Here is a 72,089-nt window from a genome sequence, read left to right as displayed (position 1 = left end):
AAAATAGAAAGGATGAAAGACGAGAATATAAAAAAGGGAAAAATAATTTTAATTTCAAGAAAAGTTCGAGAAAAAAGTAAAATAAAATAAAATTATAATTTTCTATTCTAAATTCTAATAGATAAAAGTAACGAGAAAAAGATAGAAAATAAGACATGTAAATTAAGTATTTTTTAAAGCAATTGTTTTCCTTTGTATTTTTTCATTTTCTCTTTCCTAGCCAGCACCAAAATAGGAATGTATTTTCTGCCTATTTCTCCATGTATTCAAATTTCAAAATTCAAACTAAACATTTTGCTAAATTTAAATTCATTACAATATTTTTTAGTTACATTGTAGAAAGAAATAGAAATATTAAATTTTAATTTTATAAATAATATAAACAACTATGGCATATTTTAACCTTTTTTTTCTTTAAATTTTCTTGCCTTACCAAACTCTACCAAGCCATGAAATTCCAATATAGATTTATTTGGATTTCGCTTTTTAAAAATCATTACATCCACCAAATGAAATAAATATCGAATTCACCTATTAGCCTCACAAGAAGGTAGAATTGTATCATCTATAAATTTAATGCACATGTGACCATCCTTTTATCTACAATAGTGGCTTCAATTTATGTACTAATAAAAACATTTCTTGTGTGGTCGAAGTGGCATATCAAATGTCTTCTAATAGAGACGACTACGGCAGCCAAAGGTTAAAACACCAAAAGCTAAAAAAGTAAAATCACCTAGTATTCCGTTGCTACTTCACGTCCTCCAAATGTCAAACATGGCAATGACAACCTTACAGTCGGTGAGTGTAACCCCACACAGCACATATGCGCAATCGAAGCCACCCTTATTTGAGACGATTGCTCCAAGTTCAGGTCCACATTGCGCACAGGTGTTCTTGTATGAACCGACAATCATATAGGACTACCTCTTGATACCTGCGGTACAGAAGCCCAATTCATTGAAAGTCCTATGTCTCCTATAGCCATCTTAATGTACATCTTTGATGCAAATAAGAAAAGATGTAACAGTGCACAAATCTAAAGCTAATAAGATAGATGCAGCAATTCCATGAAATAATAACAACTGCATAGAAGATTATGTTGGCTGCACATCAAAACTAAAGGACAACACCCCATCAATCATTTTATCGTTTTGAAAGACGGTAGCAATGGAAAGACTACCGAGAAACAAAAACATGTACGAAGAAGCAGAGTCTGTACAAACTGAATGAGAGAAAAAAAAGGGATGTGAATCTGAACCTGAATCTGTGAGCTTGCTGCGGCAGTCCAGCTCTGGTGACGGTGGATTTCAGCTGGATCGGTAATCAAAGTTGCTGTCGTTGATTCTTCTTTTCTGTTAGCTTTCGACATGGGTGGTCATTCTCTCATGACCCATAATATAAAAGCTGATGGCACTGATGAATCTAGAAAATCAAAATGAATATCAAACCATAAACTTTGGCATTGTGACCTACTTTGTCAACAGAGCATAACAGTGGCAATTTCCATTTCACAATTCCATTCATAAGTTCATATACCAATATACTCTTAACAATAATTTGGATGCAAGGACAATATTTAACTTCTTCACATGAAGATTATTCCTTGGTCTAACAAAATTGGTAACGGACGTTAAGGCACACGTCTAACACCATAGTGTTTCGTACTTCGATTCAACATGCTCGATTACAAACTCTTTTAAGGGTTCAACCTCCGAATCATCCAAGCCATTCCATTGAGATATAAAATTCATTACTTGCATATCTGCCTTGCTTTAGAACTTTCACTGGATATATCCTGATTTCTCATACAATGTCTGTTATCCAAGTATTGTTACATGAGGCTGACTATTCAAAAAATCAAAAACACAGATGAAACATTTCTAATGGAGAATTAATCTCAATACGAAATATTTAGGATATTCCACACCCTAAAAGCCTACCTCATAAATCAACAATCATAAGCCTTTAGTTAATTTGGAGAAAATTTTGGAAACTCAAGGGAGAAGTTGAATCAAGTACCTATAAAATAATATAAAATCAGTAACGTAGAAGTATAAACAGCATGTACGTGCGGTACATGCCAGTGATCAAGCATATCTGCGATCAAGAAAACACGATTAAATTTATCAAACTAGAAAAGTGAAAATAGAAGGAACCACCATTGTAGAGCTGTGTACCGGAATATTAGTGAAAAGTGCCGAATTTGATGTGAAACATAGCACAGATAAGGTGGCCAAACCTGCAACCTACAGAAACGTATATCTCAACATAACATCATGAAACCAAGGCACTGAAATAAGGTAACTCTGAAGCCACTGTTTAGGAGATAAATGTAACAAATATACAGCCCAAAATGACAAGACAATAGACAATGGCACAAAGGCATGAAGGATAATATGATAATATACCTTCCAGATCTCAGATGAAGCTCTTTCAGATCTAACAGTACTCATTTTCTGATATAATAGGAATCCTGAGCATGAGAAAGAAAGAAATAGATAAAAACATGAGTATCTCTAAGCGAGAAGAGAATTAGTAAGATTTTTGAGTCATCGAGTTTGGTGACACTTAAAAAGTAGGAATTAGCACTCAATCAAAATGATTAACCAGCCAAATTTGTCAGACATTTAGGCCAGCCTCTATCATATCACATTAAACTAGAAGTGGCAATGAACTTCTCTAAAGTAATCTTGGCATGCATACTGTTGGATACTCGGGATGGAAGGCTAACAAATATAATTTCTAAGATTTGGTTCATAAAGGAAAAGAAACGAGAATGTCCGGTTAACCTGATGTTAGACATTTTTTGCCATCAGAAATTTATCACGATAAGGGACAATATCTTCAAACAATGCGAAAAAGAAAAAGTGAAGCCTATATAAGATGCTAGTTGCTCACCATAGTATGCTAATGCTTCACCTAACTATAGTTGTGCTGCAGCAAAAAGATCTACATAAACCTGAATGAGATAGACAGTCATTACTGCATGACTTCACTAGTAATAAAAGAAATCAAATAACACAGAAATTCCATAGAACACTGAGTTTTAATGGTCTTTTGTCATTTTCCAACCAGAAAATTCAAAGAAAATAATCGCAAACACTATCTCCACTGAACGATCTCTATGACTAGCAGAGACTTACAGATGGTACACTAGGAAAAGAACAATAGTTAAAATGAAAATAGCTACTTAGATGTTCATACCCGAGACACCATTGATGATTCAATAGGATTATCTTCCATTCCAATCCAGATTAGCACAGCAAATGTTGTAATAAAAAGAAATACAAGAATGTGAAACCTGGTCAGAGAAAGACTAAATAAATGAGTTCATAAGCACTAGCTTTTGCAAAATGATATAAAGAACATTCTAAATAATTACACATAAAAACCATGATGAGAAACAAAAGAAGAAATCATCTCACTTCACCAGAATCACTATTTTTTGACGATTTCCAACATGAATTAAACGGAAAGGATAACATATTCTGCTATCTGCAATTGATGACCTTGGTCTGTTTATAGAATTTCGTAGTAAAGCTTCTACAAAACCCTGTTCATCATCCTCTTCCTCTTCATCATCTGCCTGGTGGCAAAGGTCGACCCTATAACAAATCAGCCAGAGAGACATGGGAATAGATGATGAAGGAACACTAAATTTCACTCTGAAAGAAAATATGAAAACTTGGAAGTAACTAAAACTAGCAAAGAATGTTAGCCTGATTTACGAAACACTAAGCTTGAGGATCATTGCATTCGATTGGATGAAATGGGAAAAAAAGAAAAAGAAAGCTGTCCTGTATATTGATTGACTAAGACATGATGATTTAGAGTCAGCCAATAAAGCTGATCTCCCTTTTCTTTTATATATATCCTTGCTAAAAGAACATGAAAAGTATATCTTGATTCTTGCAAATATTCAAATTTCTCGGAAGAAGTTACTTAAAGAGAATACATACCAGAATGACAAAAGTACGAGAAATGTAGCAAAGAATAGAATTCTGGGGAACGCTGCGAAACACATATTTGCACTAATTAATGCTTAAACTAATCTGCTATGGGGAAGAAATAAGTGAGGTTTTATTACAAGAATCTACACATACCCATCACTACAAAACCACAAGAAAATGACCAGCATAGCCACCCTCTGCATGCAGCAACAAGAGTCAAGACAAAATAAACAAAGTAACCTGCAGGTAGACAAGAATTTGACAATTCAATTAGAATCAGAGATGTGATTCAAATCAAGCTACAAGTAGCACAGCATATGCGTAAAACACGAATTCTTACCAGAATTAGTAGAGCCAACCAGTAAATGTAACACCTGTTATTCACATGCATTTGGTTAAAGAACAAACCAATACACTTGGAAAAACCAAGGTAGTAACTCCATTTTGGCCAAACAACATAGTTACTTAGCTGTAGCATGAATTCAAATATAAAATTGAAAATGAAGGAGAACATGAAGATAAGGAAAAAAAAGCATTAACATAAATCACATTCATATATCTTTCAGATTACATTTATGCACCCCAATGCATGGACCTTATTTTGGCTGAGCTATGTATTAAACCAACATTTTTTCGAAGAATTTCTGAGTTACAGAAAAATGACTCTGGATTGAAATTAAAGCATGAATTAGTTGAAAATGGTTAGACTACAGAATTTAGTATTGGTGATGATAACAATCTGTAATTAGGATGTTACCATGTAAAAAAATGTGAATATGTTTTGGTACTTATTTGCATATAAAACCTTAATGCTAGAACAGTATTTATATCAAATTCCTTAGTTTGGTCTTTTGGTTATTTATGGTTTAGCATATGATACTTTGGTTTAGTGTGTTTTGGTGGCATGATGTTAAATTATTAAACTTTGTGGAATTAATGATAGAATGGATGTTTGATGATAGAATTGATATGGATGAATGTAATTTTGCTTAATGGCATTTTAGGTTGGTTTTGGTATTTTTTAAATGTGTTTAAAGTGTGATTTGATCATATGAATATTGGTATAAATGTGGTATCGTGGTGTGCAAGAATTGGACTTTTGATTTCTTGTTTTAGGGGTTAAAATTGGAGAACACGAGTTGTCACATGGCCATATGCCATATACAGTCTGAGACATGGCTAGCGACACGACCGTGTGTCTCAAGTCAGTAGGTTGCACAGGCTAGCACATTGTCTGCAACACGGCCGTGTGAGCCAAGTTAGTAAGTTGCATGGTTTGTCACACGGGTTAGGACACGGATGTGTGTCCACACTTCGAATGCCCACACAGTCTGGATTATATCACACGGTCGTGTGACCCATGTTTTGCGAATTATCAAGTTTTTCTAAAGTTTCCTGTTTTGTTTCAATTTGACCCCTGATTGTTTCCAAATTGTTTTTACATCACTGTAAACCCGATTTAAAGTCCATAATCGTGTTTATACCATGTATTGATATTGTTGTTATAGGTTATTAAATAAATTGTTTAATTGTTTTGAATTCAAATGGAATGTCCTGTTATGATCTGTAACACTATATAATCTTAATCCGGCAATGGAAACGGGATAGGGGTGTTACAATGCATTAGCTGTAACTTTATTTAAACAAAATTTGATTATATATTTGTAACACCCCTAACCCGTATCCGTCGCCGAAACAGGGTTACAGAGTGTTACCAGTAAACATTACTATTCACTTTCTGAGATCATATATATATATAACAACCTTTATTTGGGCCCTCGAAGCCCAACATGAACATTAAAATCAAGTCGGAGCTCAACTGATTTCTCATAAAAAATTTTGCTTAATTTTTTTTTAAAAATTTTTTTACTTGTGAACAATACCCATACGCCCGTGTGATTAGGCCGTGTGGATTCCCCACGCCTGTGTGACTTGGGACACGCCCGTGTCCCTTGTCCGTGGAGCTTTCTGTTTATGACATCATCATCAATTTAGGGGCACACGGCCACATCGCACGCCCGTGTCCTAAAGTCGTGTTCCATATACGGCTGAGACACACAGCCGTGCCTCTGCCTGTGTGGTCAATATCTAAGCTATTTCCAAGCCTTGGTCAATCTTAATCTCTTACGCACTTATACAAAATCAAAAGCAAATAACATGGTATTCATTTAATGATTAAACATTCTCAATTAAACTACAAACATAGCATTTGTATCTCATCGTACATGTGTCTCTCATACTCATTTTACCTTGTCTATTATGGTACCACTTATACTTTTATACCATGATTATCATCTTACCAAATATTTTCAGCTTAATCATCAAGCATTTATATTTAAAGCTAGATCATATCTTTATAAAATACCACATTTCAGATGCGCGAAATAAAATACTTGCCTTAGACATTTCAATCCAACTTCATACCCAACAAGCATCATATTGAAACTAGTCATATATATACATGTCATGATATGTATCATTCTCATACTGTTTTCTTATAAACATATATCATTTTTTTTCCTCCTCCTCCTCTCCATTCCACATCCTTAATGTATAAAACATTCTTGTGAGTACAATTTCACAATTTACTTATTAATGCTCATATCAAGCTGTTCACACGAGTCATAGTCACTCAATTATTTATAATTCGAGCTACAGAGCTCCAAATTAAGATCCGTAAATTTTCCCTAAAACTAGACTCACATATCATTCTACCATAAAATTTTCAGAATTTTTGGTTCAGTCAATTAGTACAGTTTATTCATTTAAATTTCCCCTGTTTCACTATCCGGCAGTTCTGACCTCTCTTCACTAAAAATTAATTATATCACAGTACAGAACTCGGATAATGTTCCAGTTGATTTCTATTGAAAATAGACTCATTAAGGATTCTAAGAATATAAATTTAAGTCTCTAATTAATTTTCTCCAATTTTGGTGATTTTCCAAAGTCAAAACAGGGGAACCCGAATTCATTCTAACATTGTCTCACAAAATTCATTATATCTCATAATTTACAATTCAATTGCTTACACCGTTTCTTCTATGAGAAACTAGACTCAATAAGCTTTAATTTAATATATTATTAATCCTCTAATTCAATTTTTACAATTTATGGTGATTTTTTAAAGTAAACCTACTGCTGCTGTCCAAAACTGTTTTAGTTCAAGATGTTTATTACCATTTTTCCTCTAAATTTCACAGGTCATACAATTCAGTCCTTACTCAATTAGCCCATCTATTAAGCTAATTTTTCTCAATTAACATTTTATTCCATCATTCTAAACTATTACACATCCTTTGAAAATCATAATTTTAACACTAAACCTTAATTCACAACTTTTTCCTAAAATCAATTTCTATTGAAATTACTTGATAAAATCATAAAAAAAACAAAATCAAAGCTTAAAATTCATTTTATTTCATCATAAACAGCCAAAAATTATCAATGATAACTTTTAATTTTGTTCATAAAATCAAAAACTAATGAATTAAACACTTGGACCTAATTGTAAAAGTCACAAAAACATAAAAATCTCAAAGAAAAGGGCAAGAATTGAACTCACATATGTCAAAGTATGAAAAACCAGCAGCTTTCAGACCTCCCATGGCGTTTTTGCTGAAGAAAAAATGATGATATCTCTAGATTTTTCAAATTTGTCTTGTTTTATATGTTTAATTTGCAAAATTTCCTATTTTGCCCTTGTTTCTCCTTGTTTTTTTCTGCTGATTTTCTTGCCCAATACAATTTGGGTCCAATTTTCTTTTAGATCCCTTCTTTTTAATCACTTAAACTATCTAATCACAATTTAATAAATTTTGCACTATTTTTAATTTAGTTCTTTTTAATTAATTGACTAACCAAACGTTAAAATTTTCTAACGAAACTTTAATACTAACTTAATAACACTCCATAAGTATTTATAAAAATATTTATGGCTTGGTTTATGAATCCGAGGTCTCGATACCTAGTTTTCAACCCAATTTACCTGATTAATTCTTTTAAAATCGCAAAATTCACAAATTAAAAATAATTCTTTTAAGTTGGCGCTTGGCCTATAATTATTATTTGTTAAAATTTCTAAACTTACTCATTGGATTTAGTGATCTCAAATCACTGTTTCCGACACCATTGAAAAATTTGACTGTTACAATATTTATATTTTAAGTTTACTAAATATGTACTAGTACTTAGAATTATCATTAAATAAGAAACTAAATTTATTTTTTAAGAAATATAGAAGAGAGAGCATAATGAATTGTGCTGCAAAAATAATCTAAAACAGTTTTCAATTATACTTTAACAATATATTTTTATTAAATTAAGATAATATTGAGTTATACTATTGTGTTTTTTTCATTGGCAGGTAATATAAAACAACTAAATTATTCAATATCAACAGTTTTGCAACATGACCATTCAAAAAAATCTATGGAAATTCAAATAATGACCAAGAAAATAATAAAACAATATGACCTAATGAGACGAAGGCACCACATATTGGCTTAAAATTAGAGAGTATCAAGTTGTGCCAATAAAGCAATGTTAAAGTACTGACATATTGAGAAAAATAAAACAATGATAGTATTAAGTTGTGCCAACAAAACAATGTTAAGGTATTGCCATATTGGAAAATAAAATAAAATAATTTACATGGTAGTAGATTTTTTTTAATGGTATACATGGTAATAACGAATAATTAATCCTCTAGTCTGTCCTTACAAAATGTTAGATTAAGAAATCAATTGAGGGGATAAGAGGAAATTAGACAACTTTTCTTTGCCATTTGTTCACATAGTAACATTAGCTCAAAATTAGACTATTTTAAAATATATTCTAATTACAAATTATGGTTTTTATTTTAAATTTGGGGTATTTATTTAATGTCTTTTCTCTTAGTTATTGTTGTAATAGTTTTTAAATGGACTTACACTAACCATATTATACCTTAACTTATCAAAGGTTTATATTATGTATTAATTTATGTTACTCTTACTAACATTTAAAATTAACTTCACAATCACAATTCAAAATATCTAACCCGAAGTAAATCCGTTCCACAATACCTCCACTTGAGTGGGTTTATGGAAATGAAATGTTGCATATAATTATTCCTGGTTCCGGATAAGTTGGCTCAGTGAGATTCTGATGTTTTAGAACCAACTAAATTATCTTTTACAGAGTTTCAAATGAATTGGAGCATCTGCATACATAATGCTTCCAAATATCCTAATATATGATCAAGTAAACAATAATGATTATTCCACGATTTGTTTAAAAAGTCAATTTTCAACTTCTGTTTTCTTAATTTTCCATTTCATTTTCTTTAATCCATTTTTAATCTTAAACTTTTCATTTTTGGTCTTATCTAACAAATTAAGTGGTAATATCACATAATTTAAAATGTCACATCATGCAGGTAAAATATGAAAAAGCTGTTAAAATCATATGTTAACATCAAAAAAATTTCAAAAATTTATTAAATTTAAAGAATAATTTTTTTCTCTTTTATCCGATAATAAATGTTGAACTTAATAATTTGGGTAAAGTTCAAGAATAATCACTTAATTATTTAGTTTATTCTATTTTAGTTATTCAACTACTATTTTTTTTATTTTAGTCACTAAACTTTTTTTAAATTAAATATTTTAATCACTCTTTTCTTCACTTAGAAACATAAGTCTTACGTGGGCTTTTTCTTATTAGCCTAATAACAAATATAACTCTCCAATATTTACATATTTTATCAATCAGTGTTTACAAAATTTATCATTTTAGCTTTAATTCTAAAATTATAAAGCATATTTAAAAGTTCTTAAAAATATTTTTTATATTTTATTTTTTAAATCTTTATAATTTATATTTACTTTTTTCTAATCTACCATGCTCAATTTCTCATCAACCAAATATGTGAAAAACATAAAAATTAAAGCTATCTTTAAATTAATCTCTTTTGCTTTAGTCTCCCTATTCTTTTGCTAAGTTGCTCATCTCAAATGCCTAATGAAAACCTCAAAAAAAAAACCTCAAAATTAATAAATTTATAAATCTAGAAAAATGGTTTGGTTTGTGACACCAACTCCGATGGCTTTATTCTTTGCTATAGAGACAGTACCAACTTCGAGCTCTAATGCTCTCATTTATTTATTATTTCTAGTTTAAGCATTGAAGAAATTGTATGTCAACGTCATGGCATTTGATATTTTTAATTACATCAATTGAACTAAAGAGAGATTAAAGTAGAAGCTTTTGTTGAAAGTAATTTTTTTATACAAAATTCATTAAAATTTTATATATATTATAATTTTTATAATTAGGATTAAATTAATAAAATATATAAATATTAGAAGGCTAATTTTATTATCACCCTGATAAAACAAAGCCCATATTAAATTTTCATTCGGTAACTAACAAAAAAAAATACTATTTTTAAAAATTCAATGACTAAAAAAAATTTAATAGTCAGGTTATTAAAATAGAAAATGAGTATTATTATATTTTATCCCGATAATTTCAATTATTAAACTTATAACTGGATTCTGACCGACAAATTTATGGCTAAAAAATTTACTAGTGCAGCCAATTTGAGTAGAATATTATGGAAGATGATGTTTTCAAAGAAATGTTTTTAGAAGTTTTTCAAGTATCATTGCAGCCTTTTATATCGGTAGTATTTTTTCCAAACTCACATCTAGAATATATAAACAGTTTCTGATTGTTATATTTTTCTTCCTTTTTTGTCCATTATTATGAGACTTTTCTTTTAACTTTACAAGTGAAAACGACACGTTCAAGAAGTTTATTTGTTTCATTGGTTTCTCTTACAACAAAAACAAAAATATTCCATTAAAAAGAAAAGGCAGCTACATGGATTTTTTTTATATTAAAAAAAAAGTTAGATTCTTCAGCTTGGCATCTAGCTGTTCTCAATACTGTTCACAGTTTTAAAACATTGTTTAAAAGATCATTTAGCTTGCTTATGTATTTTATAGATTAAATAGGTAAAAATAAATGGACCTTCCTTACGTGACTAAAAGATAGATGACAACAATTTGATGACTTATAAAATTGAATAAATTATATATACATATGTCACTAATTTTATATCTAAAATCTTCTTAGACTCTTAAATCTCTAAAAGAAAAATCTTAATGTTAAACCTTATTTTGGCTACAACCTACTAATCAAATTAACTAATTATAAGTGAAAAAATAGTGATGGTTTTAAAAATGAGACACCATCTATTTAAAGCAAATATATAAACTTAAATCATGAAATAAGATTTTATTAGGATTTTATATTTTTATAATAATAAAATTATATAGCTCTTACAAAAATTATAAATCTGAACACATTTATTTTTACTTTTCCCGCTCTTTCTTTTGTTTTTTTTTTGGAAAAATATATTTTACAACTTATATAACTAATTAAACATTACATGAATAGCATAGCACGATACTTATTAAAGAAAATATAATTTATATGTTGGTCTCAAAATTGTTTAAGCCAGCCTATAGTCGATAAAATAGATGTATGTTTGACGTCAAAGTCTGAATGAGCAGCTAATTTTTCTTGAAATGAAAGGAACATTCGATTTGAAAAATCGAGTTCACGCGCAAGGCTGCTTTCTCGGTGCTTTCTCCTCAACTATTTTATTATTTCTCAAAGGTTTTAGGCTTCATAAATAGTTTTAAATTAGTCACGTAATTCATTATTTGGTGAATCAATTAAATTTTCAGGAAGTAATAAAATATAAAATAAACCAAATATTATGTGGTAGTTAATTTTAACCGTCAAAATAATTATTAATATTATTTATTTACTTTTCATATTTTTATCATAAATCATCAGCCATGGTGCGGGTGCCCCAATTGTTAGTTTTAATAAAAATATAAAACCAGTAGCACTTAATAGATAAATGATTTTGACTATTATGAGTCACCAAAACGCGGGGAAGTTGGTCGTGTAAAGCTGCCGAAGCAAGGCTAATCCTGACTTTCAACCAAAATAATGAATGCCCCCTCTCTCTGCCACGAACGATTCTTTCATCCGTGTATACCAGGAAACTGAACTTTTCCTCTCATATGTAAACTGCTTTTCAACTTCTCTTCTTCTCCAACCAAATATCTAAGCCCAAACCAAAAAAGTGATGGGGGGAACGAAGAGATGGGTGTTGTTCAAGAGGTTTATGAAGAAAGAAGCATGGAGATGGAAGTGTTTTGGGTCTGCTTTCAAGTGGAAGAGGCTAAACATTAAACGCTCTTTCGTTGATAATGTAGTTTTCAAGCTTGCCTCCGTTTTAGAGGCTATTTACTTGGTGGCTACTCTCTGTTTCTTCTATCTTTGTTGTGGATGTCACTTTTGACACTTCTGTGCACCTTTTTTATATGTAATATCAATGTATCTATCTTTTGTTTTCTTTCTGGGTGTCGAAGAATAGTCTGAATTCTGAGTTCTGACGGGGGTTTTGAGAGGGAAATGTGATTGATTGCGTTTTAATGGTGGTTTTCACGGCGAAGAAATTGGTAAAAGCTTTGAATTCCAGGACTTTTTTGAACTTGAAGGAGGTTGAAAACTGGGTGAAGAAAGCTAACTTCCTAACCTCAATCCTTGTCGGGGAAGTTTTTTTAATTTAGTGCACGAATTTCTTGATGTATAAACTTAAATGTTTAATTAAATTAACTTCTGTTGAAGAAATGTTGTCCATTGTTCAGCCTTTCTATTTCTTCTTTAAAGTTTCATTACTCTGGTTTTCCTCTTTTTGTAAAAATGATGGATGCAAAAGAAAGGGAACCACCTTCCATTTCCAAAGTCCGAGTGTTCATACTTCATACGATGATGTCTTGAAGTTTAAGTGGCTGGCTCCTTGAACAATTGGTGAAAAGAAATTAAGAAAAAACAAAAAACAATTTGTCTTCCTTGCCTTATTCATTTCCATATTGCGAACCAAGGAAAATGCCAGGAACTTTGCTTTTGTGATAATGTTCATGGGCTCGAGTTACCCGTTTCAAGTTTGCAGAACCAAGCACTCTCATTTAACTCGTTCACGTCCTTTTACGGGTAGGCTAGTAACAGGCACTTTTGAAGTTTGCAGAACAATTATTGCAAAATATAGGTAAAGTAGGGAAAAGAAACCCTAGCACGTGCATATGGCATCATAATAATTGCCTATGGAATTGCCAACTCCATGGTTTTAGTTAATGAAGTGCCAAGACTGCTTGCCACTATTTTACAAAGCAAAGTTCCAGCTTATCATTACCGGGCCTAAGATTATTGCAAAATCACAGTAATATAGTTATGGGTGAATTACGCAAATATTTACTTAATTATAAAAAATTGTCTGTTTTAAGCACTCAAAATAATATATATATATAAAAATCATAAATTACAAGTTTATGTGAAAGTTAAAAATATAATAACAAATTTAGTTTTAAATTTTTACATATTATATCGATTTAGTTATTATATATAAAGTTAACTTTCAAAATTTACAAATATTCTCAATTTGATCCTAAAAAAATTCAAAGAAATATTTAAAAAATATAAATATTTTCAAAAAATATAATAATAAATTTAAAAATATATAAAAATAAAAAATGATTGTTGACAAAAAATAATATATAAAATTTAAAAATACATAAATATTCTTGAAAAATATAATAATAAATTTAAATTTTATATTAATATTAATATTACATTTTATATATTTTTTTGTCAACAATCATTTCTTATTTTTATATATAATTTTAAATTTATTATATATATTAAAATAATTATATGTTTTTATACCTATATTTGATTTTTTAGAATTAGGGTCAAATTGAAAACATTTGTAAATGTTAACAGTTAATTTTTTAAATTTATGACTAAATCAATATAATATGTAAAAGTTGAGGGCTAATTTTGTTATTATATGGATTTGTTAACTGTCACGTCAACTTGCTGATTGTGATTTTAACAGGAGTGATCAAAATTACTGAACTATGTAACATAGCTGCTTAAATTATAAATTTTTTATTTTGAATGTCTAATATAAAATTTGTATAATTGGTGTAATTTAACCTTATCAAAATTGGATAAGATACCCATTTTAATTAACTATAGAAACTAAAAATTATGTTGTTATAAAAGCTAGAATGAAATATGCATCAAGGCTGGGATTTAATTGTGTTATTAAACAATACAAACTCAGAAAAGAAGAAGAAGAAGAAGGCATAATCCCTGATCCAAAATTCAAGTAATAGAGGATGAGGGGAATTTCAAAAAAGAATAAAGCAGCAGCTGCAGCTCTCAGTAGGCATAAAATCCATGAATATTTACTATAAACAGTCGGATCCAAACTCTGCTCCTTTCTGGCTTGCAATATCACATGTAGCTTTTAATTCCCTTTTCAAGTCCAAAACGTGAATATGAACAATCAACCATCAAAATCATTGGCGTCCTCTGCCGTGCACTAATATTTTTTATTGTCATAATATCTCTATACAAGCTTACTAAAAACTTCAGCAAGCCTAAACAGGTCATATAAATCCACAAAAGTAGTGGCAACATTGACAAACATTTGCGTCTTCTTCCTCTTGCAGAAATGCCATGAATGTCAACATATCAATGTTAGGAGAAACTCTGAAGACAAAATCGTGACTTATTTAATCAAAGATATGCACTATTTTATTAAAAATGATATTTTAATGCCTATCATTGATACGTAGAATAATAAATTATAAAATTTGTTTTTTTTTTCCTTTAATGTTTATTTTAAATATTTAAATTATTTTATTAATTTTATTCTTTTGTATGCCGAAGTTTTGGAGGATTGATTGCCATTGAAAGGAACAAAGAATTCAACATTATAATAGTAGATCATAACTTTCTTTGTTATCACATGCGAGAATGTCTATGTTTTATACAAATTTAATTTTATGTTATAATTATATATACTTAGGAAAAAAATATTTTTGGATATTTAATTTTTTATAGAGAGAAAATGAAGATGAGCCTAAAAGAGATTTTGTATTCGAGAAAGATGTATGATGCATGTATGTTGATACTATCATACTAACATAATCCGAACTTTTTAAGAAGCGAAATGTTTTGGATAGAAACAAATAGTTGTTCAAGAATGAGCGTATAGATAAAATTTTAAGCAATAATATTTAATCTGGCTGAAAATTAGGAATAAGGTTGAAAAATAAAATTGTAAAGTAGATCGGTTTTTTTCATTTGGAGAAAGAAATAAAAAATACTTTCTTCAATAAGCATTTTCAACTGATATGTTGGAAAACACTTTCTACAAAAGTTGACTTCAATTCCTTTTCATATTTGTATATTTTATTTCATGTTGATTTATTTTTTTATTTTTAATTAATAAATATATTATTTTTTATTTTTTAATTAATATTTTTTTATTTATATAAATAATATAATAAATATGTAATTATATAATTAATTTATATATTTTTTATATTTATCATTAATTAAAAAGAGTTATAAATAAATTTTATATTTTTCATTATATAATTACATATTTATTATTTTATTTATATAAATAAAAGAACTATAAATTTAAAAAATTAAAAATAATATATTTATTAATTAATAACATTAATTCAAAATTTTTTAAAAAATGTGTAAAAAATTATATAATTTCATTATATAATTACATATTTATATAAATAAAAGAGTTATTAATTAAAAATTTGAAAACAATATAATTATTAATTAAAATTTTAAGAAAAAAATTTAAAACAACGTGAAATAAAAAATACAAATGTGAGTAAAAAATGAATAAAACTCGGGACTAAAGGACTAACATTCAACCATTTGACTAAGAGAGTTAATGTGCCAAAAGAAAATGGGTTTTGTAGAAAGCATTTTCCGATGTGCCAACTGAAAACCCTTCATGCAATAAGGATTTTCTATCTATGTCTCTAAAATTGACTTATTTCCCTAAATTTGAAAAAAAAACCCAACCTATTTTGCTAAATATGTTTTAAAACAAACATTTTTTTTAATTTACTCGCATACTTGGTGTATAAGTCCCATGCACTATCAGTGAATAATAATATAATACATTATCATTAAATTAAACAAAAAACTACGAAGGACTTGTAAATAAAGTTCAAGGTTTTAGTATTTATTTATAATTAATTATTATTTAATTATATTTAAATAAAATTATTAACATTTATTTATAAGTTTCCCACTACACAATGCCTATAATTAGGTATAGCCCCTCTCAACTCATAAATAAGAAGAGTTTGCGATTCAGTGCAGTCGAACCAATTTATTTCTGCATTGGTAATATTACTCATGCCAATTAAATTAAGACTCAATCAACATTTCTCTACTATTTTTTTATTTAATAAAAATATATTATGATATTATTCAGGAAAGCTACATAAAATTTGTGCACTTAAGATACATTAAATATTTGGATAGAACTGTAAAACTTTTTTTATCAAGATAAAAATTATTATTAAAGAATAAAAAATACGAGCATAATTAAGAATAATGTATACTGAAATAATTATAAATATTCATTATAATTTATAATCAATCTGAAAAAGCCATATTTTAAAATAAAATAAACATATTTATAGTGTAAGGATGAAATAATTTGACGTTCCAAAGGACTGAAATCCGGAATGTATAAGGATTAGCTGCACCTTCCGGTGAATTTATGAAGTTGGATTTACACGAATGAACAAAAATAAAAATAAAATAACGTGTGGATAATAGCCTCGCTATATAAACTCGTCCCAGTGGCTGGGCGGCCGGTAAGGTGAGTCATAAGTGCAGTTGGAGGCAGCCCTCAAAGTAGTTCCACAATCCAGATTTGAGGCTCTGACTATATATACAGTAAAGTTTTCGTTTTTATTAGTTGCTCAGTCTTACTTTGTTGTTATCGCCCTAAGCACTTTCCCCAGTTCCCACGAGTCATGGAAGCTCTTCAAGCCTCATCTCTTCGAGCTTCCCCTCTAAAACCTCTCCAAAAACCCAAGTTCAATATCCATTTCCCCAATGCATCGAGACTCGTTCCCAGGGCAACCAAGAAATTCTCTTCCATCACCGCTTCATCCCCCACCGTATCTGCTCCCAAGCGCGAGAAGGACCCCAAAAAACGGGTCGTTATTACGGGTATGGGATTGGTTTCCGTTTTTGGGAATGATGTCGATGCTTATTACGATAAGTTGCTGGCTGGGGAAAGCGGGATCGGACTCATCGACCGGTTCGATGCTTCCAAGTTTCCTACCCGGTTCGCCGGTCAGATCCGGGGTTTCTCTTCTCAGGGTTACATTGACGGAAAGAACGATAGGCGACTTGACGATTGCTTGAGGTACTGCATTGTTGCAGGAAAGAAGGCTTTGGAAGATGCTGATCTCGGGGGCGATAAGTTATCCAAGGTGGGTTTTTTCAGTGGTTCTTGCTTGTTGAGTTTTGTTAATTGGGCTGTTTTGCTAGTGATTTGCATTTTTGTATGTTTTCTTCCTGAACTAGAGACCCAAAGTTTATTCCTTTATTGGCTTGGCTTGCCTTGATGTGCGATTTTCACAAGAAAGAGTTGCTTCTTTATTTGCATGACTTTCGAACCTCAGCAAGATTTAATTTAACTTTACAAACCCTGATGCTTTTTGTGCTTGTTACCCGATTGTTCTTTTAGCATTATTGATTTTATTTGATTTCTATTTTTTGTGAGCATATTTACTGGAGTTTTATGTTTTATAGCATCCGTATAGTCGCCTGCATCAATCCTACCCTACAGAATGAAAAAGATATGTTGAGAGTGAAACCTGTTCTTAGAATTACATGAGTGCTTATAGGACTGTGGATTCATTATTTCTCTCGTCTGGTGTTTAGATTATCAACTCACTTTTTATTTTGTGATTTAGCTTCGGCTCTTGTTAGCGGTGCTTCGTTAAACAATGTTCCTTTACTACCTTTTCTCCCTGTAATGCTTACAGAATTTTGAATACGTTGCAGATCGACAAGGAGCGAGCTGGAGTGCTAGTTGGAACTGGCATGGGTGGTCTAACGGTATTCTCTGACGGCGTCCAAAATCTGATAGAGAAAGGCTATAGAAAAATAACACCATTCTTCATTCCCTATGCTATAACAAACATGTCATCTGCCTTGCTAGCCATTGATCTTGGTCTCATGGGTCCAAATTATTCAATTTCAACTGCTTGTGCTACCTCCAATTATTGCTTCTATGCTGCTGCCAACCACATCCGTCGAGGTGAGGCTGAAATGATGATTGCTGGTGGAACTGAGGCTGCAATTATTCCTATTGGGCTGGGGGGCTTTGTTGCCTGCAGGGCATTGTCTCAAAGAAATGATGATCCTCAAACTGCTTCAAGACCATGGGACAAAGACCGAGATGGCTTTGTTATGGGTGAGGGTGCTGGAGTATTGGTAAGTTTACATACTAATCCTTTATATGCATCATTAGATTTCTTTTTTAGTTGTTATGTTGTTTATGTCTGTTTAGCACCTTGTTTTGGCTCCATTGGTGATCCTTGATACTATTGTTAAGAGATGCTTTGTGGCCTGATGGGGATCCTGTCTATGTGGGGGTGAAGGGAGGGGGGTGAACACTTCCTTTACAATATCAAAATCTTTGTCATTGTATTGTGTTGTTTTATACTCATGGAACCTAATTCACCATCTATGTAAACTTTTATACGCATTATTGTGGTCTTTTGTAGGAATGAAGTATAAATTTTCACTGACTTGAGAATTCATGAAAAGTTTTCCAGTTATACTTGCATACTTTCCCCCTCTTTTTATCACTTTGAACTACTTGATTAATGAGACACAGTCTTGAGTCAGTGGATGCTGCTTTTCCATATAGATTCTTGGCTTGGTTGTTACTTGCTTACTGACCTTGAGCTGGGGGAAATGCCATAGCCTTTTATAATGAGTTGTTTATTTTGCTTTCCAGGTAATGGAAAGCTTGGAACATGCCATGAAAAGAGGTGCACCAATTATTGCTGAGTACTTAGGTGGAGCTGTTAATTGTGATGCTTATCATATGACCGATCCAAGATCTGATGGTCTTGGGGTGTCCTCATGCATTGAGAGAAGCCTTGAAGATGCTGGTGTGTCTCCTGAAGAGGTGATTCTATGCTTTTTCAACCAATTCTCATAATATATGGTGCGAAAATCCAGTTAGGTTGTTCTGGTTTCTAGATATTCCTCTTCTCCCATGTTATGTTGTTTCTTTCTATCTAGGTTTGCTGACTCCTGTGTAGGCATTTAGAGTTGTTTTTTTTTTGGGGGGGGGTTCAATCGATACCACCAACAAGTTCTATGTTTTATGGTGTATTTAATGTCTGTCTTTGACTTGTCTTCACAAAATCTGTATCGAGATAACTTCTATTTTATCTATTAGATCCAGGTTCCAATTTTAAGTGAGACTGTAGAGAACCATTCTAATGGTTGCGGTTCATAAATCATTATAGTGACTAGTTAACACAGTGTTGTTGACTTCACATCAATAATAGGTTTCAGAATATACGTGTTTTCTAAAATTTATGCATGGTTCCAAAGGTGGAAAAATTAGCGAACTAAGTAAGTTCCATATTTCAGGTAAACTACATAAATGCACATGCAACTTCTACTCTTGCTGGTGATCTGGCTGAGATAAATGCTATTAAAAAGGTATTCAAGAATACATCTGGCATCAAAATCAATGCAACAAAGGTACGTTTTCTTTCTCTTGCAAAATTTGAGATTACCATGCTGTGATGTTACGCTTTTGCTGTTGGTTAAATGCTTTGATTTTTGTTTCAGTCGATGATAGGGCACTGTCTGGGTGCAGCGGGCGGTTTAGAAGCCATTGCCAGTGTGAAAGCCATTACCACGGGATGGCTGCATCCCTCCATAAACCAATTTGTATGTGCCAGTTTCCTGTTTAATGCACCTTGTTTGTTCTGTAAAGAGTATTATTAAAACTAACTTAAGATAGTATGTGCGAGTCTTGGTCATATATTGGTTTTCCTTTTTCTTTAAAACTTTTATTTACAGTAATTCCCCATTACTTATTTTTCTTCAAATTGTCTACCAAGTCTCGAATATTTGATTTAATGGGGACCAAACCCCGCCTGAACTCTGTTTTGTTTTTTCAAATTTTTATGTTTATTTATGGTACCCCTTTTTGGTAACTCAATATTTTTTTACTACAACTTGGAAAAGAACATTTTGGGAGTGTTTAAAATATATTTGGTTCTTTCCTCTACTTCATGTTTAAATGCTAGATCTCTTTAGATACCTTGAAGTGCTAAATTTTTTGAATGCAGAATCCAGAGCCATCAGTTGAGTTTGACACTGTTGCCAACAAAAAGCAGCAGCACGAGGTTAATGTTGGTAAGACTCTTTATCCTTTCTTGGGAAGCACACCATCCCTGTCTATATACTTACATTTTGATAGATCCGGATCATCCAGAACCTGTGTGTTCTGTAATTCTAATCGACTTGTTCTTGTGGATTCAGCAATCTCAAATTCATTTGGATTTGGAGGACACAACTCGGTTGTGGCATTTTCAGCCTTCAAGCCATGAAAGTCTGTTACTACATGTTCTGCATTTGTTAGGAAAGATGATGATAGAGAATATTGATCCTTAAAAGAGCGAGTCAGGCATTTGTTTGTGGATGTGGAGGCTGCTTCAATCCTTGTGTAACTTTTCGTGAGAGCCAATTTGTGATTTTGTCATTGTTGGAATGATTTTGAGTTGAATTCTAGCTTTAGCCTAGGAATTGGTGAACTCGTATATTTTCAACACCAACACGACTATATTTGATGAGGCAATTAATGAAGGAGAGATTTTGTTCTGTTTTAAATACGTATCATGTGAACTGGGTTGGTCTTCATTACTACTTTGATTGGATTTATATACTATTGGGTAATTCCCGCCTAAACAGAACCTCTCTGTCTGTGCTGCTTTAAGTGACCGATCTAAGTTAAGCCCTTTAACCTTGGGGAGGGATCTTCCTCCTTTTACCTCCTTACTAGACCAAAGACTCCTTAACATCCCTCTTGCATCTCTTCGCAGACCATCGTCCGATTTTTTTTTTCCCTCGACAGCATTTGAACCCCAAATCTCTGCAAAAGCACTAACACTATAATTTAATGCACAATCGACCTTTACTGGTGTTAAATTAAATTGAAACATATTCAATGTAATTTATGGTTGAGTTTAATCTCTCTCTCTCTCTTTTTTTTCTTTTTTTTTAATGTCGGAATGGTTGTGAAGTTCAATAAATAACTAGATATGATTAATCACTACATATTTGAGGTGATAGTTCATAATAATAATAATAATAATAATTAGGGGTGAGCAAAATTCACTTTAAGAAAAATATTTTATATTTTGAATTGTTTGAGTCAAATGACAGATTAGTGTAAATGTTTTTTGGTTACTGTCGATTTTCAAAATGAGTAAATTAGTTTCTCTCAATCAAAATAAAAAATAAAATTTAAATATTTATAAAAATTCTAAAATTTGTATTTTTTTAGAAAATATATAAAAATTTAAAAAATCTAGAGAATATATAAAGATAGTTAAAATTTTAAATTTTTGTCTAAAATAATAATTTTGAGACCTAAATAAATTAATTAATAATTTAAATTTATCCTATAATAAAATAAGACTTATTAACTCAATTATTTTATATATTTTTATTTGATTCAATCCAACTCATCCAAATAGTAATCAGCGAAATAACATTAGGCCCTCTGGCTCGGGATTTTCATAACAGATGGGTTTTATGGGAGCCCAATATTTATTTTGGATTACAATACCAAAAATCAAAATAAAAAAAGCAAAGCAAATCCGACTCCACTGGGGATCGAACCCAGAATCTCTGGTTCCGTAGACCAGCGCCTTATCCATTGGGCCATGGAGTCTTAGTTGTTGTACGCTTCGCACAATATTTATAATATATATACATTGACTCAATTCCCGCCAAAACAGCCATCATCTCACTTGTTCCCGCCAAAACCAGGGTCTAGGGCTGAGGAAGAAAAAGGAAAAGAAGCTCATCGAATTAGCACTTTGGTGTCAATACTGTAGTACAGTGAGAAGGAAAAAAAAAATGGAGTTGGGAGCTCAAGATTATGCTGATAGGAAGAAAGATATCAGCCAATTCCTGTCTCAAGATGTACTTTCCCCCATTCCCTTCTCTTCTATTCCCTTCTCTTCTATTCGTTTTCTGTTTTTTTTTTTAAACGCTATCAATTTTAATAACGGTTTCATTTTTGTTTGTTTGTTTGTTTGTTTGTTCGATCAGATTTACCAAGATGAAATCAAGGCAATGATAAATCACAAGCGTCGCCGTCTCATCGTCAACATCTCCGATCTACACTCTTTTAACAACTTGGCTACTAGGTTCGCTCTCTTCTCCCATAACTTTCTTTTCTTTTTCTCTTCATCATTTTAAGCGTTGGTTTGTTTAAACTGATTTGGTTTTTTTGTTCATTGTTTTGAGTTTTTAGGATTCTGAAGAATCCGAGTGAATATATGCAACCTTTTTTCGATGCGGTGACTGAAGCTGCTAAAAGTATTGACCCAAAGTACTTGAAAGAAGGGGAAATAGTTCATGTGGGATTTGAAGGTCCTTTCGTTTCTCGTCGCGTCACACCCAGAGAGCTCCTTTCCGAATTTATTGGCTCCATGGTCTGCGTCGTTGGCATTGTTACCAAATGTATCGTTATTCTCGAATACTCCGCTCTTTTTGTTTCCTTTCAAGTTGAAGCATAACTACACTATTATTTGTTTGTTCATATAATGTGCTAAAAGTTGAATCTAGGATTTTGTTAAAAGGAGGCACGTGCTTTGAAAACTGATTAGTTTGGGTATTGAAAATTCGCTAAATGCTTATTAATGATTTTTCTTTGTTTTGCTTTGTATTAACATGATCCTATCTCAATTTAGGTTCTCTGGTAAGACCGAAGGTTGTTAAAAGTGTTCACTTTTGTCCTGCCACTGAAAACTTCACCGTTAGGGAATATCGAGACATCACCTCCAACAATGGTTTGCCAACCGGATCCGTGTATCCTACCAGGGTAATTTCCATTGTCTAGATCTCCTCATATCTGTATGGGTATTGGATTAAGCATTGTCTAATGGGGAATATTCTTTCAGGATGAAAATGGAAACTTATTGGTGACTGAATATGGTTTGTGCCAATATAAAGATCACCAGACCTTGTCGATTCAAGAAGTACCTGAAAATGCTGCTCCTGGTCAGCTTCCTCGAACCGTTGATGTCATAGTTGAGGATGACCTGGTTGATTCATGCAAGCCTGGAGATCGTGTGGCTATTGTAGGGATATATAAAGCTCTTCCAGGAAAAAGTAAGGGCAGTGTGAACGGTGTTTTCAGGTATCACATATGTAGTGCATCATTTGGAAGTAATTTTTTATCATTATAACTCGGTTTTTCCAATATGCAAATCCTGAATGAGTAATTTTTTCAATGCAGGACTGTTCTTATAGCTAATAATGTCTCTCTGCTCAACAAAGAGGCTAATGCACCTATCTACAGCCCAGAGGACCTGAAAAATATTAAGAAGATAGCAGAGAGAGATGACACATTTGACCTGCTTGGTAACTCCCTTGCACCTTCAATATATGGGCATTCGTGGATAAAGAAAGCTGTGGTTTTACTAATGCTTGGTGGAGTGGAAAAGAATTTGAAGAATGGCACTCATTTAAGAGGGTTAGTTGTTCTCTTACTATTTAAGTATCTTTGAAGTTATATATCTGATAAATAGTTGCCCAACTGATTGTTATTCCTTCCTTTCAACTGCATCTTGATTTTTCTGATTGTATGCTTTATGCAGCTTTACCACTATGTCTTAAGATTAGGTAAACGCTAAAAATAAGCTAAAGTCTTGCTCTTTTTCAGGGACATTAACATGATGATGGTTGGAGATCCATCTGTTGCAAAATCCCAACTTTTAAGAGCAATCATGAACATTGCACCATTGGCTATTTCAACCACCGGTAGAGGTTCTTCCGGTGTTGGTTTGACAGCTGCTGTTACCTCCGACCAAGAAACAGGTAAAGCATTTCAATTGTTATAGCCTTGCTGCTTATAGTCCAAATTTTGGTGCTTTTGATGAAATTAAACATCTCTGTGTTCAGGAGAAAGAAGACTGGAAGCAGGTGCTATGGTCCTTGGTGATAGAGGTGTTGTATGCATTGATGAGTTTGACAAGATGAATGATCAAGATCGTGTTGCGATACATGAAGTCATGGAGCAGCAGACTGTAACTATCGCCAAAGCTGGTATCCATGCATCATTGAATGCTCGGTGCAGTGTAGTGGCTGCTGCAAACCCTATATATGGAACTGTAAGCGTATATTGGTTGCTAAGATGCATTTTCACTCTGCTAGAAAGGATGTACATCTTGAGTTTATACTAGTTATCGGTTCAATATGCAGTATGATCGTTCGTTGACTCCAACAAAGAACATTGGACTTCCAGACTCTTTGCTTTCTCGTTTCGATCTGCTGTTTATTGTATTGGATCAAATGGATGCTGATATTGATCGTCACATCTCTGAGCATGTCTTGAGAATGCATCGGTTTCGCTCTGCTATTGATGGAGGTAGGCAAAGAGTTTTCTTGTGTTCCTAAGACTGTGGCACATGTACCTACTAAGGTAGTTAATGATGCAGGTGAGGCAGCTCTTGATGGAAGTTCAAGATATGGAAGAGAAGATGAAGCTGACACCGACTCATCTGTTTTTGTCAGGTATAATCGAATGCTGCATGGGAGGAAGACTGAAAGAGGTCGGAAGCTTGATAATCTTACTATAAAGTTCCTCAAAAAGTATATTCATTACGCAAAGCATAGGATTCAACCTGAGCTAACTGATGAGGTTGTGGATATTCTTTTCTTTTACTTAATCCATTTAGATTATCCTCCCATTTGAATTACTTTCTAGTTTCTTCCTCTTTCTTCAGTTTTAATCATTAGAAATACTGTGGTAATTCTACAGTGTCTTCTCAGAAAGAAACATTCATTACATGTTAACTTGTCTCCCCAAGATCCCTACCATTCTTAACATACTTATCCTCAGCTTACTCTAAAGTTTTCTCATCTGCAGGCTTCAGAACAAATTGCAACAGCTTATGCAGATCTCAGAAATGCCAGTTCAAATGCAAAGGTTTGATTTTATAATCAGCTGACATATCTTGATATAGTTACCTCAATTGGTAAGTCTGATATGTGAGTGGTATTTGTAGACTGGTGGAACCCTTCCAATCACAGCTAGAACCTTGGAAACCATTATTCGTCTGTCAACTGCTCATGCAAAGTTGAAGTTAAGCAGAAAGGTAATGATTTCTTAAAAAGAAAGCAGCCCTCTACTTGTAATCTGATGGTATTGGGATTTGTGGCCATGTTCATATAGTTTTCTTTTCTGGAACTTGCTTTTATTTCTCTTTAATTTCCATTTTTATTCTTTAGGGTCAACCATAATTATGGTGATTTCATGTTTGTCTTTGAATTGCATGTTTGCCTCTTGTGGCTGCTTCATTATATTTCCTTTTGGGCTTATGTGTTTATTCACACTTCGATTGCATGATAATTTATCATGGCAGATTACGAAAGTTGATGTCGAAGCTGCTCTGAAAGTTCTAAATTTTGCTATTTATCATAAAGAATTGACTGAGATGGAGGATCGCGAACAAGAACGGGAAAGAGAACAACAGAGAAAACAAAGAGCTGATCGTCGAGGGTGAGAATGCTATAAGCCTTTCAAGAAATGTGGATTTTACAATTGCCCAATGCTTAAGTTTACAAACAAACATTACTTATTATAAGCTATTGGATTATCTGAATAGTGTAGATACTTCTCCATTTGTAAATTTGATCAGCAAATTAGTAAAGGCTTAAAATGTTTCCAGATGTGGCTCACCTTATCTTATTTTGCTTTAAATTAGCCAAACTGCAGATGCTATGGAAGTAGATGATCCTCCACTGGCCCAGCAGGCCACTGCTACTGGTTCTGTCGAAAGGTCTGTGTCCTACTAAACACTTCAAGTACAAGTTCACACATGTTTTCCCTCCAAATCAGCTCTACAGTTTCATGGGTTCATTTGATTTTCCTTTTTGTATCTCCTTGTTGATGGATTGCAGAATAGAAGCTTTTAAAACTATATTTGGTCAGCATATGCGTGCAAACCACAAGGAAACCGTATCTATTGCAGAAGTAGAGGATATAGTCAACGTAGGAGCTGACGTCCATTACTCGAGGGTTGAGATCATGTCTATATTAGAGGTAATGTTCAGATATCGTTGTTTGAGACTAGAATATTAGCATGAAGTTTTCGTATTCTAAATGATGTTTGACAATTTTTTATCCCCTTATTTGGTGTAACATTTTGAAGCTGGCACCAACAATTTCCATGTTTTGCATTCCAACTTGCCAATATACAGGAAGGGTATGCAATAACAGCCAGTATTTTTTTTTTCACAATTTTCAGAAATTGCAAGATGAGAATATATTGATGATAGCTGGAGAAACCGTGCATATGATAGTTTAAGATGTGTAAGAGAAGACCTGGATCAACCAAAATAAGCAGGTATGGAGCTGATCCTCTATGATGGTTCTGCTTCACTGTGACATGAAAGTTAAAATACTCATGATTTAGTCTAAGATCTTAAAAGAATTATCATGTCGTGTAGCTGATATTAGGTGAACTGAGAAGTGCTCAGAAATAGGTTTTACATATTCCAGAATTTGATGTAACATGTATTCTTTGGATCATCTGTTGTATGATAATTGGCCAATGCTTTAATGAAGTACTTGAAGTTGGTTCTTTGGAACCTGATTTAAACGTTTTCTTTATTAATTAATGTATCAATTTTTTTATTATCAATTTGACCTTTACTTTTTTAGTTAAAATTTAACTAATACATTTATGTTGGTCAGCAAAATTTTTGATAGAATGACATTGATAAGAGGTTTGATATGAAATATTTGTATGACACCAAATTCGAATTTTAAATAAAAAATTCAGACCATTCATATGTCGAATTATATTATCATATATTTAGTTTTAGAAATACGCAAAAACTAAGAGGGAAAAAAACCCTTACGGCCTTAGGCACAAAACGTCTATAGGAGTTGTTGTATGAAGAGAGGGAAGAAAAAAAAAACAAAATTGAAAACATCTACATAAATTGAACTGTTTTAACGCTTAAACAAAATTTCTCTTATTTTATTCTTCTGGTTAGTGTGTGTTTTGTTTTTAACATCCCCTTTTCAGCACAGTACCTGTTCCATATTTGCTATGAGAAAGCTAAACAACAAAAAAGAATAAATAAATCAAGATTTTATTAACATTCAATTAACTTAAAAATAACAATGAAATTTACAGAGAACGAAACTAGTTGGCAAATGAAAGGAAATGGAAACTGGATAACAGTATTCACCAAAGGAATTAAAATCAAAAGAAGCAGCCAAATGCAAGCATAGAAGCTAAGGCAGTAGCAAGTGCGGCCGGAACACCCAGAGCCACTCCGCCACTTTCCATTGGTGAGGGTGCAACCGCTCCTTGGTCCTCCCTCAAACCCATCGCTCCGCTCGCAACAAGTGTGATGTAGGCAATCAAAATCATGCTCATTTTGCTTCCCTCCATTTCTCACAAATTACCCAAGTGAGAGAAGCTATATGTATATATTGAACAGAATCTTTTTAACTGCAATGGAACTCTTTTATAGACGAAGCTCTAATATTCAAACTAATTGCCAGCTTTGTTTTGCTGGTTTAACCACAAACAAAATCATTTCAAGGCACTGTCATCTAATTATTTTATTTTAATTTCCTTTGTAAACTGTATACCAGCCTGGACTGATAACTCATTCTAGCCAAGCTTTTTTGCTTATTCTCATTCCCATAATTTGGGTTTTGGTTGAATTATTTTTTGAAACTTAAACTTTACGCCGGCATTATTATATATTTCAATAATTTTCACTCATTTTGAAACAGTATGTTGGGAATTTGGAAATGAGGAACATGTTAGAGAATCAGCTTAAAGATTGTTCACCATGAGAAAATAGGGCATTATATGGGTATCTCAAGGCTTAAGACATTAGTTAACATAAAAGTAACATGGTTAGTAGCCTAAACATATAAATTAATTATTAGATTGGCAGTGGTTGGTTTGTTAAGCATCTTCTTTGTAATTCCTTTTGGAAGCACTACGCACTTTACCCATAGCTGGAAATGGTGATGATCATCTTTTATTAAAAGAAAATTATCATAAAGTGGGGAAAAGATCAAAGTAATTCAATTATGGAAATACTTGAATCAAAACACCAAAGAGAGACTTTGAGTGGATGGAATATTGGGAATAGAGACCATGTTCCAGTGTAGGAGGAATTTTGTAATGTGCCCCAAATTTAACTGCATAAACATCATACTGCTTTGAATGGGGCCATGAGAGATTTCTGTAATGATGATATCATATTCATAGGTCATAGCTTGAATCCCCAGTGAGACCAATGTTGTTTTTGGGTTATTAACAATGCGGCTACTTCTGTCCTTCATTGGATTCCTGAACATACTTATGGCTGAACCATGCCTGGCGAATTGGGTTCCAAAACTTTGCTGTAATTTTTTTTGTTAATATTTTGAGGAATGTTTGAAAAAAAGCATAATACTTTCTACTTCTTTTTTATTAATTTAGTCCTCAACCTTTAAAAAAATTCAAATTCAATCATCAATCTTTTAATACAACATCAAATTTATGTTTTCCTAATGAAAATATTAATTACAATTTTAAATTTATTAAAAAACATCAAAAACAAATGGTGCAAACCCAAATCCAAACCCAAAAAGTTCAAAACATTGTGAAGTTTGGGCCATGACATTGACAGAGAGCCCAATAGTAAATTGGATAAATTGGAATTTTTTTTGTTTAGTTCAGCAAAATAAAAGAGAAATTATTTACGTCCTGCATCATGAGCATTATGTCGGATCGCCGGACAACTTGTCAACGAGGGGAAGATGAGCTAAGAGAGATTGAGGTTCTCATAATCTCAGCTCAAGACCTCAAGAACGTGAAGCACTTGACCAAAATGAGAGCCTACGCGGTTGTCTACGTGGAAAAGGACTTCCACATGGTCAAAACCCAAGTGGACGAGCATGGAGGGACCAACCCCACATGGAACCAAGTGGTGATGGTGAAGTTCCACGCCAAGCTGGCGGAGAAGGACGTGTTGGCGGCGGTGAACGTCGACATATACGCGCATGGTCACGTGAGGGAGAAGCCAGCGGGGAGTGCCAGGGTTTTACTTTGCGATGTCTTGAAAGGAGGGGATGCTTCGGATCCCGTGGATAACCCGATTCAGTGCTTGACGGTGCAGGTTTGGAGGAGTTCGGGTAGGCCGCAAGGGTTGCTTAACTTGTGGGTTCCTCCAACTGGGAGGTTCTTGATGAGGAGAGAGTCTTTGTCGTTTAGCGTGAAGGAGGTGGCGGATGAAGAAATGGTCGAAAGAAAGGTGGCAACGTTTCTAGGAGGTGGTGGAGCGGTGGTGGAGAGGAGGGTGGATTAGTGGCGGTGACAATGGGTTGCTGTTCTCTTATGCATGTAAGACGTGTGTCGAAATGGGGCTTCGTTGTTTAGTAGAGTTGCTTTATGCTATGTTTCTCTTTTGTGTGTTTTTTTTTTTTTGTTTTTCATGGACATGGAGTATAACAAAGTGTAGGTTAAAGATTTGTTTGAATTTCTCTCCTAGTAGTTTTAAAATTCGTTCCTCTTGATAAACTTACAAAACCTGAAAATTTAATTAGTGGATTTACTCCCGTGAATACTTTAAGAAAAAAAAAACTTGAATTTTAAAATTTTAGATGAAAAAAGTAATGCAAAATTTAAATTAAAAAAAGCCTTTCTTCTATTTTTTAATTACACAATTATCTTAGTCCGATTTAAATTCTGTTTAAATTGAAGTAATAGTAGTGCAATAGTAATAATCTCAAGATTCGAAGAGTTAATTTTGAACCTTGTTTATAAATACAATAGAATTTTGAAATGTTGGAGAATCTATCCTAACAGTTAATTTTAGACCCGTATCACGGTGAGATTTATTATTATTATTTTTGACAAAGACTCCTGATATCCCTTAATTGTATGGCATTGATTGGACTCTAAACCCTTCCATCATTATTTTTTACATTTATAATATTTGAATCCCAAACTGATTTCCATTCCAACTAATAAACAAGTCCTTATACACTTGATACTAGTATAAACAAATCATGGTTGATGTATGGGCTATGTTTTCCAGTTGCGGTGACTAACTACTGTGGGTTGATAATGAGACTGTATTAATAAAGTTTTAGGGTCATCTGGTGTTTTCTCATCTTCTGACCCATATAGATCAACCTTGTATCGGACCTTACATCTCACTTTTGCTAATATAGTTAAAATAGTCAGCTCCATTAAACACTGGACTCCGTGGCCCAATGGATAAGGCGCTGGTCTACGGAACCAGAGATTCTGGGTTCGATCCCCAGCGGAGTCGTTCTTTTTAATTTTTCAGCAGGTGATGTCGTGGCCAAGTCAAGAGTTCCCTTCCACTACTTTGTCCATTTAGCCAAGTCTGTAAGCGTGACCATGAAGGATGGTAGATGCTGCATGTCCGAGACTATTGGATCGTATTGCCAATGAAAAAGCTTCAGGTTTTTCTTTGCGGCTTGAAGGAAAATTTCTCTCAGCAAAATGAAGGCTGCCACTTGATGCTCAAGGTTCTGCTTCGATAAAGCAGATAGGCACTGTCCTTGAGAATTAAAGCAAAAGGCAATGCCATAACCACATTTTCCTTTTAGGCTCTTCTCCTGAAGAAGGCGAGTCAATCTGATCTCCTCTAGCCCTTCATGTTAAAGCGAATAACCATACCTCACCAAAAGATTTTACTTGCAAGAATAACCTAGAGATAGGATTAGTATTCCCTTTTGTGAAGACAACCTCGTTCCTTTGCACACACATACCCCCTTTGACAGGATTCTGATTGAAGACCTCCAGACCAGGAGAATAAAATCCTTTATACCCAAAGGAAGAGCCAAGCCAAACAGCACTCAAGGAAAAGATGATCCCTTGTTTCATATGTGTATAAACACGATGGGTAAGAGCTCTTACATGGGCGACAATTTGTGCAAATCTTAAGAAAACAATGATTTTAAAAGGTAGTTGTAGTTTCCATTGGATCTTCCAATCTGACTTGTTCACAGGCATTTTTCTATTATATTTCCAAACTTCCAACATTCTGCTGTTTTCTCAAACATAAACAACTTCATAACAAAGAGCCATTCCCAAATAAATCAAATCAACAATACCAGCAAATACTTCAATTGCTGATATTTATAGTTAAAAGAGTAAAACATAGCTAACCCCCCCTATTGGGTATGGGTCTCACTATGTGGGAAACTCATATTTTCTGCCATAATGTTTTATCTTTCTTTGATTTTGTCAAAAGTCAATTTTTTTTATGTGTGGGATGTGGGCAGCCTTTCTATTATTATTGAGTGTCAAATTCTCAATTTAAAAGAAGAGAAAAACAGAGAGTGAGATTGAAGCTCGTTGGAGAAAAAGAGAGAATAGAAAAATCAGTTTTTCAAGCTTGGTGCAACAGTGATCAACTCCTCGATCGAAGGTCCATCCGTGGTTCGATTGAGCTGATTTTTGGACAGCAGCTAGGTGATAAGGTGTTCTTGACTTTGTACGGTCGGATTTTTCATCCGAGACTTGTAACGTCGGAAATACCCATTTTTCAGCAGCTACGTTTTTGGTGATGTTTTCTCATTTTTCTCTCTTTTGCTAAAGATTACATATTGTTAGCCTTGTCGGAGTTGAATGCTTGTTGTAGGCTTGATATTGTGATTTTGTAGTCGAACATTTGATGATAGTAGAGCTCTTTATCGGACTCTAAAGTCCCGTGGTTTTTACCCTTGATTTAGAGGGGTTTTCCACGTAAAAATATCAGTGTCTCTATTTATTTTTGTTGTGGTTGCATTAGTTGATTTGTGGTTGATTAAGGTTGCTAGAGAACATATCTTGTGCTATTGTGCTTGCCATAATTTTTGACAGGAGTTATAAGGAGAGAAAGAACACCGGTTGTGCTTTCGCTTTATTTCGGTTGTTCGGTTTCTTCCCAACAAACTGGTACCAGAGCTTGGTTTTTGTGTTAGATAATTATGGAAATTAATACGAGCAAGATGATTATGTTGAATGGCACAAATTATCAACTTTGGCGTAATAAAATGAAGGACTTGTTGTTTGTGAAGGCTTTGCATCTTCCGGTCTTTACTACTCAAAAACCCGATTCGAAAAGTGATGAAGAATGAGAATTTGAGCATCAACAAGTGTGTGGCTTTATTCGGCAATTTGTTGAAGAAAATGTTTACAACCACATTGATCAGGAGACACATGCTCGAACTGTAACGACCCGAATTTTACCGTTACCGAAAAAGTGTATTTTCGGGTCTTCGTTTCTGAAAAATGGATTCGTAAATATTTATTAAAATATTTACGAAGTCAATTGAGTGGTTAATTAGAGTTTAATTAAGTAAATTTAGTTTAATTAAGAGTAATTAGGAAAAATGACTAAATTGAATAAAGGATGAAAGTTGAATTGTAGAATAAAAGAAAATGAAGAGGACCAAAATGGCAATTATGCCATTTGTCCTAAGTGAGGCGGCATAAACATAAAAATATGAGATTTTTTATGTGTTAAAATATATATATTAAATTATTATATTATATTATATATTATATTATATAAATAAGTAAAGAAACATAAGAAACAGAATGAAAGCAAACGAAACAGAGAAGAAACAGGGGAGAAAGAAAGAAAGAAAAAGAAAAAGGAAAATTTGGGTTTCAAGGCTCAAAGTTTAATTTGGTAAGTCAATTAAGTCATTTCTTCTTAAATTTTGATGTTTTAGAAGCTTTGGAACATGACTTTGATGAAATTAAGTTGATATTTTGAGAGTTTATAGATTTTCAAGTATAGTTCATGTTGAATAAAATAGTGAATTAAGGGTTTAATTGAGTAAATTTCAAGCTAGAATTGATAATAGGATCAAATTGTAAAGTAAGTTATAAGTTTTATGTTGTAGGGACTAAATTGATGAAATTTTGAAATTAGGAAAGTATGCTGGAAATTTAATATTTAAATGAGAGTATGGATGAAATTTGAATAGAAATAAAGTATGAATTAAGATAGAAAAGTAAGTGAATTTAGTTAGAATTAAATTGAAATTAAAGTAAATCAACATTTTGTACTAAGACTATTTTGGACAGCAGCAGTAGTCTAAGTTTGAAAAATCACCAAAAATTGTAGAAATTGAATTAGAGGATGAATAAAATATGAAATTAAATATTATTGAGTCTAGTTTCTTATAGAAGAAACGATATAAGCAATTGAATTGTAAATTATGAGATATAATGAATTTTGTGAGACAAGGTCAGAATGAATTCGGGTTCCCCTGTTCTGACTTTGAAAAATCACCAAAAATTGAATAAAAATAATTAGAGGCTTAAAGTTATATGTTTAGAATCCCTAATGAGTCTATTTTCATTAGAAATCAACGAGAATATTATCCGAGTTCTGTACTGTGAGATAATTTATTTTTAGTGAAGAAGGGACGAAACTGTCAGACAGCAGAATAGGGGTGAATTTAAAGAATAAACTGCACTTAATGGCTAAACCAAAAATTCTGAAAATTTTATTGTAAGAAGATTTGTGAGTCTAGTTTCAGGAAAAATTAGCGGATCTTAATTTAGAATTCTATAACTCAAGATATGAATTAGTAATGTATTAATGATTATGAATTGTATTAATTTCGTAGTCAATGTGGTACCAGAAATCTCGGCTAAGAAAGGACAAGACAAAGTCAACGGGAGTTAGCTCGAAAATTTACGGTTTGTATTTCTATAATCCGAACCTAATACTTAATTGTTGAATTTAGTTCTTAATATGTATATTAAGTGTTTTGAAGTTAGAATTATTGTGTTTTGCAAATGAAATGGATTGATATAGTATGTGATGAAATTATTGAATTTATATTGATTGAATTGGCGTATATATATAGATATATATATATTGAATATTGAATATATATTGATTATTTGAATTGAATTGAAATATAAATTGTTTGAAAATTTTAAATATGAGATTTGTGATATTTGGATATTTGTTATTGAAAAGTGAATTGAATTGTATTGAATTATGAATTTATGTGATTAATTAAAATGTGTATTGATTGAAAAAAAATGAAAGTGAATTGAATACCCTATTAACAGTATCGGGCTGAGTCGGATATAGTTGGCATGCCATAGGATTGGAAGTGTTCAGGGATTCTTCGACCTCGAGTCGATGAGACACTGGGTGTCACTATATTTCTTCAGATAGATTCGATGAGATACTGGGTACCAACTTTACTTCGGCTAGGCCGATGAGACACTGGGTGTCAAATATTGCTTCGAACTATCCGATGAGGCACTGGGTGCAATATTGGTGTGTTTGGTTGGATCCGTGTATCCGCCAAGGTCCGAGTCTTGTTAATAGGGGTAAATAAGTGAAAAGATAAGTCGAGTGAATTTGATTGATTGAACTATTGGAATGAAATGAGAAATTGAATTGAGAATTGAAATTGAGATATGAGATTGAAAACATGAACCAAAAGGTTCATGAAATGAGTGAAGTTCAAATGGATGATGATTGATGTTAGAATAAATTAAAATGGTATATTGTTAAGAAATAAAGTGTGAAAACAAGTGAATTGTGAATATATTGTATAGAATTTATACGGTAAGTAAATGAAAAGAATTGAACAAATATGTTATTGTGTTTGTTATATGACTTGTATAGAATTTATATGGTAAGTAATTGAAAATTTATCTATAAAACAAATAAATGAATACTTATAATTGTTATTGTGATTTTAAGTTTAATTGTTATATTATTAAGTGTTCGGATTATGGAAATACCACTGAGTATACCATACTCAGCGTACGGTTTGTTTCCGTGCGCAGGTTTAGTAAAGATAGAACGTTGAATCGGCATCCCAGTTTGATCCCGAATTCATTAAGGTAAAGTGTGTTAATTATTGGTAATGGCATGTACCTAGGATGTTTTATGAGAGTCATTTAGGTTGTAGATGTACTCATGAAATGAGTAAATTATGGTTGGCAACGGTATGTAGTATGAATTTTGAAATTTACTAAAAATTCGTAGTGATTCTAAATTAGTCCCGAATTGAATTTACTGTTCATATTGGACCGCAAGGGCCCATTAAAGGGACGACATCTATATTGGTGTGTTTGGTTGGATCCGTGTATCCGCCAAGGTCCGAGTCTTGTTAATAGGGGTAAATAAGTGAAAAGATAAGTCGAGTGAATTTGATTGATTGAGCTATTGGAATGAAATGAGAAATTGAATTGAGAACTGAAATTGAGATATGAGATTGAAAACATGAACCAAAAGGTTCATGAAATGAGTGAAGTTCAAATGGATGATGATTGATGTTAGAATAAATTAAAATGGTATATTGTTAAGAAATAAAGTGTGAAAACAAGTGAATTGTGAATATATTGTATAGAATTTATACAGTAAGTAAATGAAAAGAATTGAACAAATATGTTATTGTGTTTGTTATATGACTTGTATAGAATTTATATGGTAAGTAATTGAAAATTTATCTATAAAACAAATAAATGAATACTTATAATTGTTATTGTGATTTTAAGTTTAATTTTTATATTATTAAGTGTTCGGATTATGGAAATACCACTGAGTATACCATACTCAGCGTACGGTTTGTTTCCGTGCGCAGGTTTAGTAAAGATAGAACGTTGAATCGGCATCCCAGTTCGATCCCGAATTCATTAAGGTAAAGTGTGTTAATTATTGGTAATGGTATGTACCTAGGATGTTTTATGAGAGTCATTTAGGTTGTAGATGTACTCATGAAATGAGTAAATTATGGTTGGCAACGGTATGTAGTATGAATTTTGAAATTTACTAAAAATTCGTAGTGATTCTAAATTAGTCCCGAATTGAATTTACTGTTCATATTGGACCGCGAGGGCCCATTAAAGGGACGACATCTTAAAACTAGGATGTGTGTAAATATTTATTTTAATTAATGACCGAAATTGGACTGTACTGACTGGTAATGTCTCGTAACCCTGTTCCGATGACGGTATAGGGTTAGGGGGCGTTACATTTAGTGGTATCAGAGCTATTCAGGTTTAGCCGATTCTCGGACTAAATCGAACTCGGAATTGAGTCTAGGGGTACATGCCATAATTGAGTCGAAATTGAGTCGGGATCGGATGCTGATATATTTGTTTGGTACTGTTTTATAGTGAAAATGTTAGACAAAAATATCGATGGTATTGATTATGAAATGTGTACTGGAGACGAATAGTCTCGTGAATTAGATGAAAACTGAATCAACAACACTGGGTATAAACTCAATGGGTAATTAATTACTGAATGATGACTGATGAAATAATAGAAAAAAAAATGATACATAATTATTTAGAATTATAACTGATGTTTTTCAGTGAATAGAAGAAATTGTATTTGTTATGATATCTACCCTTCCTGTTTCTCAATCGGTTCCCGAAGTGCTTCAAGGTATAGAGCTTGTCTGAACGGGTAAGTTATCTGCTGTTAATGATTTGGACATGTATATATATGGTGTGGATGAATTGAGAATTACAGTTGAGAATGATCTTGAAAGAAACTGAAACCTGGTTAGAGAATATTATCGGGATTGTAAATGAATTGTTCTGATCACCGATTAAATGTTAGAAGGGTATGATATTTATGTTAAAAGATTCAGCTTATCAGTGGTAGAAAACATTGATTATGTTGTGATTAAGAAAGGGTTATTTGAAAGTTTTCTGAGATGAGTTCTGAAAGAAATATATATATCAGTCAGAGATTTCTTGATCAGAAACGTACAGAATTCTTGAAGCTTAAACAGGATCATATAACTGCAACTGTGTATGAAGGGAATTTGTTTGATTAAATAAATATATCAGAGGGTATATTCCGATAGAAACTGTATGATACAAATGGTTTGAAGATGGTTTAAATGAAGACAGAAGCTGAAGAATATAGAATAAGGAATGAACTATGTGTTAGACATGATTCTCTTGATTATTATCTTAGTGAGTGCTTGAAAAAAAAATATTATTCAGAGTTTAAGACCGAGTAATGTAGTTAACAGAGGTAGGTTACCCTGTAATCTCAAAAATACGAGTGAAAGCCGAAGTGTTACAAATGACTTCACTGTAAAATCTGGAGAATGAACATCAGCCAGGGTATATGTTAATTATATATGAGAAGATTTATCTCTACCGGATGTCATTACAGGAACTTTCTTCTTTATCGACACTAATATGATTATTTTAAATTGATCCTGGTTTAACTATTCCTATGATTACATAAGTTAAGTATCTATTAAAGATTTGCCTGTTGGGTTTGCTGAAATTTTTGGGTTGAAGCATTAAATTTTTCAAATTAGTATTTATGGGCTGATAAGATCTGCAGGAACTGTTTGATAATGATACTACTGTTTTCTGAACGATTTGATGTTCTTACTGTTTGATATAATTTCAATAATGGAATGGTTAATTCTGCATGATATGGTGGTAAATTATAAGCAGAAGTATAATATGTTGCAAGATCGAGATGATGAAATGTTTTGTTGAATCAGAGAAGATTGAACTAATTGTCTATTGTGATATTGAACATGCCAACATAGATATATGCCGGAAAGGGGTCATGGTATTTACCTTGTTTATGTATTGAATATTAAATATTTAAGTTAAGGTTTAAATCAGTGGCAATAGTGCAAAAGAATCCTAATGTGTTTCCAGAAGAGTTACCCGAACTACTGTTGATTGAAGAAGTTGAATGTGCTATAGATTTTGTAACTGAAATGATAGTGAAAATATATTTGAAATCAGAGGTTTTCTAAAACTAGTCGGTTATTATAGAAAGATGTGGAATTGGAATGATCTGATAGACGTTAGCAAGGTTCTGATTAGTTGAAAGCTCTGTTAACTGAAGCACTAGTTCTGGTTCAGTCTGAAATCTGATAAAGAAACTTGTGGTTTACAGGGATAGCAGTGTTTTGATGCAAAAAAAAATGAAGTAATGGTTTATGTTACGAAATGTTAGAATCACATGGGAAGAATTATTTGATACCTGATTCGGAAGTGGTAGTTATTGTTCTTGCATTAAAAGATCAAGATATGATAATTAATTATCATCCGAAAAGACAATGAATGTATGTATATTCAAGTTGAAAGCTTTGTTTTGTGTTATGAGCTATGAACATCTGACTGTTATCATTTGAAGATGGTTCAATTTTGGTAGAGATAAAAAAATTAAACCGACTTCTTTACATCAGATCTGCGAAGCTCAGAAATGTGGTAATGAGTTATCGATTAAATGGATATAGTATACAGATTTCTGATTAAACATTTCAGATTGGATATGATGGTTGTTTGCTATTTAGAAATAAAAGCTGAACAGAGAGATTCAGAACTTATACAGGAGAATTTGCATGAAATTATAGTAGTACTATGTCTATGCATTTTGGAAGAATAAGATGTACAGTGATTTGAGGAAGATGTGTTGAAGACTGGGAAAGAAAAGTAGTGCTTTGAAATTGTATATAAATGTTTATATCAGATACAGATATCTTCAGAACTGTTACAGCTAGAAAGGATATCAGAATGGAAGTGGGATATAATTTCTATGGGTTTGAATTGGAATTATCTCGATCTTTGAAAAAGAAAGACGGTATTTGAGTAATCATCGAAGGTATGGTGAAGCTTGTATATTCTATTCTAGTATGAATAAGTTTCTTACTCAATAATTGTTTGAAATCTAGGTTTCTGAGATTATCAGATTACATGGTATGGTGGTTTCTATTATTTCTGATTGAGATACGTGGTTTATACTCTGATTATAGAACAAGTACAAGAAGTTCTGGGTGCGTAATAATAGTTTTCAGCACTGTATGAAGTTCTGAATAATGATTGATGTAAACTGCATGGGATTTGATTAAATACAGTGAGAAAAAGAATATGCAGAGTTGTTTAATTCGTGAAATTGAAGAAAAGTGGAAGTGATTCGAGATAGATTGAAAGTAATTTTGACAGATAAGAATCATATGTGGACTTGAAACGTTGGGATATTGAGTATTTAATTAGTGATATGATATTTCTTAAAGATCCACCTTGGAAAGATCCACCTTGGAAGAAAATTTTAAAGATCAGGTTGAAAAAGAAATTGAGTTCTTGTTCTGTTGGGCTATGTGAAGTTGTAGAAAAGTCAAATTGGTAAAATATTGCTTGGTTTTGCTTCTAAAGTTACAGAAAGTTTATGATAATTTTTCATGATTTGAAGCTCAGAAGATTATAGAGATCAAATCTCTTGCATGTTATACCGACAAAGGATATTGAGATTTGATGTAATCTATAGTATGAAAAAGAGCCGGTTGAGATACTAGCCCGAGCGGTAATGTCATAATATTGAAGAAGCAATATGGGAACCGAGAGGAACAGCGAGATCTTTGTACTTATACCCCCACCTCTCTCAGGTAAATTTCGAGGACGAAATTATAAAAGGGGGGGAGAATTGTAACGACCCGAATTTTACCGTTACCGAAAAAGTGTATTTTTGGGTCTCCGTTTCTGAAAAATGGATTCGTAAATATTTATTAAAAATATTTACGAAATCAATTGAGTGGTTAATTAGAGTTTAATTAAGTAAATTTAGTTTAATTAAGAGTAATTAGGAAAAATGACTAAATTGAATAAAGGATGAAAGTTGAATTGTAGAATAAAAGAAAATGAAGAGGACCAAAATGGCAATTATGCCATTTGTCCTAAGTGAGGCGGCATAAACATAAAAATATGAGATTTTTTATGTGTTAAAATATATATATTAAATTATTATATTATATTATATATTATATTATATAAATAAGTAAAGAAACATAAGAAACAGAATGAAAGCAAACGAAACAGAGAAGAAACAGGGGAGAAAGAAAGAAAGAAAAAGAAAAAGGAAAATTTGGGTTTCAAGGCTCAAAGTTTAATTTGGTAAGTCAATTAAGTCATTTCTTCTTAAATTTTGATGTTTTAGAAGCTTTGGAACATGACTTTGATGAAATTAAGTTGATATTTTGAGAGTTTATAGATTTTCAAGTACAGTTCATGTTGAATAAAATAGTGAATTAAGGGTTTAATTGAGTAAATTTCAAGCTAGAATTGATAATAGGATCAAATTGTAAAGTAAGTTATAAGTTTTATGTTGTAGGGACTAAATTGATGAAATTTTGAAATTAGGAAAGTATGCTGGAAATTTAATATTTAAATGAGAGTATGGATGAAATTTGAATAAAAATAAAGTATGAATTAAGATAGAAAAGTAAGTGAATTTAGTTAGAATTAAATTGAAATTAAAGTAAATCAACATTTTGTACTAAGACTATTTTGGACAGCAGCAGTAGTCTAAGTTTGAAAAATCACCAAAAATTGTAGAAATTGAATTAGAGGATGAATAAAATATGAAATTAAATATTATTGAGTCTAGTTTCTTATAGAAGAAACGATATAAGCAATTGAATTGTAAATTATGAGATATAATGAATTTTGTGAGACAAGGTCAGAATGAATTCAGGTTCCCCTGTTCTGACTTTGGAAAATCACCAAAAATTGAATAAAAATAATTATAGGCTTAAAGTTATATGTTTAGAATCCCTAATGAGTCTATTTTCATTAGAAATCAACGAGAATATTATCCGAGTTCTGTACTGTGAGATAATTTATTTTTAGTGAAGAAGGGACGAAACTGTTAGACAGCAGAATAGGGGTGAATTTAAAGAATAAACTGCACTTAATGGCTAAACCAAAAATTCTGAAAATTTTATTGTAAGAAGATTTGTGAGTCTAGTTTCAGGAAAAATTAGCGGATCTTAATTTAGAATTCTATAACTCAAGATATGAATTAGTAATGTATTAATGATTATGAATTGTATTAATTTCGTAGTCAATGTGGTACCAGAAATCTCGGCTAAGAAAGGACAAGACAAAGTCAACGGGAGTTAGCTCGAAAATTTACGGTTTGTATTTCTATAATCCGAACCTAATACTTAATTGTTGAATTTAGTTCTTAATATGTATATTAAGTGTTTTGAAGTAAGAATTATTGTGTTTTGCAAATGAAATGGATTGATATAGTATGTGATGAAATTATTGAATTTATATTGATTGAATTGGCGTATATATATAGATATATATATTGAATATTGAATATATTTTGATTATTTGAATTGAATTGAAATATAAATTGTTTGAAATTTTAAATATGAGATTTGTGATATTTGGATATTTGTTATTGAAAAGTGAATTGAATTGTATTGAATTATGAATTTATGTGATTAATTAAAATGTGTATTGATTGAAAAAAATGAAAGTGAATTGAATACCCTATTAACAGTATCGGGCTGAGTCGGATATAGTTGGCATGCCATAGGATTGGAAGTGTTCAGGGATTCTTCGACCTCGAGTCGATGAGACACTGGGTGTCACTATATTTCTTCGGATAGATTCGATGAGGTACTGGGTACCAACTTTACTTCGGCTAGGCCGATGAGACACTGGGTGTCAAATATTGCTTCGAACTATCCGATGAGGCACTGGGTGCAATATTGGTGTGTTTGGTTGGATCCGTGTATCCGCCAAGGTCCGAGTCTTGTTAATAGGGGTAAATAAGTGAAAAGATAAGTCGAGTGAATTTGATTGATTGAGCTATTGGAATGAAATGAGAAATTGAATTGAGAATTGAAATTGAGATATGAGATTGAAAACATGAACCAAAAGGTTCATGAAATGAGTGAAGTTCAAATGGATGATGATTGATGTTAGAATGAATTAAAATGGTATATTGTTAAGAAATAAAGTGTGAAAACAAGTGAATTGTGAATATATTGTATAGAATTTATACGGTAAGTAAATGAAAAGAATTGAACAAATATGTTATTGTGTTTGTTATATGACTTGTATAGAATTTATATGGTAAGTAATTGAAAATTTATCTATAAAACAAATAATGAATACTTATAATTGTTATTGTGATTTTAAGTTTAATTGTTATATTATTAAGTGTTCGGATTATGGAAATACCACTGAGTATACCATACTCAGCGTACGGTTTGTTTCCGTACGCAGGTTTAGTAAAGATAGAACGTTGAATCGGCATCCCAGTTCGATCCCGAATTCATTAAGGTAAAGTGTGTTAATTATTGGTAATGGCATGTACCTAGGATGTTTTATGAGAGTCATTTAGGTTGTAGATGTACTCATGAAATGAGTAAATTATGGTTGGCAACGGTATGTAGTATGAATTTTGAAATTTACTAAAAATTCGTAGTGATTCTAAATTAGTCCCGAATTGAATTTACTGTTCATATTGGACCGCGAGGGCCCATTAAAGGGACGACATCTTAAAACTAGGATGTGTGTAAATATTTATTTTAATCAATGGCCGAAATTGGACTGTACTGACTGGTGATGTCTCGTAACCCTGTTCCGATGACGGTATAGGGTTAGGGGGCGTTACACGAACATTGTGGGAGAAGCTTGAAAGCTTGTATGCTTCGAGGTCGGGCAATAACAAGTTGTTTTTGCTGAAGAAAATGATGGCGCTGAAATATAAAGAGGGAATGTCTATAGCTGACCATGTTAGTGAATTTCAGAATGTGATGAATCAGTTGCTTGGTATGGGTGTCAAATTTGATGACGAGATTTTAGGACTTTGGTTGCTTGCTACTCTACCAGACTCTTGGGAGACCTTTCGAGTCTCACTCATTAATTCTGCCCCATAGGGTATTATTACTTTGGATTTGGCTAAGAGTGGTGTGTTGAATGAAGAGGTTAGAAGAAGATCTCAGGGTTCTACATCACAGTCCGAGGTGTTGGTTATCGAGAACAGGGGGAGAAACAGAGACAAAGATGGAAAGGGTAGAGATAAAAGCCGAAGCAAGTCAAGATCGAGATACAAGAATCTTGAGTGTCATCATTGTGGTAAGAAAGGTCATATCAAGAAATATTGCTTCAAGTGGAAGAAAGAGAACAAAGGTGGTGGTGATAAACACGACCGGAATGACGATGAAAAATCCGAGCGTGTTGCTACTGTTACTCGTGAAGATCTGTTAGTTATTTGTGATGAGAATTTGGTCAACCTAGCATGCGACGAGACTAGTTGGGTGATTGATACTGGTGCATCACTTCATGTCACGTCGAGGAAGGAATTCTTCACATCTTATACTCCTGGTGATTTTGGGGTATTAAAGATGGGTAATGATGGTTTGGTTTCGGTTATTGGTATGGGAGATGTTAGCTTGGTGAGTAACAATGGAACAAAGTTAACTCTCAAGGATGTCAGACATGCACCGGATGTCCGTTTGAATTTGATTTCTGCAGGAAAGCTTGATGATGAGGGATTCTGTAACACCTTCAGTGAAGGGCAGTGGAAGCTGACTAAAGGCTCCTTGGTTGTGGCTCGAGGAAAGAAGAGCTCAAATTTGTACTTGATGCAAGCTGACTTCTCGAGAGACGGTGAATGTGACACTGAATGACAACTCAACTGAGTTGTGGCATAAACGACTCAGTCACATGAGTGAGAAGGGGCTTAGCTGTTTAGCGAAGAAGAATCAACTTTCGGGTTTAAAGAATGTTACACTGAAGAATTGTGCTCATTGTCTAGCAGGAAAGCAGAGAAGAGTTTCATTTTGAAGTCATCCTCCTCATAGGAAATCAGAGTTGCTAGAGTTGGTCCATTCAGATGTTTGTGGTCCGATAAAAGTAAGATCACATGGTGGTGCACTTTACTTTGTGACTTTCATTGATGATTGTTTAAGAAAGCTATGGGTTTACACTTTGAGGTGTTTAAACAGTTTCAAGCATTAGTTGAAAGGGAAACTGGGAAGAAGTTGAAGTGCATTCGTACTGATAATGGTGGCGAGTACACAGGGTCGTTTCATGAGTATTGTCTGCGACAGGGAATCAGACATCAGAGAACACCACCAAAGACTCCACAGTTAAATGGGTTAGCTGAAAGAATGAACCGAACATTGATTGAGAGAGTCAGATGTTTGTTGTCAGATGCAAAGTTACCAAGATCGTTTTGGGCTGAAGCTTTGAATACAGTGACACATGTGATAAATCTGTCTCCTAGTGTTCCTTTGAAAGGTGATGTGCAAGATAGAGTTTGGTTTGGTAAAGACGTGTCATATGATTACCTACGTGTGTTCGGTTGTAAAGCATTTGTTCATGTTCCAAAGGATGAAAGATCCAAGTTGGATGCCAAGGCTCGACAATGCATTTTTATTGGTTATGGTCTAGATGGTGAGTTTGGTTATAGACTCTATGATCCAGTTCAGAAGAAACTCGTGAGAAGCAGAGATGTTGCCTTCATTGAGGATCAGACCATTGATGACATTGATAAGACGGAGAAAGTGGATTCACAAGGTAGTGGTGACTTGATCGATGTGAATCCGGTTCCCCTAGACTCTTCACCAGATCCTATCCAGGATGATGTGCATGGTGATGTTAGTGGTGACCATCAGACTATAGGTGACTTTGATACTCCCATGGATGATGTTGTGAATGATCAACAACAAGCACCTATAGCTCCACCAGCAGTTCCACTTCGAAGGTCTTCCAGAGATCGACGATCTTCTGTCAGGTATTCTCCTGATGAATATGTTCTTTTGACTGATGGGGGAGAACCTAAATGTTATAAAGAGGCTATGGAGAGTGAATGCAAAGATCAGTGGGTTGAAGCGATGAAAGACGAACTTCAATCCTTGCATGAGAACCATACTTTTGAATTGGTGAAACTGCCTAAGGGCAAAAGAGCTTTGAAGAATCGGTGGGTTTACAGGTTGAAGCAAGAAGAGAAGTCTTCATCTCCACGATACAAAGCTAGATTGGTCGTCAAGGGTTATACTCAGAAAAAAGGGGGTTGATTTTGAAGAAATATTTTCTCCGGTTGTGAAGATGTCCTCTATCAGAACTATACTGAGTTTGGCAGCTTGTTATGACCTAGAGGTTGAACAAATGGATGTGAAAACTGCTTTTCTTCATGGTGACTTGGAAGAAGAGCTTTACATGGAGCAGCCAGAGGGTTTTGTTGCACAAGGGAAAGAGGACTATGTGTGCAGATTGAAGAAGAGCTTGTATGGTTTGAAGTAAGCTCCAAGGCAATGGTACAAGAAGTTTGAGTCTGTTATGGGGGAGCAAGGCTACAAGAAGACTACTTCTGATCATTGTGTGTTTGTTAAGAGATTCTCTGGTGATGATTTTATTATTCTTTTGCTCTATGTTGATGATATACTTATTGTTGGTCAGAATGCTTCTAGAATTGAGAAGTTGAAACAAGAGTTGAGTAAATCCTTTGCAATGAAGGATTTGGGGCCAGCAAAGCAAATTCTTGGCATAAGACTGACACGTGATAGAAATGCCAAGAAATTATGGTTATCACAAGAGAGGTACATTGAGAAAATACTTCAAAGGTTTAGTATGGACAAAGCTTAAGCGGTGAATACTCCCTTTGCTATGCACTTTAGATTGAGTGTTAAGCATAGTCCTTCCACAGAAAAGGAGAAGGAAGAGATGCAGAAAATTCCTTACTCTTCAGCCGTGGGTAGTTTGATGTACGCAATGGTTTGCACGAGACCAGACTTGGCTTATGCCGTTGGTACAGTTAGTCGGTTTCTTTCTAATCCAGGCAGAGAGCATTGGAATGCAGTGAAGTGGATTATGAGATATCTTCGTGGCACTTCCAACATGAAACTTTGTTTCGGAAATGAGAAACCTGTTCTTGTTGGGTATACAGATTCAGACATGGCCGGAGACATTGACTCGAGGAGATCTACTTTAGGTTACTTAATCACTTATGCAGGGGGAGCTGTGGCATGGCAATCGAGACTGCAAAAGTGTGTTGCATTGTCCACCACCGAATTAGAGTTCATTGTAGCAACCGAAGCGTGTAAGGAGATGCTTTGGATGAAGAAGTTTGTGCATGAGCTTGGTTTTACTCAGGAGAAGTATGTCCTGTACTGTGATAGCCAGAGTGCTATTCATCTTGGTAAGAACTCAACTTTTCATGCTAGATCTAAGCATATTGATGTGAGGTACCATTGGATACGAGATGTTCTTGAAGCTAAGCTGTTAGAGCTTGAGAAGATACACACTAATGATAATGGTGCTGATATATTGACGAAGGCCTTACCAAGAGGAAAGTTTGAAACATGTTGTTTGACCTCCGGCATGGAGGCATTCCCCACATAGTTGGAGGGGGAGATTTGTTGGGTATGGGTCCCACTATGTGGGAAACCCATATTTTCTGCCATAATATTTTGTCTTTCTTTGATTTTGTCAAAAACCAATTTTTTTTATGTTTGGGATGTGGGCAGCCTTTCTATTATTATTGAGTGTCAAATTCTCAATTTAAAAGAAGAGAAAAACAGAGAGTGAGATTGAAGCTCGTTGGAGAAAAAGAGAGAATAGAAAAATCAGTTTTTCAAGCTTGGTGCAGCAGTGATCAACTCCTCGATCGAAGGTCCATCCGTGGTTCAATTGAGCTGATTTCTGGACAGCAGCTAGGTGATAAGGTGTTCTTGACTTTGTACGGTCGGATTTTTCATCCGAGACTTGTAGCGTCGGAAATACCCATTTTTCAGCAGCTACGTTTTTGGTAATGTTCTCTCATTTTTCTCTCTTTTGCTAAAGATTAAATATTGTTAGCCTTGTCGGAGTTGAATGCTTGTTGTAGGCTTGATATTGTGATTTTGTAGTCGAACATTTGATGATAGTAGAGCTCTTTATCGGACTCTAAAGTCCCGTGGTTTTTACCCTTGATTTAGAGGGGTTTTCCACGTAAAAATATCGGTGTCTCTATTTATTTTTGTTGTGGTTGCATTAGTTGATTTGTGGTTGATTAAGGTTGCTAGAGAACATATCTTGTGCTATTGTGCTTGCCATAATTTTTGACAGGAGTTATAAGGAGAGAAAGAACACCGGTTGTGCTTTCGCTTTGTTTCGGTTGTTCGGTTTCTTCCCAACACCCACAACACACCACCACAAAAAAATTCTACTTCTACACAAGTTAACTGCTACAGTCTAGAATGATTCAGAATCCTACATGTTAATTGGCTAAAACGTATTTTGTACAATAGGAAAGAGAACTCATTCATTTTCTACGCTGATGCTGCAATCAGCCTCAACCAAAAATGACAGAAAAACGAGGGCGGTGCAACTGCAATTGCTATATGTTCGATAAGAATAATGGGGAAAAAAACAGTGAATAAATATATTCTAGTGAGCAAAACCGGTGAGTTGATTTGTATACTAAAATTTGTTATGCACAGAGGACGAAATTGATGCAAGTTAGCAAATAATACAATGGGTGTTTCTTTCTGTTCCCATTTGCACAACCACATATCACCTTTCCAGCTCTACTACTCATGCCTGTTCTGTTTTTGACGCAGACTTCAACTTCTCCACTTGTTTTCGAAGATAGGCCTGCCTGAGTTTCTCACGATGAGCTGCTGCTTGCACTTGCCTTCGCAATTATAGTTCAGACACTCTCCCTTGCTTGATTGACTTCTTCATGAACCTCTCTGGGAAAAAACATCAATTAAATCATTTAGGGCCTTCATTTTCAGTTTCACAAGCAATCCAAATACATTATCTTTTTTATCTTGACTTTGAACTTCAGATTTTTAATATTATTTCCAATCTTAAGTACCTCCAGTAATGTCTTAGATTACCATATTCACGCATAAACTTCTCTACATTGTGCACAATACCACAATCCATGGACTAGTGACAATCACATTCAGATATATCTCACTCCATCAGGCAAATAAATCATAAAAATAAGCAAGATGAAAACAGGCAGCCAACTAGTGAGTGGTTGTAGCAATAAATTCGAAAAGGGACATTAACTCAAATTCTTAGCAAATTTGTAGGTAAATTTTCAACAACATTATAAAAAACTATTAACAGAATTTGACCTCAAATCCATGAACACTCAACAATGTATAATGGGATGAAACAGCATGGTACTAGGAGATTGTTTCACTATCCCATGTGGCTAAATCTCTTAGACCTCAAATAACCTTGTAACCAAAAGCTATAGGCAACTATCCAAACTGTGGCACAACAGGAAAAATGCAAACCCCCATGAACATTTAATCTTAAGTTAATGTGAATTGACATAACATTAGCGAGAAGAGAAGTAAAATCCTGACCTTACGAAATGCTTATGCTCATCATTGTCAAGGATTCCGGCAGTTCTTCCAGGCCCTACGAACTTGGGCGTGATGGAAGATTCCGTTAGCCATCCTAGGGATTCGACCACCACCCTCTTCTTTTTTTCTTCTTCCGCCATCTTATTCAACTTCTATACAATTCAGATATCCACTGTATATTTCTTTCCAAATTATTTGAAAGCAACAATATTTTCTGCTGCAGATGTTGTTTTCTCTCCTCCTAAAGATCTCGAATCATCCACCCAATGAAAGTTTCCGCGTCGGGTGGTTCATAATTATAGGAGAACACATCGACACGTGAATTGCACGTAGATTAGCCGACTTGTCGCGAGTCCCACTGTCTTGGATTCTTTTCTTTCTGAAGTTCCATTCCCACCCAAGTCCCTCCAATTGCAGGGTGCATGATCAGTCCTGTATATCGCCTATATTATAAAATGTTATATTACTTTTTAATTTTCTGGGGCACTAGTCTTGGTGCTCCATTACCTGCTTTTCTCGTACTAGTTCAAAACCAAGAACAACATTATTATTACTTGGAAAATTTTATGAGAAGAGAATCTTTTAATTATTAGATGGATGTAATATCATCATGCTTATGGTTAATACTTGTTTTCTTGGTTGGTAGGTAAAGTGATTGATGGAAAATTAATATTGTAATAAGGTATCAAGCAACAAAAGAGCCACTTGGCTTACCAGAAACTACTTTTAAGAGGGTGAAATACTTGACAAAAATGCTATTGAATTGAGTGATTCATAGCAAATGTACAGGCTTACGAAGATTAACGTGATCCACTAGTGATAAGTATTTCTTTAGATGGATGGGATGATTCATAGCAAATGTTCATGCTTGAGATGGGAACGGTTGAAGTTAAGAAATATTAGCTTCTTCATTTATGAGAGATCACATTTGTTTCCTACAATAAAACTAAATGGCTTCCAACCATTCTCAGAAAAGTAAATTGTTTCTGGACTAGCGCAAGTTGTCTTGGGAAATTCCAACCCCACCAAAATGAATTCTAACATTAATTATACTTCATCTGAAAGATAAAAAATTGACAATACCAACATTTATAAGAACAAAAATGAGCCCCAAAAAAGAAACCAGGTTCAACTCGTCTGACAACCTAAGCTTCTTGAATGAAACAATATCTGATCAACAAACTAATGGAGGTTCACTTACCACCTTCATCAAAACATACAAGTTACATAAACAGGTTGGGCCTTGATGCCTTATAAGTTGTCTTCAGCTTTCTGGTAGGTGGCCTCACCTTCTTGACCATTAAGGGGAACTTGATTTTAGAGTTGTGGAACTGCTTGGTGTTGTCCCTCTTGCATAGCTTAGCTGGGATGGTTGCAGTCTTGATAATCTGAATGCAAGGGAACCTGACTCTGTGCCGAGAAGCCATCTCAGTGTACATCTGTTCAACAGCTCCATTCAAAGTAGTGTCACGGTACTCCTTGTACATGTTGTGATAACCGGTACGGCTTTGATAGCGAAGCCAAATACCATAATTCTTTATCTTGGTTGGATTCTTTTCAAAAATCTGCCGAGGATTTCATTTGAGCAAGGGGAATCAGAAAGAAATGGAAGAATGTATCAGAAAGCTGCAGCATCTTGTTTCCAAAGATTACAAACCAATTTCAATTCCAAGATCAGCATTCACATTCAAAACCTTAAATATGTAGTCCCAAAAAGTTAAGTTATCAAAGACATTCAAAAAACACAAACATGTTATCAAAAATGCATTACTACAAAGAGAAGCAAATAGCACAAAAGACCAGACACTTCATATTCAAGACGCATGAAAATCCTACAATTGTTAACAAAATGGCAGTTTTTCACAGGAAATACTAGAGACAAGTTGATCAAAACAAATTTCCATCTTAATTGCACAATCATAAGCTAAATGTGGGGAATCCCACACACAATAGTTTAAGGCACTAACCAACATAACCCTATTTCTCACAAAAATGTCAGAACATACAAATAAAAGGATCGTCTCATTCAAATTTCAACGTATCATTCCATGATAAATTAATTCATGCAGATTGAATGGTGAACCATCAAAAAATAACATCGAGCACATACCTCATTGATGGCAAGGACCTGGCCATTGCTCTTCTTAACCTTCTTCAGCTTCCTCAGGAAGTACCTGATGATATCCATGGAGAAATGCAACCGTCAATTAAATCAAACCCAAAAGCAAAAGATGGCAATCATAATAATCACTAACCAGAACTTGGACTTGGCCCGAACCTCATTGATTGCCCAAAGCTTCATCCTGTAAATCTTGGGATGCTCATCGCTCTCCGTTGGGAGAGCCCTCCCAACAACTTGATACTGGTGGAACTGCATACGTAAACAAAAACGCAAATCAAAACTTCCATTTTCGCCTTACATTATTCATTATTCCTGCCTTTGGTTGCTATTAAACTCATCAAAAGAATTGAAAACAAATCTGTTTTACGCCATACTTAAAAAACCAAGCACAACATCAAATAAAGTTCTTAAAAAAAAAAAAGCCCAAAACGAGGAATAATCGTAAAAATTCTGAAGGTAAAAGAGGGAAACCAATAGGGATGCAGGGTAGCCAGAAAAGAGAAACGATTAGGCTCTTACCCGGAAAGTGACCATTTGTGAAAAACCCGGCCCTCTGTCTGGATCACTCTTCGCCCTTGGCCTCAACGTAGAAGAGGAAATTAGGGTTTTCTTTCTCACCGCGGCGCCAACTCAAAGGGGGTAATAATATAATACTATTTGTATTTCTTTTGGAGAAATAATAAGTTCATTAATTCAAAACTACAACCCAACATAACAAATAAAAGCAGTAGATTTAAAAAAAATCAAAATAAAAATGTGATTTCTCACAGCTGCTTGCACACCATAGAAGCTCACTGGATGGGAGATAGATACATAATGAATGCCAAAAGTTTCCAAAAAAGCTCTTTAGCGTTGGAGATGTACAAAACCAATTTCAACAAAAACAGAATAAACAATTATTACGGATTTGATATTACCGACTTGATTTAATCCATCGCAAGAAAAAAACTTGCAAAATAACATTTCTATTTTATGTAATTATTGCAAAATAAAATTATTCAATTTGTTAATGTATAATTAAAAGTATAACAATAAAAAACGTCCATTTGCAATGAAATTATAGACGTTAGGGGTTTCAGCAGATGAGATAATTTCGAGACATTGGATGTCAATTTATTTTACATTTGTTCTTTTAACCATTCAAGCCTTTTTTTATATTTTTTATATTTTATTTTTTTTAAGTTAATACTAAATGTATATATTAGTTTTTGTTTTATTAACTTGATGCAATAATTAATTAATTATATTAGATAATAAAAAATTTTATTTTATTATAAAAATTAACATTATTGAAATAAATAATCATAAACTCTAATAAAATTAATTTTCACAACATTGAACCTCATGTGATGACTTGATGGTTAAGGGTATTCATTACCTTAGGTGTGGCTGGGTTCAAATCGTGTTAGTTATGTTAGTTATATTTTGATATTTAAAATATAGTTTATATATTCGAATTAAATTTTATAAATAATTAATATTAACTGTTTAAAATTATTTAAAATTTAAATTTTATATATTAAAATATTTCAACAAATTATAATAAATTAATTTTTTTATTCTTATTAAAATATACATTTTATTTCTTAAAAACACCTTTTAACACTAAATAATCAAATCTCAAATTAAACTTTCTAAAAATTCTTCTCAAAATTAATTTTTCACTGACACTTTTTAAAAAATATTTTTCAAATGTTAAACTAGCTCTTATTAGAGAGAGGTCACCCGGCCTTCGAGCCGGACCTCTCACCTCGCTGTCTCCTCTTTTCTATTTTTACATTTGTGGTTCTCCATTCATCGACAAAACAATCGTCATCGAAAGGTGGGCTTTGTCCTGTTTTTCCTAGAACCGACTTCAATAAGGCTTTGTTCACTGGTCTCCTTGGTGTCTGCCCTCCTTCTGATGGACTCGATTTCTTTGGACGATGAGGCCCTGATCTTCATTGCTTGGTGGTGTAGGGGGTCTGGTCTCACCAAAAGGCCTTGGAGAGGCCCAGATTCTACGCACCAAATTTTTTCTAGTGGCTGAAGGCGAAGAGAAAGCCTTATTTCTCCGTTGAAGTTCCGTTGGCGCCATGGTGGTTATGACCTCCAGTGGAGGCGTGTACGCAAAGGGCTTGGTATGATAGTTCGTTCTTCCACCTCGATTGCCTCTTCTCTCTGCCTTCTCTTTGACAAACGACAGCAACGTTTGGTTGCTACTATGGTTTGTTGGGGATTAGGACTTTTTGTGCCTTTTGTATTGATTGTTTTATCTATTTCATTTCTAGACCCTTGCGCCATTTTTTCACTGCATCATTACGTATCTCATTCATTGTGAAGGCTATTATTGAAAAAACAAAAATCCATGCATATTCTACAATGCAATTATTTAGAATGGTTCAAAATGAAGAGAGTTACATGTTTACGTCCTGAGACACGAAACAAATCATTTATTTAAAGACTGACAGTCAAAAAAAATATTTTATAAATGTTATAATCTATTGTTATAGTAACAATCCAGCCTTATAAAAAGAATTTGAGTCTCATTGTGATATGAATAAGTTCAATGCTTTTTGTAATTGATAATTTGGATTTTCAAGAGATGGCTGATTTTGGATTGGACTAAATTCTATAAATTTTAAAATATATATTTAATGGAGTCTAAAACTTGTATGTACCATTGCTTTTAGGGTAAATTTTACTTTACATTTCAAAATTATTAACAAATTAATATTTTAGCCACTCAATTTTAAAAAAATTACAAAATAGTCACTGAACTATTTAAAAATTTGAAAGTTTTTATTTAATTTATTAGGTTGTTAAGTTTTTTTTCTTTAAAGTCTAACTAGTGAACTCCAAGGGACAATTGATACAATAGATCAATACTCATTGACAAGTAAAATAACATATAGTAGGTCAAAGTCAATCTGATTGTTAGTGTTAAATATTGGAGAAGAAAGTTATTTGTATTTTGATTCACAAATTTATAACGTTCAAAACTGTTTCATGAAAAGAAAACCCAAACCATAGAAAAAAAGAAAGAAAGTTGTCGATTGATTCACGTGATGTAAGCAAAGAATACTATACAATAAACGATTTTAATAATCGAATGACTTAAATAAAAATTTTTAAAAGTAATTGTTTAAAGTTAATAATTAAAATATAAATTTAATGACATATTATTAACATCATTGCTTTTATTAGGGAAAACATTATAAAATGACCGTAGTTGGAACATTTCTCTTTCACACATGTCATGACTTTCATTATGGCTGATTACTTATATCTTTTGGCTGAATTTAATTTCCTTTTATTATGCTTGTACTCTTCCATTTCACGTCTGAAATTTCTGACTTGTCCAGAAGATTGCTCATTGTTTTTACATTTTGTCAAACCCAATGAACTTTCTAAACTACAAAACATTAATTCATCCTTCCCTAAAATTTTTATCAACGAATTGAACCAATGGAATTTAATTACTAATTCTTAGTTTCTTTTGTTGCCCCTTTGAATTTAATGTGGTCAAGCTGCCGACAGTTTGGCAATAAACTTTAATAAGGATTCTGGTTTTTTCAAAGTTGATCTACAAAATCCAGAAACTTAATTAAAATGATGCAATGTTATTTAGATCATTATGGGACACATACACCGCACCCTTCGGTATTCAACTTAATCAATTAAATTAGTTGATAAAGCCCAAGCAAAGTCAAACTAATTAAATAAATATGCTTCGGCAGCAGAGTTGGGTGGAGAAAATTGTAGTCGGAAATAAAATTATTGTTGTTTCTCCCCATAATAAAAAATGATCATCAATGTCAACCTCGTATTGATTTAATAATTAAAATATTTATTGTTCTAAATATAATTTAAGTTTAAATTACATTAATTACATTTCTGTTAAAATTTTACTTTTCTTTATACATCATTCAATACATATATGAAAACAAATTTATTAGTAACAATAAATATCATATTCATGCCAACTCAACCCGGCCATACAATTAGCTAATTAATGGATTGGCATACAATTAGCTAATTAAAGACACCTTTTGGAACTTATCCATCCCCGTCACTCTCATTATATATTTATAGCCACGACAACTTATCTCTGCTCACAATAAGTAATGGCAATAAAAATGAATTTTAAAGTACCACCTTTTTTTGTTTTTTATTTGTCGTCTAAAACACAGACCCAATAATCGCCCAATCAATCAAACCAATTTTCATTTATTAAAAAAAGAGAATAAATTATCCAAACCGTCCATCAATTGTATATACATAAAAACACCCCACACAAAAGAATCATAGCTACAAACAAAGTGTGACGGTCCCAACCTTCAAGGACGCGAGAAGCAGCAAAGGACAAATCCCAGAGAGCAACCAAGTTTACCGGAAAAGAAGGCTAGAGAACTTTGGAGGGCTTTTTGGTCAATTAAGAGAGAGATTGGGATAACGCGAGCACCTCCGAGATAAGGAGACGCGGCAGCCGTCTTTGGGACAGATGGTCGGGCAATACATGATTTCATCACAGCCCTCGGTTCGGTGTCGCTTGAAATCGAGCACCGTGACGAACATGGCAATGAAAAGCACCAGATGATTTAAGGCGTACCTTTGGCCCACGCACTGGTGGGGCCCAGCACCGAAAGCCAGGTAGTTTCGTTTGAAAACCACCTCCTCTTGCCTATCCTCCGAGAATCGCTCCGGTTCGAACCGGTCCGCCTCCGTGAACCCTTGGAAGGATGATTCGTAAACCGAGGGGAACACAATCGTGCCCTTGGGAATCGTGTACGACTCGGTCAAGGGGAAATCCTTCATCGCAATGTGCGGTACTAGCGTCGCCGGCGGCCGATATCTTATAACCTCACGCGCCACTGCTTGAGTATACTTCATTTCCCTCAGTTGCTCTGCGCTTATTAAAGTATCCGACTCCGGCGACCAAATCCTTGACACTTCCTCCCGAACTCTCCGGAGAACATCGGGATGAGAGTCGAGGAGGGTCACCGCCCAGAGGAGCGACGAAGTGGAGGCGTCTTGAGAGGCGAAGAGAAAATCAAAGAGGTAACTGCCGATTTCTACATCGCTAGAGTGAGGTGGCGCCGTTTGGGACTCCGCTATTTCTCTAACAGTTTCTTGCATCCAAAAATCGATTAAACAAGAAGGCTCGTCTCCTTCAGACATCCTCTTTTTACTTTGAGTAGCACAATCACTAAGGGTTTCGACTAATCGCTCAACGGCCAGCCTGGCGTTTCGGAACGCGAAACCGGGGAGATCAAACGGGAGCTTCATTAAACCTGTATTGAATAGATTATAATCGTCTCTGAACTTGCCCCGAGCTTCACGAGACAAATACCTGCCCACGAAAACAGTTTGAGAGGTTTCGAGATTCATGTCGCGAGCTAATAGGCGGAGAGAAATCGGCTTCCCCGGCGATTCCGAGGAAAGACCCTCCCACGACCTTAAGTGTTGGAGAATGATAATCTGTTGCAATGCAGTATAGGTAGAGAGAGCCCTAGGAGTGAAGTTAGGAGCGATTTGACGGCGAAGATCTTTGTGATCCTGTCCGAACATATAAATCATGTTATGTTCACCGAAAAGCTTTTTACCAAAGGGGTGTCCCACAAGTAAAAAAGCATCGGGCCGGACGTTAGCGAAGATAAGGTGGGAAAGCTCGGTGTTTCGGATAAAGACGATGAAGCGACCGATGATATAATTAACAGAAAATCCAAGAGAAGCAGCCAAATCAGCTTGAACTTCCCAGAAGCTTGTTGGTTTTGTGATTAATGAAATGGCGTTGCCCAAAAAAGGCAAGATGATATTGGGGCCAGGGACATTTCGCTTTTTACGCAAGTAAGAGATTTGTTCTACTAAAAGAAAAAAAAGCAAAAAGGTGACAAAAAATGGAGCGAAAGGCAAAAGAAAGGATAAATAAGATACCATTTTCGTCTGGGCGTGCAGAGGAAATTGGGGAAGGCAGAAAGAATATAAATAGAGGGAATGGATGGTCAAAGCAGAGAAAGGGCGGGGAAGGTGTTGAAATTTCTGTTGTCACTGATGTCATCAGCTTCATAATCATTATTTCTTTTGGATGTATTATTAGTCGTTTGTACTCACATCTGACATGTTTAGAATAATAAAATTTTAATCTATACGCATTATTTTACATTTTGTCAAATACAATCAAGGCTTTTTTTTACATATGTAATATAAAAATATATAAATATAACTAAAATGATACACCATCCCGATTAATTATGGGAATGGAGTGTTTGAGTAATGTATAGGCGACACCACCACTAAATTTTGATACGAATAGCTAACAGTTTAAAAGAATAATTTTTTAATGGTGTAATCTTATTATAAACGGTGTCAAAATATTTTTCTCATATGATTCCAGTACATGAGTTATATATGAGTTTAGATGATGATAGTGCTCATGGGAAAGACTATACCAATGAATTTAAGATGTCCATGGGAAAGGCGGCACTAATTGTTATCATATTAGATTCATGTTTCTTGAATGCAGTGCTAAAACAATAGTAAACGTGGAGCAATGCTTTGAGAAGCTTACATCGAAGGGAATTTGTTTCTATATGTATAGAAAAAGTAGTTTTGTTCTTCAAATTTTCAGTAATATATACAACAATATTAGATGCTATTTGCGTGTGGGTCAGTTAAAAAACTTTAACCATGTAGTGGGGTTATATTATATATACATCAATCATTAGGAATTTTAGTTTCTTAACTTTTGAACAGGCACAATGATTCTTTATGAATTATAGTGATAATTATATAAATTTAATGATTAGTTACTACGTGAATTTATCTAATTCTTCTAAACAATAGGATAACGGTTGGTGTTGCATTTCTCATGAGCACCACCACTTAAACTCATTGATGCTGCATTTTTCATAGGCATCGTTATGAAAAAATACTTTGGTGCTGCTTATAAAAAATGTTGCACCATTGAAAAAATGTTTTATATTTTTCTTTTAAATTTATCAGTTGTTTGTGTTAGAATTTAAATGCACCACCCTCTACTATTCCATTCTTGTAATTAATCGGGGTGGTATACCATTTTAAATGTTTTTATATTTTTGTATATTATATAAGTAAAAAGGCCCACAATGAACGTTGGTTAACTTACTGCTTCCTAAAATTGCTTTCAACGTTTCGGAATTTAAAATTATGTCTGCGTTTCTTTGTTACGCCTATGTGACCAAACCACCAACAGATTGGCAAAAAACTGAATAAGGATTCTAGTCTTTTCAAAGTTGATTTGCAAAATCCAGGGATGGCAATATTATTATTTATCTCAACCTTCGAATCCGGTACAGACTAACTCTTAATTAATTTTTTCCTTTAATATTTAAACTAGTAAATATCATCCTTCAGCTGCATTGCTTCTTTGGGTGGAGAAAACTATAGTGGAAATAAAAATATTTTTGTTTTCTCTTCAAGAAAAATGCGCATCAATATATAAATCATTCAATCAACTAAGAAACACATACCTTGTTCATTCAAATTTTAAATTGGATATATCCATCAACCAATCAATATCATATTCATGCCAACTCAACCAATGAATTCAGCCATACGTTTAGCTAATTAATTTATTTATAGTAAGATTCGAGGGGCAGATGGCAAAAACAAAACCATGTTTTCTTTTATTATTTATAAGTTTTGCCACAATAATTTTAATTTTACTAAACCAATTGATTTAATAAGAATTTTTATCTAGATAAAAATTTTGATTCTATTTTTAAAAAATTATTAAATGAATTTATATAATAATAAAAATAAATTTTATATTAAACCACTTTATAGTTATTAGATAAAAATAATTTGTTTAAATTATTATGTTTCCATTAACTAAAAGATATATTACTTTGTTTCAAAAAAAAAAGGTAACTCCATATTTAATATATAAAATTTTATGAATAATGCATCTAATGTATTATAATTGTATTGATTATATATTATTTATGAAGTCAAATTATTGACTAATAAAAAAGGAATAATTTGAATAGTGAAGAATTTAATTTACATTTTCTCAATTTTTTATAGTTTGTACAAATAATTTAATAATGATTAAAATATATTTATATTAGTATTATATTTGAATGATTAAAATAATTTATATATGTTAATTATGTCAATTAGTTATTATTTTAAATAATGTTACTTTATGAAGTAATTGAATATAAATGTAATTATGTCAATTATATTAATTAATAATATTAATTAGTTTAATTAAGTTATTGAATATAATTATTAATTTTAATACTTATATTAATATAAATGTAATTGAAATATATTTGGTTGTATCCAAATTTTGTAATAAACGAAGGAAATTTCAAAGTGAAAAAGTAATTATAGAAAAAGCAAAAAGCTATAAATAGAGAGGAAAGCAAGTCAAATTGAGCAATAAATAGTGGTCCTTTTCCCTTCCTACGATGGCACTTGTCTGTCTTGTCGAAGAGTCCCAACAGGAAACTGGCCATCAACCAAACTAAGAAACAGGGTTTTTTACCCAATTGAGTTAAAAAAAAAATTTAAATACTAAAATAGGGTGTCAGATACATTATTTACAGAAATAGGTTGTTTTTTTTATCGAGCCTACCTGACAGGCGCGACTCATTTTTTTAATAATATAATTTTTTTAAATATTATTATTTTATTATATTTTAATAATTTTTAAATTTTTAAAATTCGGTCGGGTCAAAACCGGGTCGAGCCAGACCCAGAGGCGCGACCAGTCGCTCCTGCTGCAGAGGCGCGACTCCCCTGCAGCCCGCCACGTGTCCCTACCCCCCACCCCCCATGCCACCTGTAGAGACAGAGAGAAAAAAATAAAATTTTGTAATGGGGGACCATATAAGCACCGGTCCCCAATTTTTTGAATGCAGCAGCAAAGAGAGAAAAGAATAAGAAGAAGAAGAAAAAGAAGAAGAAGGAGAAGGAGGAGAAAGAAGAAAAATGTTAGTAATTTTTTTATAATTATTTTAAGATTAAAATGTTAGTAGTTTAGTGTTATGTGATAATTTTTAGTATTTGTAATTATTTTAAAATTAAAAAAATTTACATTTCTAAAAAAAGTAAAATATTAGTAATTTAAGAGTGTTATGTAATTATTGTGCTTGAATATAGTTTATTAATTGCTAATTTTTGTTTTTGTTTTTAATACTACTTGTCAAGTCTTGCTTTATTTGTTTTTTAATTTAAACTTTTTTTTGTTGAATTTTCAAGTCCATGATTTTTGTTTTACTTTTATCTAACATCCTATTTTGGTGTTTTAATTTTTTTTTAATCTAGTTGGGTAAAAAACCCCATTATTTTGCCATTGATGCTCGATTTTGATAGCTTGATGGCAGCCTCCCTTTTAAATAAATATATAAAAAAATCAATATTTTGCCAGTTATTGTCCATTTCTGGATTTACTTGGAATCAATATTTTTTGTATTTTATTTTAAAAAAACTTTACTAGCATTCACTTCATTGTTAACAAAAAGTGAGAAATATAGTGGCTAATACATTCTAAAAAATAAAATAAAAATTTATACCTATGTAAAATGTACAAACTTGAGAGTTAATCTTTTCAAATATTCTTAAATTATAATTTAATTTAATTTCAAACTTTTAAAATTAATTAAATTTACCTATGTAAAGTGTTAAAAAATAATTCTTTTAAAATTTATAAAAATTTAATCAAAACTTAAGGAAAAAATAAAATATTTTTAAGAGTAAAATAGACTGTTAATAAATTATGCTTATATTTTAACTTGTATAAAACACATAACAAGAGAATTAATATATATTAAAGAATTAAACACATTAATATAAATGATATGTTAAAATGCATTTGGCTTTATGATTGGAAGTAATGTAGTGCTTTGCGGTTGAATAGATGCATAATTGACTAGTTGAAAGTGAGTATATGAGAAATAAGTTACTTTGAATATGGAAAGATGTTGAATAAACGATCTAAAGAGAGTAAGAAATAGAATTAAATAATTCTGAAGAGAGTAAGAAATTTTAATGTAATTTTAATGTAATTTTGATATAATGTAAATTTATAATTTTTATTTATTTGATAATTTTAATTGCAGATTTGCAGCAAATGGGTTGGTTGATTGATAATGAAAATAAGGGTCACATATCGAGTAACATTAATGAGATCGTAATGAAAATTTTATTTGATAGTCACATTATTTGTTGAATGAAATTATATTGTATTAACCATTTCGTAAATATAATAATCTCAGGTCAAGTACCGCGTATTGAGGGGTCGTATTTATAATGTAGGGCTTCAGCCGGATGAACACGTAATACCGTTCTTAGAGTTAGCGGGGTTCGGATCAGCAGCATTGATCCGGACTTTTGATCTACGATATGACTTAATTTCTGCTTTAGTCGAGCGATGGCGTCCGGAGATGCACACATTTCATTTGCCGTGCGGGGAGTGCACCACAACTTTAGAGGACGTTGCAGTACAGCTAGGGCTCCCTATCGACGGGAATGTGGTCACGGGCGTAAGTTCGATCTCGAGGCCGGCTCGCCTTTGCTACGAGTTACTTGGACACTCCCCAAGTGAGGGGAAATTTGCCACATTGCGGTTTTCATGGCTAAAGGCCAATTTTGAGCATTTGCCCAATACTGTATTAATAAATTTATATTTTAAATTGTTTTTACATGTATTGCAATGATTTATTTATAAATCATTTTAAATATATAATAATACTCAATTATTATAAAACAGTTGTTGGAGTTTCAACACACTTTAACCGGGTAAAGTAAGAATTTCAAACAGAGAACCAGCAGCAACGTATTATACCCGGGTAAAATATGAAGGAAAAATGCTTGAAGTTCAAGCTTTTAGCTACTGTCAAGAATGGAGAACAGAACTTAGAATTTTTAGAAGGCAAAGGAAGAATGGAGCATAAGATTGAATGAAATCTGATAATTTTTATTAACATAAACAATGGCATATTGCCAATACCTAGAGGATGCTGTGGAAGTGGAATCCTTTGGCGCACGAGATCTTTAAACAAATTCCCAGCTATCCTTAGAAAAAAAACGTAAATCGCAGAGATGGGTAAAAGTGAAAAGAAATAATAAATTCGATTCTTTGTATTGAAATGTTCGAGAAAGTGAGAGCTTAGGGAGAATAGAAGAAGAAGAAGGAGAAAAGTTACTTGGATGAGAAGAAGAAGAAGGAAGATGAACGGTGCACTAAGTTTGGAAAATGTCTTACAGGAAAAAAATCTGTAAGACATTTTACATAAAAAGCAAGCAATTTTACCCGTGTTCCTGAAAATGTTTTCCATAGGTAAAATGTTTTCAGGTTACCAAACAACGTAAAACCAGGAAAACATTTTCCGGAAAATGTTTTCCTGGTTGCCAAACGGAGCCTTAATATTTTTTTTTTCTTTTCTCTCAGGTGGCATGGGAGGGTGCAGGGCCGGCGGGTGGGGCGCAGGGACACGTGGCGGGCTGCAGGGGAGTCGCGCCTCTGCAGCAGGAGCGACTGGTCACGCCTCTGCAGCAGGAGCGACTGGTCGCGCCTCCGGGTCTGGCTCGACCCGGTTTTGACCCGAATTTAAAATTTTTTAAAATATAATAAAATAATAATATTTAAAAAAAAATAAATTATATTATTAAAAAAATGGGTCGCGCCTGTCAGGTAGGCTCGACCTAAAAAAACAACCCATTTCCGTAAATAATGTATCTGACACCCTATTTTGGCATTTTAAATTTTTTTTAACCCAATTGGGTAAAAAACCCTAAGAAACAGCTTCGAGATGTTAGTGTCATTGCTAACATCACCAATTACTTGCAATTTGAAGTGTTTTTTTTTTAATTATTTTTTGGGAATTTAATTTATCTTCAAGTAGAATTACTATACATGATGGTAAAGATAGATTTTAAATTCGATTTAGTTGATGCGTTTATTATTATAGATTGGGAAGGGAATGCAAATAATGAAGATGTGAGGCTGAGAGGCAGTGAATACTACATTGGGTTCCCCGCCATTATCACACAGACACTGCCATTTTAAGTCGCTAATCTATTTTTACAAACATTAATTAGTTTTTGGTTTAGCACTAAATTACCAAGTAAGAGATGTTTCAAGATTTGAGTTGATAATATTTCAGAAAATAGTCAATATTTGTCATTCTTTAATTTTCCCGACTGACCACGAAACCATCAACCTATTCTCATTCAAAACAATCTTTCTAGACTAGTCATATTTGATTTTCTTTGACGCAGATGGCCACCACAGTTCGGCTTTCGGCTAACATGCTAATTTGCCAAATCCTAATCTCCATATTAATTTGGACCTCCAATTAGGCTGTTTGACCTTCTTTTCTTTGGTTGCTTATCACTTTTTTCTTTGACCCATCATCTTCATTGCATCATCAATGAGGCAAATTATCTTTCACATGGTTGGAAGCATCCTTTAGGGCAGAGGCGATTACTTCCTCTAATTTTTTTAAAATTTTAAATTAATAAAAATAAAAGTATACTTTGAGCCCTTAAAATTATAAAAATTTGATTTAATTATTTAAAAATTACAAAAATATAAACTATATAAAAAATTAAAATTTCATTCGTCTCCTAAAAAGTTGTTCTCCCGAATTTTATATATCCCCACCCTTTTCCACTCTATTTATTGGTAAGCACAACATTAAAAGTTTTGTTTTAGGTTGAGATGAAATAATTTTTTTTTAAATGTCATACCTTATAATTTTATATTAAAATGTTTGGTAAATATGAAATTTGGTGACTATATTTTCAGTGGAAATTGAAAATTATGATTAATATTTTATCATTGTTTTTATAAATTAAAGATAAATTTATCATTAAACTTTAACTCTATTTTGATTTTTTTATTTTAAAGTTAAAATTTTAATTGAATTTTGCCAAGTTTAATTTTAAATAATTTGAAGACAAAATTTATTAAATTATTTTTATATTTTACTTTAATATTTATCAATAATATTTTAATTAATATAATATTAAAATAAATAAAAATGGCTATTTTATAAAATAAACTTGTTTTTCTTATTATTTCAAGATTTCGATTCATTAAATACAACTTCTAAGTTAATTTATTAATTTTTAATATTTATAAGTTAAATCATTGTTAACTATTAAAATAAAATATCTGAATTTTTTTATTAAATCAAGTTTTCAATTTATCAAATTTAAGTAAAATTTAATTGAAAAATCAAAGTTAATTGTAAATTTCAAAAATGAAATAAAATCAAAGCTTAGAAATAGAATTAAATTGCATAAAATTTTGCTCATATTATTAAAATATAAATGACACATATCAATGAAAATAAAGTATAATGATAAATTTATATTTTAACCTTGAAATATTTTAATTGAATTATTTTTTTTAAAATTTTAAAATTTCATTTTATTTTATTAAAAATTTAAATTAGATTAAAATTTTTCGAAATAAATAGTTTAAATTTAAATTCTTAAAATATTTAAAGGGTATATTAATACCATTTAATACAGGATGCCAAGTCTCCTACGCTTTTAGTTACGTGCCGTTTATTAGAAAAATATCATCATTGTTTAATGGTATTGATGATTGTAATATTAAAACAATAAACATGTAATAAAAAATTATTTCTTATTAAATTTATGAAAAAGTAGGATGATTAACTGTTACAAAATTTAAAAATCATAACTAAATTACTCTTTATTAATCTATATAAAATTATTTTTTTCAACTAACAAAAATATTCTTGATTTTTCATCGTTTTATTAAATTGATATCTAAAAATATTTATAATATTTAATTAAGAATTATTAATTAAAAATGTTAACTTAAAATAGAAGTTGTGATAATTACACATTTAAAAATAATTATAATTAAATTTATAATTTTTATTTAAAATTTTTTTTATCAAAATAGTTTTTTGCTAACTTCTTAATACAATTACTACCTGTATAGAATTATAAGTATAAAATATAGAAAAACTTGTGATAGTTAAATTATAATTATAAATTAATTTACATTTATTAGTTAAAAATAGTTATACTTTAATTTTGACTCTATTATAATTTTTATTTTATCTTTTAAAAAATTTATGCTAATATTATATATGTAAAAATAGATTTATTAACTGAATAAAACTATAAGTATCTTGATTACCATTTATAAGTAACACTCAATAGTTAGGTATATGCAATAGAGGTGTGCATGGGCCGGGCCCATACAAAATTTTAGGCCAGTTTTCTCGGCCCAACCAAAATATGGGCTTAAAAATTTGTCCAAACTCAACCCGAAATAAAAATATTGAGCCCGGCCCGACCCGGCCCATATAAGTTTTTTTAGATTATTTCATTAAATAAAAATTTTAAAATATAATAAATCAAATACATTTAAAAATATTAAAACAAATATTAAAACAAGAAACAAATAAAAAGTGAGACTAAAACAATTCTTAAAACAATACACAAATTGAAAATATAATAAAAAGTGGTTATATTAAAATTGAAAATAAAATGTAAATATGATTAAAAATAAAAAATATATATATAGTATATAATTCGGGCCGAGTCCGGGCCAAAAAAATTTTACTCAATCCCGTCCCCTTTTCTAAACGGGCCTCTTTTTTGCCCAAATTCATATTTCGGGCCTATATTTTTACTTGAACCCTATCATTTTTCGGCCGGACCTTTGGGCCGGGCCGGGTAGCCCGGCCCATACACACCTCTAATATGTAACCACGTAGGGCATTTAAGAAAAATTATAGTAAGAAATGAATATTGTTAGCAATAAATGATAATAAGATAGAATTATAGAAAAAAAGAATAAAGCATTCAAGCAGTGCTAATGTTTCTTTGAAGAGTCAATATCGAATTATGTTCGAATAACAATGACATCAAAATGATATAAAATATTATTTTAATTGATGATAAGATAATATAATATCATGATATTATCTTTAAAAAATTTGTAAGTTGTTTATACCACGCAAAGCAAGTAATCTTAAATATATTTTTCGCTTTATCCATTATTTGTTTGATGCAAATAAAATATTTGTTTTGAAAAGAAATTCAAAATTCAATAGCTATCTTTTTGGCAATTTACAAGATAATTCCTCGAAAATGCGTCCACGTCAACACTATGTCAGGTGACATGTCAGCAAAATGAGGAACCGCTTTGTGATCCTTTTTTCACACTCCAATCCTTTCAATATTCTCTCAAATTTCTCTCAAATTCCTCTCAAAGCTCCTTTTCATTTTTGCAAAAAAGCTCTATTTAATTTTTTCTGAATAAATTTTTTAAATCAAAAATTATTCTATCGTGTTAGTAATGGCCGGAGAATTAATTCGTCTTGATAATAAACACATCTCTGTCGAACAAATGAAAATGGTAAGTGTTAAATTTAATTTTTCAATATTAATTAAGATTTTTTTATTTATGCAATTTTAATTAATTTTTATTTTATAATTTTTTTTATAAAAGTCTGTAAATCGGGTATTGCAATGCTATATCCGTAATATGTCTGGTCCTCCATCACCGTTGATATAGAATAACCTGCGGGAAGTGGGTTTTTGGCACGTGGCCGCGATAGGCTGGGGGTGCAAGTTGAACACAAAACTCATCACTGCATTGATAGAGAGGTAGAGACCCAAGACGCACACATTCTATCTTTCATGCGGAGAGTATACTATCACTGTGGAAGACGTGCATTTACAATTTGGATTACCGATGGATGGGTACGCAGTCATCAGGTCTGCTCAATCTACTGATTAGGGAGCCGTATGCTATGAGCTTTTGGGTGATATTCCGAATAATATTAACAGAGGTCGGATCGAGATGGGCTGGTTACGAGACACATTTTCGGAGTCGGATAATGATTCGACTGAACTAGAAAGAATATGATATAGTCAGGCATACATTCTTGAGATAATTAGAGGTTATCTGATTCGGACTTGTCATGAAATCTCATACATTTGAGATTGCTACTGAAACTCGTTGATTTTAGGACAGCTGGTAAATTTAGTTAGGGGTTTGTCGTGTTGGCAACATTGTACCAGGAGATGTGTAGGGCGACGCGACCGAATAAAGCCAAAATTAGAGGTTGCCTATCACTACTGCAATCATAGGCACGGTTCGCTTTCCATTTTTAAGTCATCGAATGGACCACCCACATACATTCCCACCCATAACGAGGTAAATTTTATATTAAATTTTACAATTATTACGTAGATTTAAAATATAATAGTATGATAAAAATTTATTTAATTAGGTGAAACTGTTCAGCAAGTTATGTTGGCTTTCCTACTTCTCTTGAAGATATACAGCTTCTATTAGACCAACGGTCGGAAGCACAAGTAAGTATTAAATAAAATAGATATACATAATAAAATAATCGATTCGTATGTAGTATTTAATATTTGGTATTATGTATATAACTAATATTTTTATCATATTCATATAGTTTCAATGCATACCATACGAGGATCTGGCAATTTGAGCAGTAATTCTGTATGAATACTTTCAAAATTTAAACAGTTGGCATATGAAGGTTCCATTGGTCAACTATGCCATCGTAGAGATGCACCAATCAAATAGAGTATTGCAGCAATTTGAATTCTCACAACCGACTCTCGTGGCACCTGAAGTGCTTGATGATAAACACGAAATTGACTTACAGTAGTTGCATACAGATTGGCTGAGATATTGGTTAGCATATATTAAAATGTGGGAAAATCAGTATGATTACATACTTACTCGGGAACCGATCATCGTTCTAAAGTTAGCGTGCGTGCCGAAATTCATGCCATGATTTATGATCCATGGCAAGCCATATTTACTGTCGGAAGATGAAAGGCGACGTCAAATTCGTGTCGAAAGGGAATAACGGGGCCTTTAAAATCTAAGAATAAGGGATAACGACGCGAGCTCATAAATAGCACCAACACAATCATCGGACCCATCAACAGTGCTTATACAATCACCAGGCCCATCAATAGCGCCCATACAGTCACCGGGCCCAACACTTCAACTGACAACACCCACATCACAGCCTTTTTAGATTATGCCAGGTGCGTATCCTTGCCCTTTTATGTAACCTAACCCTTATATGTTTCCTTTTTCCAATCCTATGGCAGGTTGGAATGCATGACTCGGTTCATCTCCATTTTCAATTACTTCGAGTGGACCACCGATCTATAAACCATCGTCGCATGAAGGATTGCAGAGCTGCCATTGGAGAGCTATTCTTTTTAACAATCTCCATCGCCTTATGGGATTCAAACACATTCACTGTGGGTGATGCAAACACCTCAGCATTCACTATTCTATCAATATGGGTTATCCTCCCAACACCCACAACCAGATCCCCTGCCGGAGGAACTAGAATCCTCACTAGAGCAACCACAACCCCAATCAGAAGTTGGAAGAATGAGGAATCTAGTGCGTAATCGTCGACAACCCCCATATGGCACTGAATCCTGCCGGCACCAACATTGATTTTTTTCAATATATTTGTTCAAACTTTTTTATATTGTTTCATTTAATAAAATAACAGTTGTTTTGAATAAAGTAATTGTAATTTACTTTTATATTTTTAATAAAATAGAAATTCTTTTAAATAAGTCAATATTTTGAATATTTTTATATTTTTAATAAAATATAAATAATGCAACATAGTTTTATTATAACAACTATTAGCTATTTCGATTTTGACATTATCGACTTGTATGGCCTGGGTTCCTACACCATCCGTACAACTTCTGCTGGTTGGCTATTTTTCAGATATCCATATTGTTACGTATTCTAGTCGAGCAAGGTCGACCTTTTAGTTTACGCTGCAATTCTTTATACGATAAAAACTTAAACGGAGCAAGCAATACAGACGACCACTTATGTTAATCTGGGACCGATGGGAATATGTGTCTCCACACGTTGTATATGTATTCTACTTTCTACACTTCGTCGACATAGCTCATTGGATCGAGACAGATATTCTGACAAGCTACAATTACATGAGCGCATGGATAACGAAGTGCGTCAAACCTATCACAGTTGCAAGTCCTATTTCTCAAGTGTACACGATATTAATTCGCCAGTAATACCTTAATGCGGTTTTCTCGATGAAATCATAGGTTGTCTCGATCGTGACACACTGTGTGCATTGTGTTCGCCTGCGCATTCACCTTGTTAATTTCTTGCAATACCTTATTGCACCATAAATGGCCTCCCTGCATTTGGCCTTCATAACTCGCTGGTCGCTTTGGAAATAGTGCAGCTAAACGAAAACATGTCTCTTGCACAACTGATGTTATCGGCAAATGACGCATTTCTTTTAGAACATAATTTATTCATTCAGCCATATTTTAGGTCATATGACCATATCGTAGACCGCCGTCGTATGCTTCTATCCACTGTTCGAAAGGTATATTACGGAGGTAGTTCGCGCATTCTACGTTAACTGAACGCAAAACTGCCAACATCTAATGAAAACTGTCCTTACTTATTTCATACCCTGCCAATATAAGTTCATAGTAAAAATTATAAACCACTTTTCCATTTAGAATAAATTCAATATTACAAACGAAATTATATTAATAGAGATTAAATACCTATGTTGGTCACTTGTAGTTTTTCAGTTGTAGATCGAAATTGCTTGTAGTAGTTGGACGCAAAGTGCCTTAAGCAATACCGATGGTGTGTGCGATGTCATAGACTTCCCTGTCGCTCAATTGCGACTAGTATTCCAGTGCCCCGATCTGATATAACACAGATAGCAGGTTGAGGGCAGACATGCCTCCTTAACCTAGAAAGAAAGAAATCCAATCATCAGCTGACTCCCCTGGTGTTATTGTAAATGCAATTGGAAGGATTCTCTTACTATCATCCCGTGCCACAGCTAGCAATAGCCGATATGTATATCTACCAAACATAAAGGTAGCCAATGGCTTGAAGTATAGAAATGTATCTCGGCATTGCTTAAAGCTCTAGAATAGACAGTTTAATATTTTGCATCCATAGAGTAATTGGTCGTTGTAGTATGGAGGTGTCGTTTCAAGGTCTGTTATGCAACCTGCGACGTATCTCTTTAACACTTGAAACCACTGCCACATTTCCTTATATGAAGCGTCCAACCCACTATGCATCTTTTCTAATGCCTTCTGCTTAGCAATCCAACCATTGCAGTAAAAGGGCGTATACCTCATTTGGCTACCAATATTGGCAATTAAGCCCGGCACTGAAGTCCTGAGAACTGCCTTCACCGTCAGTAGTATTAAGCTAGCTAACATATATGAATCCGTCTTAGGATGATCTTGTGAAACACCTGTCAATGAAGTACATTAAATAATGCAATATTACATAATAACAGTATTATTCAAACACCCTAAATATTGTACCTCCAACACATGCATGTGGACCTATGTACTTTTTTATCTGTAACGACTCGAATTTTACCATTACCGAAAAAGTGTATTTTCGGGTCTCCGTTTCTGAAAAATGAATTCGTAAATATTTATTAAAAATATTTACGAAGTAAAATGAGTGGTTAATTAGAGTTTAATTAAGTGAATTTAATTTAATTAAGAGTAATTAAGAAAAAGGACTAAATTGAATTAGGGGTAAAAGTTAAATTATAGATTAAAAGAAAATAAAAATGACTAAAAAGGAAATTATACGAAAAGTATAAATTGAGGCGGTTTACCGTGAAGAAAATCTAAGATTTTTTTTATGTTTAGTATATTATTATATTATTATATAATAAAGATATTTTATGTTTTAATTATATTATATTATATTATATAAACTAAAGAAACAAAAGAAAGGAAATAGAAACAGAATGAAACAAAACAGAGAGTAGGGGAGAAAAAGAAAGAAAGAAAGGGAGAAAAGAGAAAATTTAAGGTTTGAAGCTTTAAGCTTTAATAGGTAAGTCAATCAAATCCTTTTTACTTAATTTTGATGTTTTAGAAGTTTTAGAACAAAGTTTTGATGAAATTAAGTTGATATTTTGAAAGTTATTAGATTACTAGATATTGTCCATGTTAAATAAAATGATGAATTAAGGGCTAGATTGATAGAAATTCAAGTTAGAAATGATATAAGGATTGAATTGTAAAGTGATTCATAAGTTTTATGCTTTAAGGACTAAATTGAAAGAATTTCGAAATTATGGTTTTATGATGAAAAATAGATAATCATGTCTAAGTTTGGTTAAAAATTTAGTAGAAATAAAGTATGAATTAAGATAGAAAAGTAAGTGAATTTAGTTAGGATTAAATTGAAATTAAAGTAAATCAACATTTTGTACTAAGACTATTTTGGACAGCAGCAGTAGTCTAAGTTTGAAAAATCGCCAAAAATTGTAGAAATTGAATTAGAGGATGAATAAAATATGGAATTAAAGCTTATTGAGTCTAGTTTCTTATAGAAGAAACGGTATAAGAAATTGAATTGTAAATTATGAGATATAATGAATTTTGTAAGACAAGGTCAGAATGAATTTGGGTTTCCCTGTTCTGATTTTGGAAAATCACCAAAAATTGAAGAAAAATAATTAGAGGTTAAAGTTATATGTTTAGAATTCCTAATTAGTCTATTTTCAAGAGAAATCAATGGGAATATTATCCGAATTCTGCACTGTGAGATAATTAATTTTTAGTGAAGAAGGGACGAAACTGTCAGACAGCAGAATAGGGGTGAATTTAAAGAATAAACTGTACTTAATGGCTAAACCAAAAATTCTGGAAATTTTATTGTGAGAAGATTTGTGAGTTTAGTTTCAGGAAAAATTAGCGGATCTTAATTTAGAATTTTGTAACTCAAGATATGAATTAGTAATGTATTAATGATTATGAATTGTATTAATTTCATAGTCAATGTGGTACCGGAAATCTCGGCTAAGAAAGGACAAGACAAAGTCAACGGGAGTTAGCTCGAAAATGACTGTTTGTATTTCTATAATCCGAACTTAGTCATTATTTATTATATTTATATACATATGGAAAATGTTAGTGATTGAATTATGATGTTTTACAATTGAAATAGATTGATTTTAGTATGCGATGAATTTATTGAATTTATATTGATTGAAATTATTTTGATTGAAATTATATTGATTGAATTATATAATATATATGACTTGTGTAGAAATTTGAATATTGAATGAATGTTATATTAAAAAATATATTGATTGGAAATATGAGGAAATTGATATGAATATATGAGATTGTGATATTTGAATATTTGGTATTGAAAAGTGAATTGAATTGTATTGAATTATGAATTAATGTGCATAATTGAAATATATTTGTTGAATTGAATGAAATTGTTTGAATTGTGAAAATGGGTAAATATGTGTAATTATCGGATTGAGATATTGATGAAAGAATTATTAAATTGAGAAAGTGAATGAAATACCCAATTAACTAGTCGGGCTGAGTCGGATATAGTTGGCATGCCATAGGATATGGAAGTGTACGGGATTTGCCAGCTTTATCGATCAGGCACCTCGTGTGTGATCGTATTTCAAGCACCTCGTGTGTCGTATCAGGCACCTCGTGTGTAGTATCAGGCACCTCGTGTGTCGTTTTAGGCACTTTATGTGTCGTATAGTGATCAGGTACTATGTACCGTTTTAGGCACAATGTGCCGTACTGGTGTGTT

General features: G+C 32.8%; 5 protein-coding genes, 2 non-coding genes and 1 pseudogene across 9 annotated transcripts; 4 read left to right on the top strand and 4 right to left on the bottom strand.

Annotated features, from left to right (window-relative positions):
- Window positions 1–456: 456 nt before the first annotated feature.
- LOC121228862 (uncharacterized) lies at window positions 457–4,412 on the bottom strand (annotated as a pseudogene).
- A 12,167-nt stretch (window positions 4,413–16,579) lies between these two features.
- LOC107942640 (3-oxoacyl-[acyl-carrier-protein] synthase I, chloroplastic) lies at window positions 16,580–20,792 on the top strand. The gene is made up of 7 exons (XM_016876344.2): window positions 16,580–17,356; window positions 17,934–18,365; window positions 18,895–19,068; window positions 19,542–19,655; window positions 19,746–19,847; window positions 20,252–20,318; window positions 20,445–20,792. The coding sequence occupies exons 1-7, from the start codon at window positions 16,892–16,894 to the stop codon at window positions 20,510–20,512; spliced, it is 1,422 nt and encodes a 473-aa protein (XP_016731833.1). The 5' UTR covers window positions 16,580–16,891; the 3' UTR covers window positions 20,513–20,792.
- Window positions 20,793–21,785: 993 nt separating this feature from the next.
- Window positions 21,786–21,858, bottom strand: TRNAR-ACG (transfer RNA arginine (anticodon ACG)). The gene has a single exon. It is a non-coding gene; the product is annotated as a tRNA-Arg (tRNA).
- Window positions 21,859–21,953: 95 nt separating this feature from the next.
- On the top strand, window positions 21,954–26,800 carry LOC107942638 (DNA replication licensing factor MCM3). Of its 3 annotated transcripts, none has more exons than XM_016876341.2 (16): window positions 21,954–22,112; window positions 22,242–22,339; window positions 22,447–22,655; window positions 22,886–23,016; window positions 23,096–23,334; window positions 23,434–23,670; window positions 23,860–24,014; window positions 24,099–24,307; window positions 24,399–24,564; window positions 24,635–24,837; window positions 25,066–25,125; window positions 25,205–25,294; window positions 25,562–25,698; window positions 25,904–25,978; window positions 26,100–26,241; window positions 26,351–26,800. In XM_016876341.2, exons 1-16 carry the CDS (start codon window positions 22,047–22,049, stop codon window positions 26,504–26,506), a joined length of 2,373 nt encoding a protein of 790 aa, XP_016731830.2. In that variant the 5' UTR covers window positions 21,954–22,046; the 3' UTR covers window positions 26,507–26,800. The 3 variants fall into 3 exon arrangements, 2 of the variants coding, with proteins under 2 accessions (XP_016731830.2, XP_016731831.2); XM_016876342.2 differs by having other exon boundaries at window positions 21,955–22,112; window positions 26,447–26,800; XR_005927119.1 differs by lacking the exons at window positions 25,562–25,698; window positions 25,904–25,978; window positions 26,100–26,241; window positions 26,351–26,800 and having other exon boundaries at window positions 24,711–24,837.
- A 2,137-nt stretch (window positions 26,801–28,937) lies between these two features.
- LOC107942639 (uncharacterized) lies at window positions 28,938–29,522 on the top strand. The gene has a single exon (XM_016876343.1). The coding sequence runs from the start codon at window positions 28,938–28,940 to the stop codon at window positions 29,520–29,522; it is 585 nt and encodes a 194-aa protein (XP_016731832.1).
- Window positions 29,523–30,418: 896 nt separating this feature from the next.
- TRNAR-ACG (transfer RNA arginine (anticodon ACG)) lies at window positions 30,419–30,491 on the top strand. The gene has a single exon. It is a non-coding gene; the product is annotated as a tRNA-Arg (tRNA).
- An 18,828-nt stretch (window positions 30,492–49,319) lies between these two features.
- On the bottom strand, window positions 49,320–51,465 carry LOC107942636 (60S ribosomal protein L18a). Its single transcript, XM_016876338.2, has 4 exons — window positions 50,960–51,465; window positions 50,574–50,689; window positions 50,429–50,492; window positions 49,320–49,883 (listed from the first exon to the last, which is right to left on the bottom strand). Exons 1-4 carry the CDS (start codon window positions 50,972–50,974, stop codon window positions 49,542–49,544), a joined length of 537 nt encoding a protein of 178 aa, XP_016731827.2. The 5' UTR covers window positions 50,975–51,465; the 3' UTR covers window positions 49,320–49,541.
- Window positions 51,466–54,633: 3,168 nt separating this feature from the next.
- LOC107942637 (cytochrome P450 710A1) lies at window positions 54,634–56,583 on the bottom strand. Its single transcript, XM_016876339.2, has one exon. It carries the CDS (start codon window positions 56,357–56,359, stop codon window positions 54,851–54,853), a length of 1,509 nt encoding a protein of 502 aa, XP_016731828.2. The 5' UTR covers window positions 56,360–56,583; the 3' UTR covers window positions 54,634–54,850.
- Between the last annotated feature and the right edge of the window lie 15,506 nt (window positions 56,584–72,089).

Source organism: Gossypium hirsutum, chromosome A05, assembly GCF_007990345.1.
Source record: "Gossypium hirsutum isolate 1008001.06 chromosome A05, Gossypium_hirsutum_v2.1, whole genome shotgun sequence".
In the NCBI taxonomy this organism is placed as follows: Eukaryota; Viridiplantae; Streptophyta; class Magnoliopsida; order Malvales; family Malvaceae; genus Gossypium; species Gossypium hirsutum.
This window is presented reverse-complemented; position numbering and strand designations above follow the sequence as displayed.

Bases quoted from the DNA above. Each gene is read 5' to 3' on its own strand.
- LOC107942638 (XM_016876341.2), top strand. From the start codon at position 22,047: ATGGAGTTGGGAGCTCAAGATTATGCTGATAGGAAGAAAGATATCAGC. The intron at 22,656-22,885 runs GTATCGTTATTC...ATCTCAATTTAG, and splicing joins CGTTGGCATTGTTACCAAAT to GTTCTCTGGTAAGACCGAAG. The intron at 24,308-24,398 runs GTAAGCGTATAT...TTCAATATGCAG, and splicing joins CAAACCCTATATATGGAACT to TATGATCGTTCGTTGACTCC.
- LOC107942636 (XM_016876338.2), bottom strand. The intron at 50,493-50,573 runs GTTAGTGATTAT...GGATATCATCAG, and splicing joins CGGGCCAAGTCCAAGTTCTG to GTACTTCCTGAGGAAGCTGA. The intron at 49,884-50,428 runs GTATGTGCTCGA...AATCCTCGGCAG, and splicing joins AGGTCCTTGCCATCAATGAG to ATTTTTGAAAAGAATCCAAC.
- LOC107942637 (XM_016876339.2), bottom strand. From the start codon at position 56,359: ATGGTATCTTATTTATCCTTTCTTTTGCCTTTCGCTCCATTTTTTGTC.
- LOC107942640 (XM_016876344.2), top strand. From the start codon at position 16,892: ATGGAAGCTCTTCAAGCCTCATCTCTTCGAGCTTCCCCTCTAAAACCT. The intron at 18,366-18,894 runs GTAAGTTTACAT...TTTGCTTTCCAG, and splicing joins GTGAGGGTGCTGGAGTATTG to GTAATGGAAAGCTTGGAACA. The intron at 19,656-19,745 runs GTACGTTTTCTT...TTTTTGTTTCAG, and splicing joins TCAAAATCAATGCAACAAAG to TCGATGATAGGGCACTGTCT.
- LOC107942639 (XM_016876343.1), top strand. From the start codon at position 28,938: ATGTCGGATCGCCGGACAACTTGTCAACGAGGGGAAGATGAGCTAAGA.